The sequence below is a fragment of the Trifolium pratense genome, linkage group LG4 (assembly GCF_020283565.1).
Source record: "Trifolium pratense cultivar HEN17-A07 linkage group LG4, ARS_RC_1.1, whole genome shotgun sequence".
Classification (NCBI taxonomy): Eukaryota; Viridiplantae; Streptophyta; class Magnoliopsida; order Fabales; family Fabaceae; genus Trifolium; species Trifolium pratense.
The window spans coordinates 47,193,086-47,253,094 of NC_060062.1; the positions used below are offsets into that span (position 1 = coordinate 47,193,086).

The 60,009-nt window shown below is 32.2% G+C and overlaps 6 protein-coding genes across 11 annotated transcripts; 4 read left to right on the plus strand and 2 right to left on the minus strand.

Annotated features, from left to right (window-relative positions):
• Positions 1–3,588: 3,588 nt before the first annotated feature.
• LOC123881580 (B3 domain-containing protein Os01g0234100-like) lies at positions 3,589–7,172 on the minus strand. The gene is made up of 6 exons (XM_045930299.1): positions 7,035–7,172; positions 6,854–6,888; positions 5,397–5,553; positions 5,107–5,313; positions 4,465–4,549; positions 3,589–4,337 (listed from the first exon to the last, which is right to left on the minus strand). Exons 1-6 carry the CDS (start codon positions 7,170–7,172, stop codon positions 3,589–3,591), a joined length of 1,371 nt encoding a protein of 456 aa, XP_045786255.1.
• A 554-nt stretch (positions 7,173–7,726) lies between these two features.
• On the plus strand, positions 7,727–12,192 carry LOC123881581 (U4/U6 small nuclear ribonucleoprotein PRP4-like protein). Its single transcript, XM_045930300.1, has 6 exons — positions 7,727–8,084; positions 8,887–9,790; positions 9,901–10,354; positions 10,461–10,658; positions 10,755–10,836; positions 11,780–12,192. The coding sequence occupies exons 2-6, from the start codon at positions 8,892–8,894 to the stop codon at positions 11,869–11,871; spliced, it is 1,725 nt and encodes a 574-aa protein (XP_045786256.1). The 5' UTR covers positions 7,727–8,084; positions 8,887–8,891; the 3' UTR covers positions 11,872–12,192.
• Positions 12,193–15,106: 2,914 nt separating this feature from the next.
• LOC123881582 lies at positions 15,107–18,795 on the plus strand. Of its 4 annotated transcripts, none has more exons than XR_006799515.1 (5): positions 15,107–15,337; positions 15,994–16,521; positions 16,606–16,892; positions 17,071–17,513; positions 18,123–18,795. XR_006799515.1 is itself a non-coding variant. In XM_045930302.1 (5 exons), the coding sequence occupies exons 4-5, from the start codon at positions 17,101–17,103 to the stop codon at positions 18,151–18,153; spliced, it is 444 nt and encodes a 147-aa protein (XP_045786258.1). In that variant the 5' UTR covers positions 15,107–15,337; positions 16,320–16,521; positions 16,606–16,892; positions 17,071–17,100; the 3' UTR covers positions 18,154–18,510. The 4 variants fall into 4 exon arrangements, 2 of the variants coding, with proteins under 2 accessions (XP_045786258.1, XP_045786257.1); XR_006799516.1 differs by having other exon boundaries at positions 16,603–16,892; positions 18,123–18,510; XM_045930302.1 differs by having other exon boundaries at positions 16,320–16,521; positions 18,123–18,510.
• Positions 18,796–24,625: 5,830 nt separating this feature from the next.
• Positions 24,626–28,875, plus strand: LOC123881583 (uncharacterized membrane protein At3g27390). Its single transcript, XM_045930303.1, has 9 exons — positions 24,626–24,972; positions 25,134–25,242; positions 25,334–25,529; positions 25,944–26,071; positions 26,223–26,511; positions 26,710–26,816; positions 26,897–27,071; positions 27,645–28,093; positions 28,562–28,875. Exons 1-9 carry the CDS (start codon positions 24,882–24,884, stop codon positions 28,806–28,808), a joined length of 1,791 nt encoding a protein of 596 aa, XP_045786259.1. The 5' UTR covers positions 24,626–24,881; the 3' UTR covers positions 28,809–28,875.
• A 4,677-nt stretch (positions 28,876–33,552) lies between these two features.
• Positions 33,553–36,135, minus strand: LOC123881584 (cyclin-dependent kinase inhibitor 7-like). Its single transcript, XM_045930304.1, has 4 exons — positions 35,641–36,135; positions 35,292–35,344; positions 34,963–35,133; positions 33,553–33,840 (listed from the first exon to the last, which is right to left on the minus strand). The coding sequence occupies exons 1-4, from the start codon at positions 35,866–35,868 to the stop codon at positions 33,771–33,773; spliced, it is 522 nt and encodes a 173-aa protein (XP_045786260.1). The 5' UTR covers positions 35,869–36,135; the 3' UTR covers positions 33,553–33,770.
• An 11,515-nt stretch (positions 36,136–47,650) lies between these two features.
• On the plus strand, positions 47,651–50,958 carry LOC123881585 (histone-lysine N-methyltransferase ATX3-like). Of its 3 annotated transcripts, XR_006799518.1 has the most exons (7): positions 47,651–48,574; positions 49,519–49,626; positions 49,722–49,790; positions 49,895–49,963; positions 50,078–50,166; positions 50,685–50,767; positions 50,901–50,958. XR_006799518.1 is itself a non-coding variant. In XM_045930305.1 (6 exons), the coding sequence occupies exons 1-6, from the start codon at positions 48,548–48,550 to the stop codon at positions 50,438–50,440; spliced, it is 525 nt and encodes a 174-aa protein (XP_045786261.1). In that variant the 5' UTR covers positions 47,651–48,547; the 3' UTR covers positions 50,441–50,678. The 3 variants fall into 3 exon arrangements, 2 of the variants coding, with proteins under 2 accessions (XP_045786261.1, XP_045786262.1); XM_045930305.1 differs by lacking the exons at positions 50,685–50,767; positions 50,901–50,958 and adding an exon at positions 50,278–50,678; XM_045930306.1 differs by lacking the exons at positions 50,685–50,767; positions 50,901–50,958 and adding an exon at positions 50,278–50,678 and having other exon boundaries at positions 47,651–48,545.
• Positions 50,959–60,009: the final 9,051 nt, after the last annotated feature.

Consider the following 60,009-nt stretch of genomic DNA (forward strand, 5'->3'; position numbering starts at 1 on the left):
TGATACATTAGAGGTTCAACGATAATAATATATGAAAAATAAAACAAATGAAAATGATACCGCCATGGGCGGTTTGTCGCGGCGCTCCTCGCCTAGCAAGAAAAACAATTATGTTTTGGCGTGGCGAGACTGAGTTCCATTGCGGTGGTTATCGCGGAATATGCTTGAACCTGAAATATTAGTTGGCGACTTTTATCTCGCCGAGTGGCATTAATGACCAATTGCTTATACTTTACCTTCTCTTGGGAGAGTGTTGCTTTCCATGTATTTTGCACATGTAAGAAAAATACACACCACGTTATGAGAGATGACGTTAGAGACATATAAGAACCACATTTTATTTCCTTGTAAGAACTCTTTCTTTTAGAAATAGTAATAAATTTAGAGTGTTAAAAATAGAACTATCATCGTAGCATAAGCACAACAAAAAGATATTAAACTGTTTTTAGAGGTACACTACACCCCTTTATAGAACGCTGAGTAAATATTTCTTATCAGTCAATTTTCAAGTCATAAACACCTTGCAGAATGTAATAAAAATAGGAATTAGCAAAATACGAGCTTAATGAAGACTCGTTAAAAAAGGGTACTAACATTTGTTATAATCACATTTCCTGTGTTATCTCATTGCAAAAATAATAATAACAGCATATAACTACCAAGGGTGCTACAGTAACATTTTATTCCTTCAAACTTGAAGTATTAGAATCCTTTAAACCGAAGTATTAGGATAAGTGAAAAACAGAGTACAACAAGTCCACAAGTTTGAATTATTTTGACTCTTCATCAATTACTGATTGTTTATGATTAACAAATCCAAAATCACTAATTAACTTAACTATAACATGGCACATACACCACATCATCAATAACAGTAGAATATTAAAGATGACTGGAATCCGTAAAATTAAAGGAAATGGTAACTGAGCAATACATCCTCAGTAAAATTAAAGAGAAAAGAAAGCTATCACCTGGGTTATGATCATTCAAGCTAACCGATGATCCGATAATGGTTAGTGACTATAAGTACATGTTTTGGCGCGGCGAGATTGAATTCCATTGCGGTGGTTATCGCGGAATATGCTTGAACCTGAAATATTAGTTGGCGACTTCTATCTCGCCGAGTGGCATCAATGTTCAGCTGCTTGTGTTTTATGATCACCTCTCTTAGCAGGAGTGTTGCGCTCAAAGTATTTTGCACATGCAAGGACACACAAACAAACGTTATGAAAAATGTATAGCCATTTAGTGGCTACTATTACAATTCGATTGACACGTTATTCCCAGATTGTTCCCAACAATCTTAACAGTCTTGGAGCATCTATTGCTTGAAAGTATATTTCATCTACAGTTTCATTCTATATATACTTATTAATTAGGCTTGGATCATAAATTCCCGTAAAAATCGTTAGTCATTATGTCATTGAAATTTCACTCGATGTCAATAGCGAATTCAGTAGTAGTTCCAAAAATAGAAGATTCAAATTTTATTTTCAAATAAAAGTGACATAATTGTATATCAGTGAGACAAATACATCTACTATCATATAAAGGCAAGAAATATAACCAATTTTTCTATTGGACTCTAAAATATCACGTTGTGTAAACTACAGTGACAATCATCATGTTTGAATAGGCAAACTAGTAGTCCACAACAATTTGGAAAATACACACATATTATTTAATATTATTTATTCAATAAATTATTTTATTCAAGAAGCATATAGACACAGACTTAATTTATCCAGAACACATTACTAATCATGGACCTTTTATTAAGAGGATAATGTCATTAAACAAACTAAGATAATAAATTGCAGAGAAGTTTCATAGTTAAAAAGCATTTCAGAGTACTTTCCTGAGGATTTTGAATAGAGTCTGTTCCGCATAGAGTCTGTGTTGCTTGAATTCTTGTGAGACGGATGTTGAGCTCGTCTTGATCAGTCGTCATGTTCTTTCCGAACCTGGGTAATTACACCGATTCCTTCATAAACTTGGTGGTGAAGCGGTGGTTCCTACACAACGATAATTTATCCACAGCCGACGGCGGCGGCGATTTCATCATGAACATGACGGCGGCGACGGCGGCTTCATTGTTGTCGCCTGGAGCTTGGTCAACAGCGACCATAACGAACACATATGAATAAAGCTTTCTCTTTTAGTGACACACAACGTGATGCGTGAGATTTGAAACAAAACACCATCTGGACTGCGAGCAGAGTCGCGATAGAGAAGATAGTGGGTGGACTGGCTAGCAGTTTCGTGTGTTCGTGGCGGCGTGGCGGTTCTTGGATGGTGTGAGAACAGATGCATGTTCTCCAGCCATGTGGAGATGTTTAATTTTTTGTCTAGATTGATGTGGTAGGCTGGGACAAATGTTTTTACCGCAGCCCCACGGTGGGCGCCAAAATGTTCTGGTAAAAAACATAGGGGGTTTGTATTATTCAAGATTGATAATTGATACAAGTATGATTAGAGGAAAAATTGATTAAGTTTACAAGAATGAAAGAATTGTCTCTTTACAAGAATGAAAGTATGGTGGTTCTTCAGCATGATCGTCCCCTATTCTCTTGAAGAAGATCCTATTTATAGACAAAATATCTCCTTCTTGTTGCATGATAACCGCCTTGCTTGGAGAGGAATTCATGGGTAGTGGGCGGTTACTTTTCCTTCTTCTCCAAACTTCTTCCTTCTTCTCCAAGCTTCTTCCTTCTTCTCCAAGTTTCTTCCTTCTTCTCCAAGACATGGTGGATCATGCTTATCATGTGTTTTTCATGGTTGTTTTCACGCTTCTCCTTTAGATGCTCCCATTGGGCTTTTTCGTATTGGGCCTTAACAAATCAAACCCTGGTCCATGGCCCGGTACAGTAACTTATTACTAGTTAATTTGGTTTTAATTCACCACGTCTGATAATAATATCAACTTTATTCTTCAATATATAAAAGTCACAAAATAAAACAAAGCACCAATAAAAATGCAGCATCATTAAAAGTCTCAAAATATAAACTCAAGCATCAAAATAAGTCTCAAAATAAATTACATTGATAAAATAAGCAAGATAAGTAAAGTTTAGTTTAACCATTTTTTATTTGGGTCTAAAAAGAAAAGAAAAAAAAGTTTGGTTTAGGCGTGAAGTTTAAACTTTTCCTCTATTTGTTTCATCTCAAGTATAGAAAAAAGAACAAAAAATAGTTTCTAATTGCCTGCAGGCCAACTTGTCCTGAGTCCAACTTATTTTTTAAATGAATTAGATGAGATAGTCCAACTTAAGACACTAGGTCTAAAACCTTAGCACATCCTGCAAAAATGGCAGGTCAAACAGGTTGGCGAGACAAGCACTACCCGTTTTGGCACCCATACTCGGGAGAAAGCAAAGCCTAAGTGTATGACTTTTTCAACAACCTATTCAAAAATCAAAGGTTATTCTCATTGTCATTCATATCACTCCACAAAGTTAGTACTACATGTAGATATAAACATCTCAAATGAAGCATTTTCTTTTTTCTGATTAAAAGTTGCACATTGAGGAAATTATATGTTTAACCAAACAACACAATTCAATATACATACTCACACATAACAAAGTTTTACCAACTAGCAGCAACTTCTTGCTGAAACTTATGTTCATACCTTTCGGCTTTGTGTTTCAAACTCTCAAGATAATCACCAAAGCCACTACATGCTTCCTTCAATTCTTCAAGCTTAATTTCCATATTCTTAATTTCATTCTCTGCTCGACTGTGATCTTCTGTTCTATACGCCAAATATCTTCTTGTCTCCGGGGCATTGTCCATTTCGTAAGCAATGCTTACAAGCCTACGTAATCGAACTCGTAAGAATTCAACATTCATACCCAATTTCTCAAATGCGTGCAAAGCTTTATCCCAATTAGAAAACTCAAAACGCGGCGTAGATATCACACTGACTTTTATTGCATCAGCAATGTTAACAATTTCAGATATGATTCCAACAATTAGCATATAGTTCAATCCTCTTATTAGATTTTCATGAAGAAAAGCTTGTTGACTGTAACATAATTTGTAGTACTTGTTTCGAACTTCGGTAGAGAGTTCATCGTCGATTGGCATCCCATCTACTATGATGCTGAAATTTTGAAAGCCTTTTACATCTTTAAATTCAGGCATTTTAAATCCCTCGAATATTTCAGAGAATGCTTCATCGCTATCGTTTTCAAATTGTTCTGTAAATTGTTTAGTCTTGGTCTCCATTTTTGGTGCAACAATTTTCTTTTTCTTTTGCATGTCTTGTGGAACGTGTTTACCATTTTTTCTTTTTGGACTATTACATGCTACATCAGTGTCTATGATATTTTTACCTATGAAGAAAAAAAGTAAATAATGTTAATGTACTATACTATATAATATCAAGAATATATAATTTGGTTATAATTTCATGATAGATAACAACACAACAAAGTAAAAGTTTAGGGAAACAAGTCTTGCCTCCAACTTTTTGTTTTGTGCAACTGTCTAAATTCATAAAGGCTCCATCTACCTCTTTTGAATTACCAGCTCTTATTATGTAAACCTGAAAAAATAAAAAGAACAATTAATATAAATAATCATGCTACAAAAATGTTAGTATCGGTGATATACATGTTATTATTGGCCTTTTATTCGACTTAATCATGTATTATCAACGGAATATTGAACTGCCATTAAAAGTGACAAAAAAACCATTTGTTGGAGTTGAGTGAAACATCTAAAATAATATCCCACATTGCCTAGTATAAAGAGTTAGGCAAAATTATAGGCATCGACTCTAATTCTTTGTTAGAAGATGTACTAGTTAGAAATATTTTAAGTTTGTATCTAACTTTTTCTATCTTATATTATTGTCTTAGAGTCTTGTGAGATATAATTCAAGTATTTAGTTTTGGAGAGTGTGAGCGTATCAAGGTCGTGAGGTTTGAGAGAAGTCAATGTTTTGTAATTTTTTTCGCACAACGTTATTCTCAGGTTGTCATTTGACAATGGTCATGGTTTATCTTATTTTGATTTTAGAGTTTTTCGAAGTATTTAATTTCTCTATGCTGTTTTTTTTCAACACCATTAAACCAAATAAGTAAAAATCCAAATCATTACCTTAAATTTGGTGGGTTCAACTAATTGGAAGACAACCACATCACCCTCTAGCAATTTATGCACAGCAGAAAATTGTCTCCAACCAGCACTTAATCCTGTCTTACATGCTATATATTTTGTTTTGTATTCTCTACCAGATTCATCTTCCAAAGTGATAGTTGTATCCTTATCAGGTAAGTGTCTTTTACAAAATGCCACAGGCAACCCCTAAAATAAGACAGAAAACATGACTTATACGTTGTCTTAAAATTTCAAGGCTAGATTTACTTATGTTTTCTCAAAATGCTTACCATCCAAAAACAACTAGCTACATGTGATCTGACCAAAGACTTCACAAAACTAGGGAATTCGGGTTTCAAGTTCGATTTGAGTCCTTCAGCTTGAATCACAGCAGATGATATGGCCTCACCGCGAGAAAGTGTTCCATCAGTCGTCACTTTATTTGAGCTGCAATCAAAGATAATGTTCCAAGTTTTTACCATAAGTGATGACTTATTTAAAAAATATGAAGGATTATGTAAATAATGATATGTAATGCTTTAACAACCTTCCAAACTTAGGTGATTGTGTCTCATCATGTGGTCCCTGTGGAAAAGACATTTGTTAAAGTTATTAGTCACTTAGACTTTGATTTATAAAGAATTTGACATTCAATTTAAAGACTCGATCTTGTAAATAATTACAGAGCGATAATTTTAAAAGAATACAACATATCACCATCAAACAATTAGATCATGAAATAACATTTAGTATAAGGTTAAAACTATGTAGAACAATCTAGATCATAATATTTGAATATAAGTTGTATACTATAAACTCCGATCTTTCACGGTTGGCTGGTGCTGCTCTCGAGTCAAAGATCTAGACAATATTGTCCAAACTTCATTACCAAACATTATATGTTTATTGATTCTGTTTATTGTTTCTTTACTCTTTTAATTGAGTTGCATGTTCCATCAGAGCGTAAGTGTACAACCTATTCACTATTGTGCATATGAATTACTTTTTGTTTGATATTTAGTTGCCTATAATATAACATTTAGAGTTGTATTCATTACAATAACATTCAAACTGAAAATGTATCTCCCTACCATCACAACTTGATGTTTAGAGTCTAATATACGAATATCTTCTATTAGAGATTCACTCACATCATTAATATAATTTACAAGTTAGAGTATCTTCGATGGTAATACGACATCGAGTTTCATATATTACTAATATGTAGTCCATACAATGTCATGCATGTAATACTTTTGCAACTCGTACACATTTTGCTTCAAGGATACAAAATTATGCAACTCATATATATATATATATATATATATATATATATATATATATATAATTCACAAAATAAGACAATATTAAATTGATGATACGATACCTTAAACAGGGTAGTTGAATTATTTTTTAGATACTCACTCCGTCATGTCATGGTTGCTCCAATGATTAAAAAAAATTAACATATAAATCATTAGCCTACGAAACTCCCTTAGATATCTCTATTGAAGATTCTTTACAAAAAAATTTGTTTGTCTCATAAATCTATGCATGATTATCATTCAGAAGCTTTACCTACTTATCACCACACAATGTCAATACAAATCATGTTGTCAAAAAAAAAAATGTCAATACAAATCATAAAAAAAAATTAAATAATACAAGCTCAACATAAAATCAAACATCAATTAGAAATCCCTTCCACCAATCAAATCTTACTTGTGTCGTTGGACTATTCAAGAGCTTGTATTTATTCTCAGCCGCCTTGTTCTGTTTATCCTGTAAATTCTGTAACATATAACTATCAATAAAAATTAAAGATATAAAACACATTGTCTTTATAATGCAAAACACACAATAAGAAAACAAAAATATAACAAACTTTAACACATTTTGTTAAGCACGAGGAGGGTATAGAATACAACGTTTAAAGGTGACTTTTTGGAAAAATGAGATATAGGAACACCCTCATACACCTCTCTCCCATGAAATGCTACGGTCACTCCTCCATCATCATATTGTGTAGCCATCTGATTCCTTTTCTTTTCATCAACCCCCACCATTTTTGACATTAAAAATTTGAGATAAGTCCCTTCATCAACAATTAGATTGCATTTTTTGATCTCCACAACCACAAACACAATGCAAAATATCTTATGCAAGAAAATGCATTTGGATGGGTTGTGGGATGGTGTTGATTTTGATGGAAAGGGAATTGATTTACATCATGATGGGTGGTTAATGTTTGAGACTCGATCTTCAACTTTGGTGTTGTGTCTTTTAATGATAATTATTATTATTGATGATAACCAATAATAAGAATTTGTAATAATTTAGAATGTAAATACTACGTGGTAGAACAACCACATGTATTGAAATGCATTTTTTTTTATAAATCTAATTTTTTTGACAAATCTTTTAAATTATCTTTTTTTTTTGAGTTTAGTTGATATGCACCGACAGTGTAAAATAGTTTTACACGATCGTCCAATAAATAACCACCATTTTGTCATGTTATGTCAAGAAAGTGTGATGATGTAACAAAAAACATGATTGATATTAATTGACGGTGTAAAATTATTTTACATCGTCGATGTATATAAATTAAATGCTTTTCTTTTTATATTAAATCTATCTTTTTTGAAGGAATCTTTTAAACCCGCATATCCTACTTAAGGGTGGTATATATAACCGCTCGGAGTGTTAGAGTAAGAAGTTGAATCTCTGTCTCAAATTGAATATCATATCGAAATCGAAAGAGTGCCATCGATGGAACAAACGACTCTTGTGTCAGAGTAATTTCATGAAGAACAAACGGTGCCATTATCAAGACTCAACAATTCCTTCGACATTGAACTCTTTCTCAGTGAAGAAAAACAAATTTGAAATAACGTTAATAGTTAGTTTAGTTGGAACACATTTCTGGGATTAGATTTTTAAGGTTGATTGTTAGTTAGAGGCAATAATCGTTTGAGGTAAGCATTCTCATTTATTTTTGAGTTTTATTGAGTGCACGTAAACTGTTTGATAAAAGTTCTTCATGTTTGATAAAAGATAATGTAGGTTAGTTAGTTGCTTGTTCTAGATTTATTTACGAGATGTTATGTATGACTATTGTTGTGTGTTGTAAAAGCTTTTTGTTCTTCTTTGCTCGAGGATTTTTTTTTGGTATGAAATTTGGTATTCACTGGATGAGTTTTGAGCCCTCAAATCAGGTGCTAAAGTTGCATTCTCTTTGTTTGAGGAACTTGTATATTTTGTAGTTTAGTTTAAGTTTATTCTATTAAGTAGTTTAGTTTATCTATTAATTTGGTTTTTACTTAGTTTAAGTTTATTCCATTAAGGGCCCGTTTGGATTAACTTACTTTTGAGCTTATGGAAAATAGTTTATGCAAATAAATAAGCTTTTATGTTAATTCATAAGTTCTCGTTAGTAAAAAGTGTATCTTCATAAGCTATTATTTCGTAAAATACCTTAACAAACTTATAACATAAAAGCTTATTTATTTGTATAAGTTTCTTTGCATAAGCTCAAAAATAAGTCAATCCAAACGGGGCCTGAGTAGTTTATTGTAATATGCCAAGTAACTTATGATGAATTCTACTTTCAAAACATATCCATCTAGTAGGTTTTTTTTTACTATTCTACTTAGGCTTTTTATTCCTTAATGCATTCTTTTTGCTTTGGATTGTAATGTTGATTAATGGAAAATACAGTTCTTTGATTTTATAAAAAATTCAACATTTGTTTAATTTCTTGTATTTTTTATTGGTCAGGAATCATGGACGTGGAGATGGAAAATTCAACATTGAGTGTTACTGGTGAATCGTCTATAGCTGCTTCTGATGTTCAAGATCAAAACCCTATATCTTCTGTTCAACCAACTTTGCCCCAGCCAACTCAACCTGTTATTTCAACAGTTATTACTCCTGTCGTGCCTCCTCTGGCTCCAATTCCCACAGTTCCTTCCTCTCTTGTCCGGCCTCTGGCACCGCTCCCAATTCGGCCCCCAGTTACTAGGCCACCAGTGCCTCAAAATGGCGAGGCTGATTCTAGTGATTCTGATTCGGACGGCGATGATGCAGACACCAGAATTAATAAGGGCACCGGGGAGTATGAAATATCAGAAGAGAGTAAATTGGCGAGGGAGCGGCAGGAGAAAGTGGTGCAAGACCTCATGATGAAGAGGCGTGGTGCTGCTCTTGCTGTTCCCACGAATGACATGGCAGTGAGGGCCCGTCTTCGCCATCTTGGTGAGCCGATTACTCTCTTTGGTGAGAGGGAGATGGAGAGACGAGATAGGTTGCGGATGATTATGGCAAAGCTGGATGCTGACGGTCAGCTGGAAAAGCTAATGAAAGCTCTTGAGGATGAAGAGGCCGCAACTTCTGCTCCTAAAGATGAGACTGAGGATGATCAAGAGTATCCTTTTTACACTGAAGGGTCAAAGTCCCTCCTCAATGCAAGGATTGATATTGCTAAATATTCTTTAGTAAGGGCTGCAATGCGTATTCAACGTGCCCAAAGAAGAAGAGATGATCCGGATGAAGATGTCAATGCAGAGATGGATTGGACATTGAAGCAGGCAGCGAATTTGAATCTTGAGGTCAGTGAAATCGGAGATGATCGGCCACTTACTGGTTGCTCGTTCTCCCGGGATGGAAAAAGGATTGCTACCTGGTATGTCTTTTTTGCAAATTGGGAAGCTTAAAGTTTAATTTTCCATCTTACTTTCTTGCCAAACCTTTATAGTCTAACTCTAATCTTCGAATGACATTTTTCTTTTCTAGTTCTCTAACTGGAGCTTCCAAGTTGTGGAGCATGCCTAATGTACAAAAAGTTTCTACCTTTAAGGGGCACACCGAGCGTGCTACTGATGTTGCTTATTCTCCTTTGCACAATCATTTAGCAACTGCCTCTGCTGACAGGACAGCAAAGTATTGGAATGATCAAGGATCACTTTTGAGAACATTTGAGGGTCATCTTGATCGTCTTGCACGCATTGCCTTCCATCCGTCAGGGAAGTACTTGGGCACTGCTAGCTTTGACAAGACATGGAGATTATGGGACGTTGAAAAAGGAGAGGAGTTGCTTCTTCAAGAAGGCCACAGTAGAAGTGTGTATGGTTTAGCTTTTCATCATGATGGATCGTTAGCTGCGTCTTGTGGAATGGATGCTCTGGCTCGTGTATGGGACCTTCGTACTGGGAAAAGTGTTCTTGCACTAGAAGGTCATGTCAAACCGGTAAGATATTAAAGATCGCCCTCTTCTCTTTATCTATTGTTTTGTCTGTATTTCCATTCAATATTTTATCAGTCTGAGTCTGACCATTCTTTAATTTCATTTTAAGATTCATGGCATCAGTTTTTCTCCTAATGGATATCATTTAGCCACTGGTGGTGAAGATAACACTTGTCGCATTTGGGACATGCGTAAAAAGAAATCCTTGTACACCATTCCCGCTCACTCTAATTTAATATCACAAGTCAAGTTTGAGCCACAGGAGGGTTACTTTTTGGTAACTGCCTCATTTGACATGACAGCCAAGGTATACTTTTCTATCTGGAATAACTATATTCTTATAAAGAAGTTATTTAGTAGTTCATTACATTTGAGTATACTTATATTTATGTGTTAACTACAGGTTTGGTCAGGCCGGGATTTTAAGCCTGTGAAGACACTATCAGGGCATGAAAATAAAGTTTCTTCTCTGGATGTTTTTGGAGGTAGGATCTCTATCTTATAAATTATAAAGGAATTATTCATATGTGGCTAGATACCCTTTTTGCTTATTTATGTGATTGATGTGTCCATTTGACCTCACCAATGTTCTGCCTTCAATTGTAAATGACGAATTAAAAAAGTTGACTAGAGGATGTTTTGAAATACTAATGAATATATATCGGAATAGTTTGTTGTAATGAATTGAACAAACAAATGATGTGTATCAATGATTTTTGTGGAGTACACAAAATGTGTGATTGTGAGGGCATAACTTCCCTAGAAAATTCAGTAAAACAAAAAAAATGCAAGCTTTGTTTAACTGCACATGTTTCCTTCTTGCCGCAGACTAAGGTAATGATTCTCTGCGTCTTTCAAAAGAAGTGGAAAGCTCCATTAGTGTTAGGTGTAGGAGACACACATTTCTTAAAACCGTGATATAGACTTTTATGCATCCAAAACTATAAAAACGGAGATGTCCATTTATTAAAATGATTTCTACTCCAGATTTTAAGCAATGTTGCTATAGGGAAAGGAAATCTTGAACAGTGGTTTTTCATTTTCTTTTCATATTTTGTCATGCTGAAAAATGAGGATTTTATTTTCCCTGCCTTCTCATATGGAAATATGGAGTGCAAACCTTGAATGTGTTTTTGAAACATTATCATTACAAAAGAAAGAAAGAAATAGAGCACCGTATGTTCCAAGATCAAGCGCATATGTACTATGTGTGCCAGTTGTTGTGTTTAACCGTTTTCTTTTTATGGCCTAGTTTATGTGCTTTAAAGGTCTTTGTTATTTTCCCGTGCAATATATTGCGCCGATTATATTATATATTGAATAAGTTTCTTGACACAGTATAAAAGCTTCCAACTATAATCCTGTAAATTGTCCTTGTATTTTTGCCTGTCTTGTACTGATTTTGGCATGTATTGTTACTATCTGCAGATGGTGGGTATATTGTTACTGTCTCCCATGATCGCACCATAAAGCTGTGGACCAGCAGCACTACTAGTGAGCATGCTATGGATGTTGACTAAGCTATTTGAATGATATAAGATTTGTAAAAGGGCCTTAGTGACAGGAATCAGATTAATCATTTTTGTTTGATTCGGTAGCTTGCATGTTGATCACATATCGACAAATTTGATTGACATAGGTTGAGAATGGAAATAATGCTATATTCTACCCACTCCCCCCAAAGCCCTCCTATCCCTTCCAAACTCTCAAAAAGAGCTTTTAAGAGTATGTTTTTGAATTGACGGAATGAGATAGTATAGAATTTGTTGGTGTTGTATTCTATTGTTCGGATGTTTTAAAAAGGATGAAGACGAATGTAATATAGTGACATTTATTCCATTCCATTATACTATTTATTCTCATTTTGCTCTGCCTCCAAATCAAATTTGGGGGAATGACATGGAAAAACCTTTTAATTTTTTTTTGGTTACAAAAAAAAAATAAAATTAAAAGGCTAGCATAAAAAAGTATTACTTCGTGTAACATTTGAAATCTACCTTATCCAACGTCTAAAGCACAGTGTGATAAATCATCCTTATCCAACGTGTATTATTATTACTACTATCGCCAACTTTTAAAATAAGAGAGTGATAAATCAGTCATGTTGCTAGCTAAGCTAATATTCTTCAATCCTTCTTATTGACGGATAATATGTCAACAGTTCACTATCAAAAAACATCTATAATCTTGACAATAAGTGTCTAAAATTTTCCACTGTAGATTCACCAAAATTGGTGGGTTGCATTTTTTCCAATTCCTTAATCAGTTTTGACAGCTGACCATGTGCAGTTATAATGGTGGGCCAAGTATTTTCTATAATTTAATGTTTATTTTTTGTCTTGATGCAAATGTTGTCATTTTGTAGGAGCCTAATACAATAATTGAAGGAAATCGTGGTGTGCACACAAATTTTCTATACAAATCCTTTGTCTATAAATACTCAAAGGATTGCCCATTATTTTACACATCAAAACTGTCTCAACAATATAAATTATTCTATTTTCTTTCAATTTTCTCAATTCTCATTTCTTCAACAATTACTAGACAGCAAATCTTCATATCCTTTGTCTTTATTTTTTGCATTGATGATTGATGATTTCTTGAGCCTGAAAATAGAAAACTCATTTTGATTAGATCTCATATACAATCAAACTTTTTGTGAGGCATGAATATATTAACAAAGATTGAGACCATGAACTATTTTTCAATGCAATTTATTAGTTACTTGATTGAGACTTATAATTTTGTCATGTTTGCTCTTTTTTTTTAGGTGAGGCTCAGTTCGTTCAATGATCTTGCGATCTTGCTTCTAAGTTTCAAAGGTAAATATATGTTTTTCAATGAACTCATTTCTTTCATGAAAATTGTCTTTAGTAATACCCTTTTTACTTCATAATTAGCAGAATTTGCAATCATATAAAATAAGTTTGTGGTGCAATTTACTAACATTTACTTTTTTGCAAATAGACTATGTAAGCATGGTATTGCGAAAAACAGTTTATAGTTACATATTATTATAAAGAAAAGCCTACATAGTTTAATTGATATATACACATAAGCATACAAAGATCATAAAAATTTCAAATTAGTTTATTATTAGTTCATATATTTCTGTAACAAAAAAAAAAGTTCATATATTTCAATGTGTGCCAAAAAAAAAATCAAGATTGAAGTAGAAGATGTTTACCTTGAATGCTAATGTGATTGCAGCTTATGGGCAAAGAAGGAAGGAGAAGAGCATACACTACTAATGGAGTCTACACAGCCAATATATGACATTGAGTTTAAGAAAGGTTACATCAAGAGAACAAAGTTCAAAGGCTATTGGGAATATCCTTAATTATATAAACTTGAGCAAAAAGATATGCACATACTATTTATTGGAATATTCTTAAACCCCTTATTACTTGCAATGTCTCCATTCTAATTTTAATATATATCTTTGTAATATCCTTAAACACTTCTTTCTTATTCTCCATTCTTTGATAGGTGATATATATTTACAAAGACATATAAAGTCCTTATGTTATAAACACTAGACTAGATGCCAATATAAAAACACTTGAAACTCTTGACTTTTGAAAACAAATAAGTTAAAAATAAGAAAAAGGAAACTAAAGATAACCAAAATTTGTTGAATTTATATTATCATATTCTTTTGGTGTTGGAATTAGTATCAGAAAAGGATTACCAACTATGGACTTCCCTCCCTTTACTCAAAAGACATAAACCTATAAACCTAGGAATTTCACACTTGATTGATAATGCTAACTAAATAAAAAAATTCAAAGATAACTTTTCTCTTTGAAATTTATTTATTTTATATATAATGTAAAGATGTTTAAGGATAATTAACAATTTATTCTTTAACTTTGTTTCAAATGGGTGAATGAAACACCTTTGATTACAACAAAACTTGCAAATATTGCTTCCAACTTCCTCATATTCTCTAAAAAGTAAGTAATTTACAATTTTTATTTGAAATTTATGACCATAATTCAGAAAGATGTTTACTTTGATTGAAAAAGATGTTTATGACTTTAATTTATGACCTATATTGTACCAATTTTGTTTTTCAAGATTGGAGTAAAAGATGTTTACCTAATGGAGCAGTAGCATTTGAGAGAGCATAGACTACTAATGGAGTTTACACAACCAAAAGATGACACTGAATTTAATAAGTGTTACATAAAGAGAGAACAAAGTTTGAAGGCTATTGGATTATCCTTTATTATTTAAACTTTAGCAGAAAGATATGCACACATTATTTAATGGAATATCCTTAAACTCCTTGCTAAAGTTCATATGTTATAAACACTAGATGTGTTGAGAACTTATACTGAAACAAGAACACAACAATATGACTAAAAATGATACACTACAAGAAAAATGGGTTTTAGCTTCAAATTTTTTAGCGTCCGCCACGACACGGACACTACTAGCGTCTCATTTAAGTCTACTTGACAGACGCTGCTGTATTTTTATTTTTTTAATTTAATATTTAAAATTAGCGTCTGCTTTTGAAAACGCTATGGAGACTCTATGAAAAAATAAATAACTAAACTTTTTTTTTATTAGTTCATTGAGTCTGCTGAGGCGGACTCTAATGATAATTAAATTAAATAAAAAAAAAATTGATAAGCGCAAAAAAATTTCACAAATTTTCAGTTTCCCACTTTATTTCAATTTCCCACTTTTATTTCACAGATAATATCACTTAATTATTTTTTCTTTCCTAATCCCTAAAAATATGAAGTAAAAAAAATAAAATATATCCAAGAACACTATGATGGAAACTGAGAACTCAGCATCCAACAAGCTCAAACTCCTCCACCGTTCCTAATCCTCCACCGTTCCTAATCCTCCGCCGTCGAAGAAGCTCAAACTCTCCTTCAATCTCTCGTTTCCGTCGAAGAAGCTCGTTTCCGTTCCTAATCCTCCTTCGTCGAAGAAGCTCGCAACTCTCGTTTCCGTTCACGATTCCAAGTAAGTAACTTCGTCTCTTCACAAATCTCTTCACCGTTCTTTATAGTTAGTTCCTTAATCTCTTGTTCTTTTAATTTTGAGTTTGTACATGGTTGGATTCACTAGCCAAAAGGGATTCTTTAAGACCTAAAATTGATTTTTGAGATGTTTTAGGGATTCACTTGCCAAAAGGGATTCTTTAAGACATAAAATTGTGAAGTAGCACCCAATTTGCGTGACTGTAACAATGTTTTTCAAGACTTCTTTACAAACAAAATAATTTAAAATCTCAATATATATTATAGAAACCAAAGTTAGAGTTTAACTTGTTAGATGTTAGTTTGGCTTGTAGTTTGTAGGTAGCAGCTCAAAGTTAGAGTTTAACTTGTTAGATGTTAGTTGTAGTTTGTAGTTTGGCTAAGGTGAAGCTTACAGGTACAGTTTCTCATTTAAGGTTCTGTATTTCTGCCATGTTTTCATTTAATAGTGTCTTTAGTGTGATTATTATCAGTGTAGAATTTTATTTTCTCACATGACATTGATTTTGGTAAGTAACAGTATAGAATACAGATCATTAAACACTTTGATGTTTGGATTTCTTCATTTTACGCCCAATTCTTCGACTTAATTTTCTGATTTCTGTTCTTAACTCACTTTTCTTCTCCATATCCCTGCAGTCTCAGTTTTTGTATCTGCATTAAAATGGCTTTTCAAATAAAAAGGGATTTTCTATTCCAAATATTCTTGTTCCTCAGTATGTTAATGGCTGGTCAGAGTACCGATACTGATATCTTGTGTTTAAAATCCATTAAGAATTCCTTGGAAGACCCAAACAATTACTTTCAAAATTGGAACTTCAACAACAAAACTGAAGGTTTCATATGTTGGTTTAATGGTGTTGAATTAGGGATTCACTAGCCAAAAAGGATTCTTTAAGACCTAAAATTGTGAAGTTGCACCCAATTTGCGTGACTTTAACAATGGTTGTGCTTTCTACATATAGTGTATTTGATTGATCACCCGAGAGCAGTCGATGCTTGCGAATGGTACCAACACGTGTTGGGAGCTGTCGTTTTATCCGAAAGTTTCAGCACTACAGGAGTGCCTGGTAATATAGCTATGATACAACATCGTTACATGAGGTTAGGCGATGGACAGCGACGCACTATTATTGAGCTCCAAGATAGTATCCGACCTCGCACCGAGTAAGAATTTTTTTCTAAAAGAAATCTAATTAATAGTGATCAATTTAATTTATTTTGATTTGATTTTTTTTTTGTTATTAGCAGGCAATCAGACCGTCATGGCTTTACTTCTCTGTATTCTAATGGGCCTAACCTATTGCATGATAGATTCATCAACGGATTAGGAGCGAACCAAGGAACAAGTTTAATGATAAACCGACATGAGCAGTTATTTTTGTCTAAGATCAGGGATCCTTTTGGTTTTCACTGGTTTGTGAAAACAGCGGATCCAAATCTCATGTTACCACCAGCATAGTGATTTGGTTGCATGGACTACATCGACATGGTCATTGCCCGACTACAACAATTATGCAGATTATCACAATACTTAGGTGCAACTGATTTAGAGATTTATGCAGTATTAATCCAGTTATTTTGCATGCTGTCTTGTTACCATAAAATTACACTGAATAGAGCTATATTGCATTTACATTTGTTTGATTAGTATCGTTTTACCACATCACCAAATTTGCTGACATAATGGTAGTGTAACTAATTGAAAATTTATAGGGATAGCTATACACCACATTTCTGTGAAGCATGCGCCAACAGAAAGCACCTTCCGCAGCCCAAAAAGCACACACTGCAATCCAGAAAGGGCCCTCTACGGTCCAGAAAGCACAACCGATTAAGCCTGCAACGTCGGTTCAGGCACCACCTTCTCAGGCTGCAACACCGGTTCAGACGCCACCGCCAATCCAGACTACTGCTGCTGAGGCTTCCAGATTCATTCCTACCCCAGGATTGACATTGCCTCATCAATTTGAGCAAGGTCCTCTCCAACACACAACTCATGATATGGAAACTGATTGTCATCATCAAGACGATGAGCAAGAGCATGAAGGGGGGGACCAACAAGAGGATGAGGAGGGGGACATCGAAGAGGATGGGGAAAAAGACAACCATGAAAAAGATGCTTGTGGGAAATTCATCATACGTCCCATTGGTACAGGGTAAGATGCTTGTCAGAACTGTCTTTTGAATAGCAAAATGGTTAATTAGAGTATGTTAAATTCATAATCAACTTGTCTTTTGAATTGCATGATTTGACTTGTCATTTAAATTGCTTAATTTGACTTGTCTTTTGAATTGCATGATTTTTAGACTATAAATGAATTGGTGCTTTGCTCTTGTAAGCTGTTCCCTTGCCTCACCAAACACTCCTTGTGTTTAGTGTTGTGCTTATCAATGACACAAAAGTTTGATTGTTGCAATAACATCATCATGAAAAATGTTTTGTTAAGGTAACATTCTGTTAAGTCCTGATCAGAACTTGTTTCATTCTGTGAATCTAAGCTGGTTACACTAGTCTTGTTGCATCATATGACAGTAGAAATTATGTAACTGTGCTGGTTACACTAGTCTTGTTGCATCACATGTTTAATAGACTTTGATTTAATTATGATAAAGGACATTATGACATAGAGTAGTTCATGTTGCCAACTTTGCCTAGTGAAGAAAGTTTATTTTGTTATTATATATTTGTGTCTAGTAACATTTTTTGACATAAGTGAAAAACAAAATCATATTGTTATTGATGTTGGTCTCATGTTGATTTACAGGCCGAATATCATGAAAATTTGGCCAAAGTGACACAAACTGATGGTGGTGCTACTCGTGACACTCAAGAGGTTGATGGATCGCAAAGAATTCAAATATGGAAAGATGTTTCCAAGGGTAAGTCTCGGGGAAGATGTTATGGTACTGGACACTTGGCTAAAAACCTTAAGTATAAAAACTTGATTTAAGAGGCAAAGGCACCTCACAATAGGGCAGAGAACCAGATCATTGAAGCTGCTAGAGCCGAGGCTGCTGCAGCACGTGCAGATGCTGAGGCTGCTAGAGCTGAGGTTGCTGCAGCACGTGCAGATGCTGATGCTGCTAGAGCCGAGGCTGCTGCGTCAACTGCGAGAACCAGATCATTGGAAATAAAGTTTGAAGAATTCCAAAGCCGCGTGATGGCTTTGGAGACGGCCTCCTGTAGTGGTCATTCTCGTCAGAGTTCTCATCCTCATTATGATAATGAATTGGATGATCAATCGGTTGATGAAGAGGAAGATGCTTGATTTTGTTGGTTGTAGACTTTGGGTTATTTTGATGGTAAGTTTAAGAGCTATTTTGATAGGTTATATATTTTGTGGGATATTTTGGTGGGTCATATATTTTGTGGGTTGTTATTTTGATGGATGTAGACCTTTTTGTTGACATTCTATATATATGGTTATATATGAGAAATAGAGGGTCATGTTAAGAATTGATGAATTTAAATGGATGTAGACCTTTTTGTTGAGATTCTATATATATATATATGAGAAATAGATGTTTATGTTAAGAATTGATGAATATATATATTTTAAAAAAAAAAAAAAACAAAAACGTCAGCTTTTAGCAGACGCTATGTAATTCAAAAATTAATATATATAGCATCCATCAAGGGCAAACTCTACAGTTAGAGTCTGCCATAGTGGACTCTACCAGTGACGTTTTATAATGCAAATATATATCTGTAGCGTCTATCATAAGTCGATGCTAGTAGCGTCTGCCTTATGTACATATTAGTAGTGTCCCCTTGGCGTCTAACGTTACAGATGCTAAATAGCGTCTACTGGACGCAACTGTCTAGCTTCAGGCATTTAAGCGTCTATCACGACACAGACGCTAAGTAGACGCTAAGAACTACGTAGCGTCCGTTTTTGGGCATTTAGCATCTCATTTAGGCCGACGCTAAAAAGCAGTTTTGTTGTAGTGAAACCGCAAGTTTGGCTTAAATAGCCATACAAAGATATGATGGACATATGCTACGCAAACTACTTAGCTAAAATAAAGGTCCAATGGAAAGTGATAACTACCAACAAAAAAGATGCAAATTCTAGGCATATCCCATAAGACTATATTTATTAGTAAACTACTTCAAGATGCAATATAAAAACACTTGAAACCCTTCAATTTGCAGTACCTTTGAGGAGAAAAATACTTGAACCGCCTCCCCTTTACAAGTCTGCATCAACTCATTCTTTCCACCCCTCAGATGTGAATCTCGCAGCAAAACAATAATAGAGAAGAAAATTCAGAAGTATTTCCATGTTTTATTATGCAACATATACAAGATTAAATACTAATTTAGAAGTAAAAATGATTTTATACGATCTTTCAAAAACAAAATTTAAAAGATAATTTTTTAAGTAGAAAACTTCACAAGAATTTTTTTTTTGACAAAACAAGAAAAATAGTTTTAATCAACAAGAAAAATAGTTAAAATCAAGATATCCAAATATATTTCATGTACGAATAAAACAGAACCATAGACAAAAAGATAATATAGGTTAGGGTTTCTATGTACAAAACAAAAGAAAATGAGGGTGTAACACTTACCCTTGGCTACAACAGAAACCCAACGGTATAGATCTGGTGCTCAACGGGATAGATCTGGTACCCAACAGAAACCCAACGGAATAGATCCGGTACCCATCAGAAACCCAACGGATAAAATAAAATGAGTTGATTATAGATCTGGTACTCAACTCAACGGAATAGCTCGGATGTGATCGAAAATGAAGCTTTTGACACCAATGGTTCGGTAATAAAAAAGAATAGTATTTGGTGATTTTGTCCCAACGGATAGATAGAGACAGTTGAGGAGATGAAGAAAATGAGGTTTTTTTGGTCAAGAGAGGACAACCTCACGGTGGGTGTCGGCAAAAACGGCGGCGGATGAAGAGGGATAGAATGGAGAGCATTTCTTTCAGTTAGGGTTACAGAATGAAAAACACCGGATGCGGTTAATGGAAACTATTGGGTTTGGCCCAATTCTGATAGTAGAAAGGTGGTCCAAACTTGCATTTTTATTAAATTTAATGAATCAATTTTTTTTTTTTTTAGTGAATAATAAAAACAAAATTAAATCTATTGAAAATATGTACACCAAAGAATATATCTGAAAAATTTATTGAAAATAATAAAAAAAAATTAATTTTTTTTACTTAATAAAATTATTTAAATATTACTGTAATTGTTATTGTTGAACTTGAATTGGTCTTTACAATTAAATTTATTTAGTCTTTTATCTTTTTTCTAGGTTCCTCATTATAGTTTTTTTATGTCTTAATCTTATTTATGTTTTTTTTATATAATTTAATCCTATTTATGTTGAACCAAAACAACTTTTTAATTTGTACAAGTTTAATTAATGTCATAGGTGCACAAGTCGTGATCGGGACAAATATTAATAATGTGGTTTATATCCCATAAATAAATTTGATATCATAATATTGCTAATGCTAATGTTTGGCAATTAACAAAAGTCAACGACAAACGTTGTGTCATGTTGGGTTATCTTCCGAGACCAATTTTTATCCATGGCCAGTTATATGTTGTTGTTTCTCGAGTTAAAACTATAGCGGGTTTGAAGATTTTTATAGTCGATGATGGTGGTCTAGCAAAAACAAATATTGTTAATATTGTTTATCCCGAAGTTTTTCAAAGAATTTATATATGACTACCCATGATATATGCTTTGTATTATTGTATCGTTAAACTTATTGGGAGTCAAATAATAATGTCATTGTTTTATGTTGATTTTGTGTTACCTAATTTGTATCGGTTCAATTTGTATTATCCTGAAATTTTTCAAATAATTTATAGATAACCGTGCAAAATCTATGATTTATATTATTGTATCGTTGAATTTATTCGTAATTATTTTAAATAATATTGTTGATTTTGTTTTTGGTATGTATTATTTAATCTATTTCAATTCAATATGACCATTTAGATCGGTACAGTCCATATTTTAAATAAAAATATTATGTTTAAAAAAAAACTATTGCTTAAAAAAAAAACCCTTTTTTTTTAAAAAAAAAATATATATTTTTTTTTTAAAAAAAAACCGTGCATCGCACGGGTAAAATTATTCTAGTATGTCAACAAGGAAATTTTTCCCTACATATATTGATTGTTAGGTAGTATGTTTCATATGTAAAGGGTAAAAGAGGAATTATATTTTTATTTTTTTCAACATTTATTTCACTCCGTTTACTTTTCAAACAATAAAAATTGAGATTTATTTCATTCTATTATATTTTAATGGTGAAATGAAAAATATAATCTAATTCGAATCATTCCACTTCATTCCGTTATACTCTTTTTAGCTCTTCTTAACATTTTTCCTTGAAACTTTCGTACAAACTTTAAGGAGAAAACCATTTGGTGAAGATTGTGGGAATTTAAGGTTATAGGATTTTTTTTAGTCAAAAAAATATATTCCAACATGCATATATTAAAGAAATTGCAAGCTGATGAATAATACTAAGATAGTGTGAAATACGTGATGGATGCATGGATCTCAATTTTTTTTTTTTGTAAATTCAAAGTTCTTGCTCAAATCAACAAGAATAAAGCAACAAGCAATGGTAAAGATGAGCAAAAAATATCAAAGATTGTTTACTCGATCAGTCCAAAATTGACCCATGTCCAGTTTTAAGGGCCAACAAGCCTGCACAGTTTCCGGACTCTGGCAAAAATTGTTGATATTTTTAAGGGTTAGTCTAGGGCAAAATTAAGATTTTAAGGGTTAATTTATGGTAAAATTGAGATTGTTAGGGGTTAATTCATATATTATTTCACATGTAGAATTTTGCCCAGACTCTATAATAATCTTGGTTCCGCCACTAAATTGACCTACGCTGAGTCTGGGGAAGAGAGTGGCTCTCCGGTTGACTATCAAACAATGTTTACAAGATATTCAAATGAATTACAAGAAATTAGCTCCAAGAGTTCACAAAGAACAAATCCTATTTTCTACCAATCTCTCATACAACAAAGAGAGTTACAAAAGTGACCAAAAAATTGTTTTCAGTTGCTCACCAAGAGCAATTTCCAATTTATCATTTCCTCTCAATCATTCACTTGATAGATTTCACTCGAGAACCTTCAAAAGAAAGTTTTAACCTTCATCCGATGATTCTAGCTATTCATGGTACTTTCCAAGTGTTTTCAAACTCTAGAATCTCTTCCAAGAAAAAACTCTCAACCCTTAGGTTTTAATTCCCTAAGAAATTCATTTTTTTATAATTTATTTTTATCACATCAACAAGTTTAATATCATGTTATTTAAAACTTGTTATCACACCACTTTTGGATAACAATCTAGGTTATGACCCAAATTTCAATAAATGTGATACGTGAGAACGAAAAAAATCGATTAAATTTATTTATTTTGTAAACTATTATTATAAAATAAAATTTACTTTCAAGAGTTATTGAATAATTAATATTTGATCTATAATATGAATTAATTACGTTAATTATTTAATAATATCAAGAGTGAGAGTATATTAAGATTACATCTTTTGGTTTTATTTTAAAAAAACAAGAGTTGTTATACAAAAAACAAAGTTATAGAAGGTGATGTTGTGTATATATACTTTCATAAAAGAACTAAAGATAGTTCAATCTTGGCGGCTTAAGTTTATTTGACAATTAATTAATATGTCTTGCATTTATGCTGGTGAATTATTGTGAACAAACATGACCAAAGCTATGGTGCATTACAAAGTGTGTGCAAACAAGAAGATTATCCAAAAAAATAGATGGACCCATGTGTCATAATCTTATTTATGGTTTATATATGGTTCCCCCTTGCCAGTGGCGTCTCCGAACGCAAAATGCAAGATAGACTTCTCTTGTCTGCTTTTTTTTTTTTTTTCTTAGGAAAACGGATTGGGCTGGGCTTTACTGCCCTTACAACATTTTCTAACATAAATAAATAATTTTTACACCCCCTAATTTACTAATACTACCACCCTATAAATTTTTTTTGTGGCCCTCATTTTTAAGAGACCTTGTGCCATGGCCCATGTCGCACATGGGCCTAGGCCGCCCCTGCCCCTTGCCAATTACAGCAAGGATAAACCAAATTGACTTGCACCTTTATTTTTATTATGTTTTGATTTGACGGTCAACCCAAGAATATGAATATAATTTTTTCGTAGAATATATATTGCAAAAAAGAAAAACATATATCATCCTAAGGGCAAAAAGAAAGGGAATCCCATAACTCATGCCAGCTTGCCTATCTATTTTTTTTTTTTGGTTATTATAATTCTCTTTGACCTTATAAAACAACTTATTCAAAACAATCACATTTTTTAAAAAAATTGGATCCATAGTATAAAACCATACTCCTTTCGTCAATACTAAATGAGGTCTAAAACAAATTTTAAAATAAAGCTAAAAATAGTAGCTTGAATATTTCTTTTTATAATAGTTGCTTGAATTTTTGAAGAGTTGCAAAATTGTTGTCTCATTTTTATGATTTGTTTTCTCAGAGGCTTTTATATTTTTCTCTAAAGCATTTTCTTATCATAAACTAATGAATTTATGACTTATAATGAACCTTTTTTTCTTAGCAATTCTTTTTCTTTTTCGGGGGCTTAAAGCCCTTGCTTGGGTTGCATTACCCTTGGGCTGACCCTGCCTTTCGGTTATTTTTATAAAAACACTCATTTTTTTAAATTAATTGAATAATTAATTTATCTGATCTATATATATCAAAAAATATATTTTTAGATACGCAAAAAATAAAGTGTATTATTACTTATTAATACTTTAAAATAATAAAATTGTCAAAAAAAAAGTAATAGTAATAAAAAATAAACTTATCGCATTACTTAGAGAATTCAAAGTTTATTAATCCTCGCTCAATTGACAAATATCGATATTATTAGGTTAAATATTTTTTTGGATCCGAACTCATAATTTCACATTTGTATGTGACTTTCAGTGGTGCTCGTCACTTCGTCTAAAAAAAAATCCAATCACACATACTAAGGAAAGTATTATTTTATTTCTTGACAAATAACATTGGTAATATTAGTGAATGTTGAGATGGGGAGTCAGAAGTAAACCAAGGAAATTAATAAATTCCCCTATTTTTGGTCCTTTGTAATCGGAGATTTGGTACACAAATATATTTTAGTAGATTGATTTGGTGCATAAATAATACCAATTATTATAATGAGATTATTTATATAAATATTCAGCAGCCTCTCTTATTTCAATGCCCATGTTACTTTTTAGTTGCCAAAATCCAAGAGAATGATTCTATTTCTAGTTTAGTTTAGTTTTGTTTGGTTTTTTCTGTTTTCTTATGTAGTTTGTCTTCTTCTTGCGGCGCACGTCAAATAACACCTCATTCATTCTCTTCTTTTCCTTTGACTTGCCATTCATTTTCTTTATTCAAATTTCATTTACAATTTCTCTAAGCTGTTAACATCTTTATGATCTTTTTCCACTTACCTTAATCCTTTATAATTAGTACTATTATGGCTTTTCCTACTTCTTTAGAAGATTGGATTAAGGCTTCTTATGTTGTTTTTGCATTCTTCTCAGCTTTATTCATTGGTGCCTTAAAAGGTTCTTTTTTTCTTTTACCCTTTTCAAACTTTATGTTTCATGATTGAATGAAATTTTGAATAAGAAAAAGATTGAACTTTTTTTACTTTCTTTTGAAGTTATGAGTTCTATAATGAATTTTAGATAAAGGGTTGTTAATATTTTGTGTGAAAATTATGCAGGTTTAATTGTGGGTCCTATTGCTGCTCTTATATTGATCATAGGAAACGTTGGAGTGATTTTAGTATTGTTTCCTGCACATGTGGCTTGGACTGTTTATACCATTTTGAAGTAACAAATTTTTTATAATTTTTATTTTATCTGTGTTTGGAATTTCAATCAGCATATTTTTTGAGTTTTGAATGGTTTTTGTGTTTTGCAGGACTCAAATAGTTGATGCAGCTTTGAAAGTTGCTATTTTGATTGCTTTGCCTGCTTTGTTTGGTTTATGGTTGGGTTTAGGCATAGCTGGTAGTGTTCTTGTTGCTATTGGCTATGGCTTTTTTACTCCTTGGGTTTCAACTTTTGAGGCCTTTAGACATGACAATGAGTCAAAGAAATTCATGCACTGTGTTGTGGTGAGATTCTATGATCAATATGTTCTTATAATCACTATTAGAATCAGACTTAACTCAACTCTACAAAACCGGCTTGTAGGGTTGAGTTAGACCCAACTCCCAATTCTAAGATGATATCAGAGCCTCCTCCATGATCCTTTAGACCGCCTGTTATTATGTTTTTGATCGGGTCATCCACCATTTATATCTGCGCCCCAAGCCAATAGTGCTGGGTGCGAGGGGGTGTGTTAAGAACTCTCACATTGGTTGCAAGATGACCCGAATATATATTATTATTCTGTGATACACTATTTAGTACAAAATGTTGTCAAATAGTGGCATTGTAGCACTTTGTGTAGCGAAATTTGAATAAACTGCTATTTTCTGTGATTTGTGATTGACAACACTGGTTTTTTTTACTTACAATTGATTTAGGATGGAACCTTGGGAACTATCAAAGGAAGTTGCACTGTGGTTAGGGATTTTGCAGATATATGTTACCATTCATATCCAAGTTACTTGAAGGAACGACGTGAATGTTCAGACCAGTGTAAGACACTAAGGTAATCATCACGAGGTCATTTATCTCGAGGGTAGATGATATATATGAAAAACAGCTTATACATAAGTACTTACATGATAAGTGGTTAATTGAGCTGTTTGACCAAACATGGCTTTTGTTGCTAAACTCTGACACTTGAACTTATTTTGCAGGTTAATTCATGTTCCTGGATGTGTGATTGTAGGGATAGTGGGACTAATTGTTGAGGTTCCTTTATTCACTGCAATTGCTATAGTTAAGAGTCCATACCTATTGTTCAAGGGATGGTACAGACTTTTGCATGATTTAATCAGCAGAGAAGGTCCATTCCTTGAAACAGTTTGTGTCCCAATTGCTGGTTTAACAATCTTTGTGTGGCCTCTTGTTGTCATTGCCAGCATTTTATTGGCTATTTTCTCTAGCATTTTTGTTGGACTATATGCCTCTATTATAGTTTATCAGGTTTGTTTCATCACTCTTTTTGTTCTTCATTCCGAAGTCTTAATTATCTATCTACCTATGTAGCACTGACACTTCACATTAAAGGCATGTCTGGTGTTTGTGACTTTGTGTCTGTGTCGTGTTTGGTGTTTGTGTGAGGGATTCGTAGACCTTCATTGCATCATTGATCTCACCCTATTGACCTTCATGTGAATGTAGGAAAGATCTTTTCGTCGAGGTTTAGCTTATATAATGGCAATGGTTGCTGAGTTTGATGAATATACAAATGATTGGCTCTATCTTAGAGAGGGGACATTCTTTCCAAAGTAAACTTCTTTTAATTATTTTCTTATCTTATCTTCCATTTATTCTGTTGACATCAACACATCAATTTTCTTGCAGCCAGGCCCCAATATCGAAAGAAATTGGTTTCTCAATCATCTGAGTTTTCTACTCGGGGGGGAAATAGTGTGTCCGGAAGCAGAAGAAATACTACTATGGAACCACCTGCTATGTTCATGCCAAACTTAGCTCCTTCAAGATCAGTTAGAGAGACCATTCAAGAAGTTAAAATGGTTCAGGTATGCTGTTTTTCTCCTCATGCTGATAAGTACTATTAATTTAAGAATCAAATAGTCTTCGAAATTCTAGCAGTTAAACTGTTCTGCCGCGAACAAAACTAGATAATTCCGATGGCGAGACTTGAGGTAGTTAAGGTGGAGATGGAGTTCAGGTACGGTGAATCACGGTGGGGAAAGTACCTGCAAAACACATTAACACTCCAACGTCAAGTTAGTATGTTATCGAGAGAGAGAGTGAAGTGAAAAGTGATTGAAATTGTGTATCTTGGCGCCAAAACTTGCCTTATATAAGGCGGAGACGGTTATAACCGTGAGCTTAAGGCGTGTATCCGCTGCAGGTAGTGTACAGTAACTATCATGTATGTTGTGGTTGGCGTATAAGAGAAGCTTCCGCGAGGAAGCTATGTTGGGTTATATCTGAAGTGCTTGAGCTGCGTATATTGGGCCTTGGCCCTGTCCGAAACATAAACTATGAGCCATACTCAACAAGTTTTAAACACATTTCTGATCTTATTTTATCAGCTGCTAATTTATTTGAAAACTCATGTAATTCTTGAAAATGTATTGTGACAGATTTGGGGAAATATGATGAGGTCCTGTGAGATAAGAGGCAAGGAATTATTGGATGCTAATGTAGTAACAACTGCTGATCTTTATGAGTGGTTGAGAGGAAAGAATGTTAATGAAGCATCCATAGTTGGTGTTGGTTTACCTTGTTATTCACTTCTACAAACACTTCTCTTTTCCATTAAAGCTAACTCAAATGGTGTATTGCTACTTGATGATTTTGAGATAACTCATTTCAATAGACCAAAGGATAAGTTGTTGGATTGGTTCTTTAATCCAGTAATGGTTCTCAAGGAACAGATTAGGGTTATTAAGTTGGTTGAAGGTGAAGTGAGATACTTGGAAAAAGTTGTTTTGTTTGGAGTTAATAAACAAAGGTTTGAAGCTTGGGATAATGGTGGTTTGTTGATTCCTGATAGTCTTAGAGCTGCTCAAATTGAGGGAATTTCTAGAAGGTATTGCAATATCATTCTCTCTTTAAGTGTTTATTGAATATGTATTTTATCATATAAGTGCTTATGTATAATTTCTATTAAAAAAAAAGTCAATTACTTTTCTTATTAAATAAGCTATAAGCTGTTTTCATAAGCTATCGTGGTGAGCATATGAAAATAAGTTGAAAATAGATTATAGACACGTCATCAGCTGTTTTCATAAGCTATCCCAAACACTCTAATAATTACTTATGTCAGTGTATAAACTCAAATAAGTTAACCTAGACAGACCCTAAATTATTTGCATATAAGTTGTAAAATATCATGGATATAACTTATAAGTTGTCCGGAAATCTTACGAAAATAAGCTCAAAACAGCTCATGGACATGTTATAAGTTATATTTTTTAAGTTCACTCAAACCTTATATCATAATAAGTTAAAATAAGTTATAAGTTAGACAATTTGACTGATGTGTGTGCATTATTAGGATGATTGGAATGATAAGAGGTGTAACAAAGCTTCCAACATACAGAAGAAAGTTTCGTCAAGTTGTTAAGGAACTATTGACTTATTCATTGGAGAAAGATACTTCAGGAAAGGCTTTGGTTATTCATTCTATGGATAGAGATGTTTCTGAAAAGTCTTTAGTTACTCGTTATTTGGAGAAAGATCATCCTTCTGGAAGATCCAGTACTAGGTCTATAGTATCAGTTCCATCAGATGAAAATGTTTAAGATAAACTAGTACTTGTTTTTCTTCATTATTCTTGTTTATGAATCATTGTAAATTCCTTTAGATTGATGATTGATTGCTATAGAAAAACATAGTGTGTGGTATAGTGCAGAATGCTGATCGAAGAGATTCTCTTTTATTCTCATTCATGCATGATTCTCTATTTCGGTGCATGTTTGAAATCATAGTGAATATAATTTATCAGAACCACAGTGATTCATTTTAATTTTGATAAAAATTACACTTTAGAATTTCAATAATAAGGTCGGTGTTAAAAGTTACTATAATTTGGTGAAACAAAGGTAAATTAAATAATGCTTGTTTTCATTGTTATAATCTTAACATTGAAAGTAATATCTCATTATCAACAATGGAATAGTTCAAGGGATTGGGATTTTGATTCAAAAAAGAAAGAAAAAGAATTTGCACCCATTAAATAACTGGTTATGAATTTGTTAAGGAGTTTGGGAAAGTTCGGAAGAAATAATATAGGTCAAATGTTTCAGGACTATAAGAGGAAGAGATGTCACATCTCTATCAAAAATCTTAAGTTATTTGGTTTATGAGTCACTTCTCTTATAAATTTAACATTCTTTTCATTCAAAGTCAATGTGAGACTTAATCACTCGCACTTGAAACCCAACAATCTATCATCAAGTGTGAGTTTCTACATCATATAGTCGATCCAATACCAATATTCACTTCCGCTCCCATACCAAGCCAAACACCACTTGTTGGGGAGTCCAGAGAAGTTCGGGAGAAACAACGAGTCAAATGCTCCAGAACCATAAGAGATAGAGACGCTACATCTTTACCAAAAACTTTAAGGCATTAGGTTCATGTGTCATCTCTCTTATAAATTCAACATTCTTTCACTTATAATTAATGTGGACTTAACCACTCACACTTAAAACTCAACAAAATTGGATCTCTATCAGCAATTACCGCTAAACGGCGGTAATGAAAAAGATATTGTTGGGCATTTTCCATATAAAATATGTACACAACCTTTCTATTTTACCCCAGAAAGAACAACATATGTGGAGTTACTATAAGAGTGGAGTTACTATTTGTAAAATTGTAATGACTCAATAAGATTATAAAAAATCTTTTGTCATAATCATACCACCTAAAGCTAAAGCAATTTTATTTAAATCACGAAAGCATTTTGAAATTTTTAAAACTTTTGTCTTACCTAGAGACAACAAAAGGAATGAATGATAATGGCGACAATGTGATAAACCAATTAGACATGACATATGAACAAGTGAAAAACGCAATTCATTTATGTGCATAATGCATTCCACGTATTACATGCTCAGATCTTATTTTGCTACTCTACAGGTTAGTTACTCGTGTGCTCCACACCTTTTTGTTTTATCCTTTCGCTACTTAAATAGCGGACGTTATAAAAATGAGAATTTTTAAAAAATCTCGTCCGCTATTTAAGTAGTAGACGTTTTAAAGGTAGAGAGTTTTTAGGGGATGTCCGCTACTTAAATAGCGGATGAAAATATGTTGATAAATTCGTAGGACGCACGAAAAAATAGGTAAGGTGGCAAAAGTAAATCTCGTGCTTGTGGGTATCAAAATCCTTGTAATAGGGCTTTTATCAAACAACTTTCATTTTGTTAGAAATGCACTTCCTAACAACAAAAATTATCTGAAAAATGCAATTTTAGACTACCAAAAATATAGCTGATGCAATTCATAGCGACGGTGTGTCTGAATTTAGTTTTATTATTAAATAAAAACATCAAATGTATTTTATTTTTACATTCGGACTTTAAGGTAAAGTCTATCAAGCGACAAACGAACATGATTTCTCACGTGATTGCAAGGGCGGCCATTTCATAGCCTGGTCGAGTTTATACCTTCTTGTATTGCAAGTTTATTATATAATAAAATGATATATGTTTTTTACCGTAAAAATTACCTTTCTAAATGGAATTTCACTTTATTTTGTTTTGCTTTCAATTGTTCAAAAACAATATCGTATATGACAGAAAATTTTACATTGCTTTGTCCTAGTCTATCTTACCACTTTGTGAATCAAAGGAATGCTTTTTAAATTAAACTAACAAGTGTTGATTGTATCTTTGTTTGGTCATGTTACTTTTGATTAAGTAACATATTCTTTTTTTTTAAGCAGCCTATTGGCTAGAAAATCCACCTTCAAGATGAATATAAGTGGAGTGTCTCGGGTTCGAACTCGGGCTCCTGCACATATAGTGTGATATCCCTATCAACTGAGCTAAGCTCCCGGAGACAAGTAAACCAATTTTATGTACTAGTAAAAGTCACTATTAGAATATAAAATATTTATCGTATAAATTATTAGTATCTTCTATATTTAGTGAGAGAATAATTAAATCCAACCGAATATCATTGTATAAATACTCGTTACTGAATAATAAAATATGAGAGACATAGCATATGATACCTCACTGCCTGAGTTTATAACACTCACACTCACTAACTATTTCTATCGATGGTAATATATGCTTGGAGTGTATGTGGATTTAATTGGAGAACCCGTTTGGATTGGTCTGATAGTATTGACTTGAGACCTGAGAGTGTGCTCCTTCTTGAGGTCTCATGTTCGATTCTCTCTGATGCTAATTTGAGTGGACTAATTTAACTTCAAAAAAAAAAATTGGAGGAAAAGACAACAAATAAAGTATAATCCATCCATTTTATACTAAATGTATTGTTTTTATTGGTTCATGTAGTGGCCAATGTTGCAAAACTTAACTCGATTACCCCTCAGCCTCAGTTAGGGTGTTCTGTCATTGGATCACAAGTCTTACTGATCATCAATTGATTGAATAAAGCATACAAACAAAGAATCAACTTTTTTTTAATGTAGAATATCCTCTGTGCGCAATTGCATAAACTAATCTTTTAAGTCGGATAGGACCGCAAAACTCTCCATTTTTTTAACAGAGCTACATTCTTAGAGCTGGATTTAAATTCAAAACCTCTCATTAAGCTGAAAGAGATCCCTTGACAAGAAATCAATTATACCTACTCTAAAATGGAATCAAACTACAGTAAGATATTGCTGTGCAGGAGCAGGAGGACCCATCTCACCACATCATCCAACCAGGGAATAATGCAGATTCCATAAAATACACAGTTTTGGAATTTGAATTTTTCCAATAACACCAAGTTATAGGGTCAGTATAGTCTATAGAAATAAATAAACTATAGTTTTGAGACAGTAGTCTGAACTTAAATTTTGTTGTATTTGTAAAAGTGTAGTAATATACAGTTGCAAAATTCAGAGTCTGTTTTCACTTGAATTGTAAAAAATATCAGCAATTTAGGGCGTTTTTGGATTGATTTAAGTGAGTGTCAAATAACCGATTATCCCAAAAATTTAGGCGGTTAGGATAGAGTCACATCAATGATTTTATATTATTTCTAACACGCCCCCTCACGCAAGAGTCCACTTGGGCTTGAAGGGTGGATAATGCATCGGCCCACATACATATGCTTACATTCCAATTTTAATTAGAAAGTGAGGGAGTAGAGATTGAACTCTAGACCACTTAGTCATAGATGCCTTTATACCATATCAAATAACCGATTATCACAAAAACTTAATCTGTTAGGACAGAGCCACATCAATGGTTTTATATTATTTCTAACACTGAGCTTATTTACTGACATGAGTTTTATGAGACTGTTTGGAAAAATTTATGAAAACGGCTTATCATCATTTTTGTAAGTTTTTTTCAAACTTATTTTGATAAGTTCTTCGATATAGTTTATGAAATTGAAAACAGCTCGTACCATATTTAAAAACAATTCATCTTTATTTTATCTTTTGCTGTGAAAATATATTATATATAAGCGCTTGTCATAATAAGCTCTTGTATTATGCAAATAAGCTGTTTATGCACACAAAGATTCCTTCAAACATGCTGACTCAGTAACTTTCATACCGACACACTTTACTTAGACAATCTCTTCTCCTCTGCCACCAGCTAGCTCACTTACATATTTTCACTATGCTTCACTGTGTTCTTTCATAATATTTTTAACTTATATAATAATTTACTAGTTCATATAGTATACTATATAATAATGCTCCATATTTGAAATTAAAACCTACATATATATACTACATGCATACAAATCATGGCAGAAAGACTCACGAGAAAAGGTAATGTTTTTCCATAGTGTTAAGATAAGGAAAAAGACATGAGCACTAAAGAAATTAAAGCAGTGAAAAGAAAGAAAGATAAAGAATTGGAAAAGTGAAAAGAGAGAAAAAAGCTTATAAAGAAATTAACAGTCACTGACTTTGTTGTACCCTTTAAAGTTTAAAGTTATTATCAAAAACAGAAACAAACACAAATGTTGGTAGCTGCATGTCTTTGTGAACTCAAAAGAAAAATGAGACTAGAATTTTGTTATTGCTAGCTAAGTGTATGTTTGGTATCACGGTAGATGACTAGATATGTCAAAACTATGGTGATCCATAGTGATTCTACGGAAGTTCAGAGCTTCTGTCAAATCACGGTGCACCACTGTAATTCTAATACATCCACCATGATTCTACAGAAGTTCAGAGCTTCGGTCAAATCACGGTGCACCACTGTAATTCTGATACATTCACCGTGATACCATAGACTAAATAGGCAATCATGAATCATAATATATCACCAACGAGGAATTCAGAATTTACTGAATTATGCTCTGGACAATAGTAAAAGGTACACAGATAAAAAAAACTAGGAACCAAGTCCTTAATTACTAGGACATGATTGAAAACAAAGCTGTACAAAACCAATAAAAGAGTACTTCCATGAAGAAAGATAGGACTCTGAATTGAAATCAAATTCTACCTAAAGTAAATTGAACCTAAGAATAATGTCAGCAAGTGGAAAATTTAATTTTAACTGCATATATATAAAATCAACCGTGTTTCTTCCAATATAGCTAAAAGGGGAATTTTATGGCTTTAATTGAACCCACTCATAACGTCCTTCCAAAGGCATGTCCTTCACAATATCGAAATTATACCTGCAAATTAACCCAAAGTAATATAACTAAGTAATTTTGATTAATACTTGAATACATTTTTGGTACTGCAGATCTACTACTTTTAGTTTCAGCATGAATATCATGAATAGAATTTATAGTAAGCTTTTTTAAAATGATTTTTCTTTAATATCACATTTTGGTATAGAAACCTATTTCGTAGACGAAGTGACAAGTACCATGTACCATATGAAACTCACACGTAACTGCGAAGTTTTGATTCTAATTCAAGTAAAGATACACAACCTATGGGTATTCTCAGTTGAACCAGGTCTTTGGACCCAACATAAACAAATTTTACCATAATTAAAGAGCTTATTTTGCATCTTATAGTCGAAGCGCTTATCATGATAAACAATTATGTATAAGCTTGTATAAACTATTTTTATCGCAAAAGATGAGTTGAAAAAAACTATATGTATAAACATTATAAGCTATTATACGTTACTAGCTATTTTCATAAGCTATATTGAAAAACATATGAAAATTGTTGTAAGCTATTTTCAAAAGTTCTCCCAAATATCGTCACAAAACTTATATCGGTAGATAAATATAAATACGTCAATCTAATAAACACACCCAAAATCATTAAAATGCTAAAGAAAAGATGGATAGATTTACGAGGATCAAATAAAGCATGAAAGCAAATTGAATTATAGAATAAAAAGTGATATATATTTCTAAAGACAAAAAATACTTTAGATTATGGTCCTATTTGTTTCAGATTTTCTAGCAAAAAAATCACATTTTTTATTTAACTTGTGTTTGTTTTACTTTTAGATCTTTTCAAAAATCATTTTAGTAAAATAATCTTTTTTTTTTCTTCAAAATGAAAAGCTATTTTCAATAGCTTTCTTCAAAATCTATTTTCTTGAAAACCATTTTCTAAAAAAATAGATTTTTATGATCGTAAACAAACAGAAAATACTTTTAGATTTTCTTCAAAATCTCTAAAAAAAATCAATTTTTTTTTTAAAACTTAAACAAAGAGGCCCTATAACTTAAAAAATAATTGAATCATTAATTTTTAACTACAATATATGATATTTGTGATAAATGTACTATTTTGAAATCACAAAAAAGGAAAGTACTCATTGATCTTACTTGTTTTGAAACTGTTTCTGAACATCTTTTTCAGCTACAGAGAAAAATTCATCAAGTTCAGCTTCTGTTGGCATCTTTTGCAGCTTATTCTCAGCTGAATCAACTTCTTCTTCCTCTTGCTCTGTACAATTCGTTCCAACCACTTCGCTTAACAAACCCATCTCTCTTCTCCTGCAAATAATATTTTATTTCTTAGAAATGTGCATTACTTATACATGCATGTCAGAGAATTTACAGAATTTGTACGAATTACAGAATTCATACAATCCACACATTTCACTCACACAATTTTCATTTCAAATTCAAAATTATTAAATTTAATTGAAAACCTTATAATTTGATCACCGTTGAACTTCAACGTTTCAACTTGCGTACTCTCAACCTGAAATGCGTTACGTTATATTATAGTTAGTGAAGGAAAAAATTAAATTAAACAAAGCAAAACAATAAAAGTACATTAATTAACTAATTATGGATTGAAGAACAAAACGAAAGTTCAATTAATTAAATCTTATAGTCATATTAACAAAAAAATTTAATGTGTGTATTATATTTTACAGCACGTTGTAGTTTCGTTTTTCTCTGCCTTTGTTCGTTTGTCTCTGTTCGTCTTGTGCAGAGACCAATTATTATATTATTATAATATATTTTGTCGTTCAAACAAAAAAATATACTTACCTCTGTATCAGAGAGTTTGTTACTGGAACAACTTGATGCGGAGGAGGATTCCTCGGTGATACTGGAGTAGCATTCCTCAACAGGAGGAGCGAATAGTGGATAAAGCGAGAATATGTTCGCCGTGGTAGTATTAATTTTTTTGGTTGACGGAGGAGGTTCATCGGAAAATATTTCTGCAGCTTGAGATCTTCTTGTTCTCTTTCCCAACTGAGTCATTTTCTTCTCCATTAACTATGAATTAGTATATGATAATAATAATGTAATAATCTTAACAATTATGGAGGGAATTATTTATGTATATAGTGTGGTGGCCGGTGATGGTGTAGCGGTAGTTGGCGGTGATATAAGGAGGCGAATAGAAGAATGACACGTGGAGAAGAGGTTATGAGAAACGGAGGGAAAGTTGTTGTGGCGGTTATAAGAGGTGAGTTGAGAGGAACACGAGAAAGATGAGTTATATAGTTTGTTGTATAGATTAGAGTAAAAGATGGTGGTGGAGTTAGAATTGAATTGGTCATGAGGTGAAATAATTATCAACATTTCTCAATTACGAATATATCCTTTGCTTTAATTTACGAATATATCCTTTCTGAAGTACCAATTTGACATTTTTGCCATGCCACAAAGGTTCATACGATGACTGTTAGAAAAATATTATGTGAGGCTAATGTAATTTTGTCTTAATTTTCTTTTATAAATTAAGAAGAGGAGGGATCCGTTGACTCCGGGAGTAAGTCTCTATTGACTTACTCCGCTTAATAACTTGATATCGACATTATATTTCTTCGATCTAACCGTTGAATTCAAATATCTTATTGAGTAGATCAACTTCACAAATTTTTATAAAAATTCAAAACTATTTGATACTTTTTCTGATAACTTCAATTGAACGTACGATAAACTTTTAAAAAAATCGTTAAATTTCAATAGTTTGAATACATAACTTCAATTGAGTTTGATGTATATATTTTGTCTTTATAAATCTATATATATAATTCCTAGATAGTTCTCCTACTATCCATCTTAACCCTAATCCACATCATCCACTTACATCCAATTAAATCACACAATAATGCCACATCACTTCCTTATATTATATCATTTTCATCTCTATTTTTTTTTATATTATATCAATCTCATAATAAATAATAAAGAATTATGCTTCTCCAATTATCCAAAAATTGATGTCACAAGATGTTACAGTTTTCTACATTATTATTGAATTATACCTCTCCAATTATCCAAAAATTGATGTCCCAAGATGTTACACTTTTCTATATTACTATAACATTCCTTAGTGAGAATGAAGATGAACATATTTGGATTCTCTTTCAACATTTATCCCATTTAAATGTCAACCGTTTTCATAGAAACAACAAAGAGTTTATAATTTAGTCACACAAAAAAATACGAAGAGTGTATACATTATTGACTTAATTACATTTCTATTGAGTTTAGTTTTTAGTTAAAACAAATTACTCTTTCAAACTATAGCTCATATCTACCCTCACGTGTCTGTTATAGTAGCTGGAAAAGCAAATCTAATGTTGAAAGTTCGAATTGTTAATGTGTAGAATGTAACAGACAAATACAAATCAAACTGAGGTTACGTCTATGAATATGTTGTTTGTTGATGAAAAGGTGATGTACTATCTTGATATACTTCTCACATTTTCACAAAATCTCTATTGATGTTTTTTTTATTGACTTTTTCCCTTTTTTTTTTACTTTGATCATTCAGTGTGATAAGATTCTTGCTACTTTGGGAAATAGTTTGGTTTCAAAGATAAAAAAATTGGTTGACGAAGGATCAACATATAAGGTTGAAAATATATTGGTTGGAGGAAGTGATAAGTACATCACTTTATTATTATTATTATTATTATTATTATTATTATTATTATTATTATTTTCATTTTCACAACACTTATTGTTACAATTTATATGAATAATTTTTCAACATTATAACATAAAATACCACATAATACCTGTGCATCGCACGGGTGTGAGACTAGTTAATTTTACATCAATTAAAAATCAACAATATCTCTACATCATATTATTTAAGTGGGGTGTACTGAAGTAATTTAATGGAACACACGATTGTTTTTGGATGACTATAACATTATATTATTTTCTCAAAATAGTATTCTTAGAATTAAGAGTTGAGTCTAATTCAATCGTCCAACACATAAAGACCGTTAGATTGATCTCAACGGTTCTCTGCATTCTACGTCAGGTTTCATGGATGCAGTTACAACGGTTTCGCCTATATATTTGGGTGTGAACACAATTCACACCAAAATTCCATTCAATCACTTTCTATACTTTCACTTCACCATCTTAATCGTCTCATACTAACTTAAGCGCCAGAGAGCTAACTTGTTTGCAGATAATCTGCCACTACTAGCCACCACAATTCGCGGCACCAAGAACACACCTTCGCCAAACCGGAATCTAGCCTCACTATCGAAATTACTCAGTTCTGTCTCGTTTAAAGTAGTTAACGTCCATTCTAATCAGTAATCTCAAGGATCAATATAAAAAAAAATAATAAAGGATCAATTTAACTAATTAAGAATTTATTTTTATTTTTTTAAAACTACCCTACATCTTTGCTCGCTGCTTCTCTTCGATTTCTCAAAGATATTACATATATTCAGAGGGTCCATTCGTTCCATGGATTTTCTCCATGTGGCCACTGGCCAGACACAAAGAAACCATAATATGCATGCAGGATCTGCACTAGTACTCTGCAGCAAAGTATAAGATGACAAACCATAATAAATACTATATGTACCGCAAGTAGTAACTAATAATTGATAAAAGAATAACATATTAGATTCAATTGGATAGGAAGAATTCAAGTTTTATTTTTGGTGGAAATAATTCTCAGTCAAATTTTACTTATCTTGTGATCGGATTTTATATTATTAAGGTTCTCTTCCTCTAAAAATCAGAGGGTTAATACAATTTATTTTATAAAAGCAAAGCAATTAAGAACTTATTTGCTACTATCCGTTTGAATTGATCATCTGTTTCCAATTGCAAAGATTATCTTTTTGAGTCTTGTGAATTTAAACAAACAGCAAATTCTTCCTAAATTTTTTAACGTTGTTATTATGTTATTATATATGCTTACATTTAGAATTGAACTTTAAGATCTTGATTAAAGGAAAAGATAGTTGTGTCATCAAATCAAAATATTGAATTCCGGGTATAGATTTATGTTTATGATATAGAAGTACCTATATATACTCCACATTTTCACTTCAATTTTTATTTCCTAGCCCGAGAGGAGGTACTTGACATTTAGCTAAACCTCAAGGAAGGTGTGTGTAATTTTCCATATATATATATATATATGGCTTTGTCTAATGTGAAAGAGTAAGGTATGTCTTTCACGGTGCACCACTTTTATTAACCATGGAATTAAACAGATTTATTAGATTTTCAGGTGGACCTTCCACATGGAATTATTTACCCTTTCCCTCACAAATCCAATTACTGTAGCACCACTCCACCTACCACCCACCACACCTCTCTCGCTCTCTCTGGTGTAAGTTACATATTTTTTCTCAACCAACTGGCTGGATTTTTCATTGTCAAAATGAGCAATGATAAAAAATTCCTTATTATTAGACATCAGACACCTTAACAAGAGATCTTGGCCTATGCTAGCAAATGTCTCGTACTTCATTTTCTGGAGATCTACGTTGTAGTTTTGTTGTCTTCTACTAAGAATTGTTACAGGGACGATGCAGATCTGGGTCGTTAGTGGAGGAATGGCGATGTTGATTTTTTCCGATGAGTTGTCGACGGAGGGATGTCGGAGTGGATTTCAGCCGATGAGTTGTTACAGGAACGATGGCAGGCCTGAGTTGTTAGTGGAGCGATGCCGGAGTGGATTTTTGCGGATGAGTTGTTACTAATAAAGGGACGGTGGCAGATTGTTGCCGGAGTGGGTGCGACTTGCGAGATCCATTTGAGATGGGAAGCGGATGAAAAATTATTCAGTGAGGAAGGAACACCATAAGATCTAATAAGACTAACAATCTGATGGTAAATAATATTAGTGCACAATGCAACACCTAATGCACTTGTGCACAGTAGAATCCGCCTATATATATATATATATATATAAAATCTGGAGAAATGAAGAATGATCAAAGTTCGAATCTCGACTGTTAAAAGAATGTATTTTTTTACTAAAAAATATCAATGATATTCATTCTTTCAAATTCTGACTAAGACGAAATTAAAACAACACCATATACGAAGAAATCACGAAGACGAAAACTCAAATGAAATATAAAAATACATGTATATCACTTATTTAAATAAAAAAGAACAATATTAATAAATATATTTACCAATTGTGTTATGTTTTTACGGGTCATTTTCAATGTATCTAATAATTGAAATTCCTTTCGACACATCTTGTGCTGAGGAGATTATTTGGTTTTTGATTTATATATATAATTTATTTTTGCTTGTTCAAAAACAATAATTTAAAATGATTTTTATTGACAATTATATTAAAGACAACTTTTTTTTAAAATGAATTTATTTATATTTATTGAGTATTTGTAGTTTATAGCTAGGGATACATTTGGAAAGTGGACACAGAAAACTAGTAACTTTGGTAATTGGTATTGCTAGGAAGTCACTGCCTCATGATTATGGCCAGAGAGTTCACTTTAATTTGAAAAGTGCTTTTGTACACTTCAATTGGACCAGTGTGTCTATAATTATAAAAGGTGATTGAGGCCAACTAAATTGGACATAATCACGATTCACGGGTAGCCAAAAAAAAAATTCTATCTAGTTTCCTAGACAGAGGAATGACATTTTCCCCTGAATTATAATTTTTTTTTTTACATTTCACTGCCTCATTTTTTATTTATTGTTTTCCTTTTCCAATTTCCCTCAAGTTTCACTCCTTTTGGACATGAGAAAAAGAAGAAATACTAAGGGTGTGTTGCAATTTGACATGAGAAGTTTAAAGGATGGTTTATATTGGACCAAGAAAAATTATATGAAGAGGATTTGACACAATATCTTTACTCAAAGATATTGAGTTGGGTTCACTCAATTATATGATGTTTAACTTTAACTAATGTGGAACTTTCAACCTTATATTTATTGAACAATAATTTTCTTCTTAAATGTGAGTCAATTTAATTATCTTTTACCTCAAAGCAAGCTTTCTCATCCATATATATATATATATATATATATATATATATATATATATATATATATATATATATATATATATATATATATATATATATATATATATATATATATATATGTGTGTGTGTAATATTGGTGCTGCACGCAACTTGACACCGTCTGACCATTGATATCCGAAAGATTTTTGAATTCATCAAACCATCGGCTATGGTATACAATTGTTGTTATGACTCACATAGTAAATGAAAGACTAACATTTACACTACATTTAGGCATGACAATGGGGCGGGACGGGGACGGGTTTTGCCCTCCCCAAACCCAAACCCATAAAGTTTGGGTTTCCCCAAACTCATCCCAAATTCGAGCGGGGATAAAAATGATAACCCCAAACCCATACCCAACGGAGATCGGGTATCCCCATCGGGTTTCGGGTATCCCCATTACGTCTCTTTCCACATGAATTTAGATTATATTTTAGTATTTTTTTATTAAAAAAAAGTTAAATGTCCAAAATTATTTTTTCAACAATATTTTTTTAAATAAAGAAAACAAAATTAGAGAAAATGATTTGTTTAATACTCAAATTAAAATAAATAAAAAATATATGAACGTAATTTAAGAGATTGTTTAAGCGTTTCTAATTTAAAAGATGTGAAATCTAATTTTTAGTATAAGCGGGGCGGGTTCGGGGTGGGTATCAATGTACTCATTACCTGCCCCAAACCCATCTTTTGAAATCGGGGAAAACTCAAACCCGAACCCAAACTCAGTCAACTCGGGTTTTTCCCGTCAAAGCGGGTATGGTTTAGGTGGGTACCCGCGGGTATGAGTTTTATTGTCATGCCTAACTACATTTCTTTCAAAAAAAAAAAACACCATTAACACTGCATTGAGTTTATGAGTCATCTTAGTCGTATGTTAATATGTTATTCAATCTTTACTTTTTTAATCAATGCAGGACTTCAAACCTCACATGTACTGCACATCATGAAACATATTTTATATGAAAAATATTTTCATACTAAACCTTTATTCATTACTTTATTAGTCAAGTCTATGATGCACAAGTGAGACATATATTGCACTTTTGCACAAATTTGTTTTCACTATTGGATCAATATAAGTTTCACCGATGAATTAATAGGTCACATCACATTTGATTTGACACAATAGTAAGACTTATTGATTTAATGATAAAAACAAATATGAGCATGGTACAGGGCGTGTGTCACTTGTGCACATTAGACAAAAATCTACTTTATAAATCAAAATTATAATATAATAAATTATTTCTTTAAATAGAAAACAATCTTAAAAATATTTGTTTTCAAATAACTCATAATAATATTTTATTTTAAATACTTCTATATGAATTCAGAATATTCTAAAAATATTATAAAATTATCTTGGAACTTGTGTAGTTAACATCTTAAAATTCTAAATTTTAGTTATTTCAATGCAAATTTTTTCCTTTCTTTCCCTTTTTAGTTCTTAACTAGTGACTCGGATGTACCGGTTAGCAAGACCCTTAAACATATTATTTTCAACATTTTTTTTATGCAAAAGGAGAGTAGTGGAAACCCTCTACCTTATCCCAAATAGGTTAAACATAAAATAAAAGAAATTACAACAAACTGATGGACATCAACCTGACCCAGTTAACCACATAAAAATGTAGTAAATAAAGATAATACAATTAATTCCAACTACAAATGATTTTAGAACTAACCCTAACGGATAAAAACCAAAACAACACGACACATCGAACACTACCCAACATACCCGCATACGGGCACCAAACCAAATATTATTTTGAACAAATAGATGCATACACATAAGTGGAACTAATTAAGGTCGATTAACTATGTGATTGCATGAAGGGAATCACTAAAACAAAGCATATTTCTGCACCCATTTGCCAACCTCCTGACACATAACATTTGTTTGTCGTCAAGCAAAGTTTGGCCTGAAATTAAACTTGATAATTAGAATTTTTTTTCTTTTTTGTCAAAAAACCATTGAACAGCTAAGACATGCAACAAATTTTAATGGAGAGAATCCACCCTCATTTTTCATATAAATTATTCATGTAAATTTTAATAAAAATCTAAAATCTTTTGATATATGTTATCTATCAAAATTAATAATTTATGTATTTTTATTAAACATCGTTAATTTTAATAAATTTCAATAACATTTCAAAATAATTTTAGATTTATATCTATGAAATGAGACATGTTCATCTCTCTATTTTATATTTTTAGTTCTAACATGGTGGATCCAAAGGAACCAAGATTGAAGATTCTGTCTTCTATTTGTTTGCTAATAATTTGAAGATGCTAAAACTGAAATAGAAATAGAAATAGAAATAGAAATAGAAAGACAGTGGGGAAAGATCAAAAGTTGAAGACGGAAAGTGGATCGTGAAAAAGCAAACTGAAGAAATATACTTTATACTTCAAATTTTTAAATAATACTCTCACAGTCACACGACCCATATTCTTTTTTTTCAAATAGTATTTTTTTTTATTATTTTATAAATAAATAGTATTATTTTCTATAATAGTGCTGCTATATGCAGTGAAGGATGTATTCGTGAAATTCCACGATCTGACGTGGACCCATCAATTTCAATATATTAAAAAAACAGTGCTGCTATATGCAGCGAAGGATGTATTCGTGAAATTTCACGATCTGACGTGGACTCATCAATTTCAATATATTAAAAAAACAGTGCTGCTATATGCAGCGAAGGATGTATTCGTGAAATTTCACGATTTGACATGGATCCATCAATTTCAATATATTAAAAAAAATTGTCTCCCGTTGTGTGTGCTGATTTGCCGCGATAGATACTATTTTTCCTTGTCTTCATTGTTTTAACATGTTCTGGTGTATTCTTTGAGTGATTGGGAGTTTCAATTCTCTTGTTTTGACAGTGGGGATATTCTCTCTAATCTTGTATCCATGTATTTTGTTGGCATATTTTATGCCTATTTATTATACTGTAATTCTCTTAGCCTTTTATGCAAGAAAAACAGTGGAACTTGGCTATGGTGTTATTTTGTTAAGTGTGTGAGCTCAAGTGTTGATAATACATACATGAGTTTGGCTTTAGTTATTCATGACGAAATCAGGAAAGGGGTATGCTTCACTTTAGAAAGAAAGCTCAAGCATTTCAATGAATTTGTGGGTAATTGGTGTTCACTTCCACAGGTGAAAATAGGCTTATCTCCCACTTTGAAGCATTTCATCAAACAACTTATCTGTTGATTGCAAAATTTGAAACCAGTGAACATTCCATTAGTCAATCTAAAATGTATCCATCACAATATTTGTGCTCATGGAAGCCTGCAGATTTATCTGATTATGTCACTTGCTGGCTCATCGCTGGTGACAACGACAACGATGGAAGCGGAAACCATGAATTCATCATCGATGAAGAAGCAAAGTTGTGGTGCCGACTTATCACGTCTGCTGTTATCTTTAACCCACCACCGTTACCTTTTCATGTCTGAAGCTGTGAATCCGTGATAACTCCATCAGTGAACAAGACCCAAAAGTGCATGCAATATAATAATTATATGCAGAAATTTGAATCGAAGGTAATGCAATCATGTAGCAAAAAGTTTATCACGGCCCCAATGTGTATAAAGAAAAGTTGTAGTACACAGAGGTAGAAATTAAGTTTAGAGGTAACCGAGTTTAAAAATATAATTTAGTGAACAAAAAATTAAAATTTGAAAGCATAATATACATACAATAAATTATAAGATAAATTTAAAGATAATGTTGCGAATATTTTTTGTAAGTCATTTTTTAAAGTCAATTTTTTTTGGCCCTTATATTTTCATATTTATTGTAATTTTGATCACAACTCATATATTTTGGCACAAAATTACAAATTTTAATCCCAAAAAGATTAATTCTAGCCATAAAAAAATATTTTGTCAGTAAATTCAATATTGGGATATTAAATCACCTTTTTAGTACAAAAATTGATACCATATTTTGGGAAAAAACATTCGCTCGGATCAAATTTACAACAGTTATATAAAAATAGAGCTTAAAAAGTTGAATTTAAAAATAGAGCCATTTTTATTAGTTTAATAAAATACGAGGACAAAAAATAAAATTAAACCAATAATATAATAACACACTAGCATAAAAAATAAATAAAAAATAGATTTATGGGGATCATGTCCTTTTGTTGATCCCCTTCTAACTTAGTCTTTTGTAGTAGACCTGAGCTTCGGTCGAATTCGGGCCGAAAATCATAAAACCAATAAAAACCGCAATCATTTAATTTAGACCAAATTTCAATCGTTTACATCTTCGGTTTGTTCAGGTGGCGGACCGTACGGGTGGCGGGTAGAACGGGTCGGTTATTACTGGTTAGATTGAAACTTTGTTTACATATAAAAGTCCATTATAAAAAAATTTCTAATCTTCAAATAGTTTAATATCTTGTACACAATGTAACAAAGGATAGAAGAACTAAATGAAAAAACAAATAGAATGTTTACTTTGTTTCAAATTTGTTGATTTAAAGACAATAATATATAAATCAAGTAGAAGAGAAATATATATATATAAATATATATTTCGCACTTCCTTCATCAACATTTTATAATTAGTAAAATATAATATTTCTCTCTTATATCAAAGATGGATAAAATCAACAAAGCAAATAGTATACGAGATTGAGAGAGAGTGAGAGAAGAAAAAAAATTAATTTGCATTTAAATGGTTGTTCGGTCGGTTTCAATTACGAAGAGAAAGAATTTAGAGACCCACACATGCCCATATGCAACCATTCATGCACGATTATTCACAATTGTTGATCTAAGACCCGACCCATGCACGACCAGATGCTTCAATGTGTTGTCCGTTATATCAGTTTCGAATTGGGTCACGGGTCCAAGATATCTTGTAGTAGAAACATAAAGCACATATTAAAAGGGTATGCTAAGAGGGTCTTAATAGTACTTAACATAAAAAAATAATGTGAAAAGAATAACACTTTTAAAATATTTAAATTTTAAATGCATTATTTTTAAGATTATGTAGTAATTTTTTAAAGAGAAATTTAGGATATGGAAATAGTGTTCCATAGTTCAAGACAAAGAGAACCATAAAATTCAAAGAGCACTTATAAATTATTTACATTTATCTCTCTCCAAAAATATTAGTGAGATTCAAATTGGAGACTTCTCAAATCCAAAATTCGTCTTTTTATTATTAGACTAAACTCTTAGAGTTTTCTTTACAACGTTGTATAAGATTTTTTTATTGTAGAACAAATATTGTATAATATTACATCCGTCTCAAAACAATAGTCCTTTACACATACCAATACATAATTTGAATCATTAATATCTTTAATTTTCTTTCATGAAAAATTATAAAAATTTAATATTGTGAAAATATTCATTGATATAAATCAAACAAGATCTTATTTGCTAATATTTGTCTTTATACATTAGTAAAAAATATACGGTCAAAATAAATGTTAACAGGGACAATTGTTTTGGGATGGGGGGGGTACAAAATTAGTTCCGTTATAAAATTATTCGCCATTGCAAGATTATTGTCCTGTATATTTTAATTATTATTTTAGTATTTATGATGAACAGTAGGGTTGGGAATAGGTCAGGCGGCCTACAGGCGCCTTCGACCTGGCCTGTGTAAGTCTGGCCTGGCCTGACCTGTTTATTAAAAATGTCAGGCTTAGGCTTTGAAAAAAGCCTGTTTACATAAATAGGCCAGACTCCTAAAAAAGCCTACAAAGTCTGATGGGCCGCCCTGTTTATATTTAATTATTATTATTTATATTTTTTTTGCCAAAGAAAAAATATATTATTATTTAATCATATTTGTTATTTTATTAACTTTTAATTATTGTGCTAATCATTTTATTAGCTTTTTCTTAATGTTGTAGAAATTATAAAAATTTAAATGTGAAATAGGCTTTTAAGGCATGTTTAGCCTATTTAAAAAGATTATATTGAGACATTTATGTAACACAAACTTTTAAATAAACTACAAGGTCAAACCAAAATAAATAACATTTGATAGGCCGTAGACCAGGCTCATGCCTGAAGAAAAATCGTAGGCCAGACTCGGACCTATGAAGGCCTGGTCTGGCCTGGCCTGGCTTCCCAACCCTAATGAGCATGTGAAAAACCTTCTTACCTCATTTGATAAATAAACCGCAATTTAACTCTTCAATGGCTAAATTAAAAAAAAAAAAAAAAAAACTCTTCAATGGCTCAATAGGAGTTGATGACCTATTATCCTCATAATCAGCCAAGTAGCCAACTAATATATATATATTATTTTTGTTATCATATAATATTTATTTTATGATCAAAAAATCAAACTCTTTTTATTCATCTTTTATATACCTTCCGTCATGATCACTATAAATAGGTAATGATTGTATTCATATTTCACTACACTATAATCTTAGTTGATCAAGGATGAAAATCAAGCCTTATATCTTCGTATTCTTTGTTTGTGCAATAAATGTTATATCGGTTGTGGCAATTGAGCCATGGAAAGATGAGATTCAATGTATGTATGTAGGTGAGTGCTAGGTTGTCTTCCCATGTAGGTGTGCTAGTTGCCTTCTGCTGATGTGGCACCACTTAAAATTAACCATGTGGACTTATTAACTATTTTATGCATTAAGTTTTGTTTTACATATTTAAGCTTATAATTTTTGTTATTTGCATAATCTCCCCACTTTCAATTAATAATTAATAGTATCTCATATTTTTAAATAAAACTAAATCTTTTGTCAAAAAAAATTAAATCTATTTATCTTTGAAAGAAAAACGAAAATCTCTTCAATAATATGAAATTAGGATTCTTCTTCTGCAATTAGGGTTCTTGTTCTTCATTGGATCCCAAAAATGCATCTACTGGATCTCATCTCAGTTCAATCAATACACCAATACATCTACACTGTTTCTCAACACCCCACGCGAATTTCCCAAACCCAAATCCTTCCCGTTCTTCACGAATCCCTTTGACATAATCGAAGAAGATATCATCGTCTTCCCGGTCATCGACGACGACATTTACCATCACCATCGTTTTTCTCTTCACAATCACCCCTTCTTTCTCAGTTCCAATATTCTCCAATACGCAGAAGCCAAAACCCCCAATTTTTTTCATTGACAAAAATCAGAAACGATACACATATCCTATCTGATTATTCAGCTGAAGCTGGGACTAGTGCAAGTGAGAATTTTGATAGTGTTGTTGTTGATTATGTTGATCATAGAGAAGGAGGGTATTCTCCTAAGATAGAGATTGATCCGGTTCTCGGGGTTGCGAGGCCGAACCGGGATGATGAGACTGAACTAGATTTTGCGTCCAAGCATGGAGTTAGAAGGAGTGAGAAAGATAGGTTTTTGAGGTCAAACTATGCCTTGAATGGGATAGTAGGGAACCAAAATCAGAGGAGCAAAAATGGGGTTGAACCTGTTTTGGATTATGGTGATAAAAAAATTGATTTAAGAGGGAATGGTGATACTAATGGAGTGGTGAATACTTGGACTTGGAGTTGCTGCGGTTGCTCCAATGCCAGAGAAAAAGAAGGAAGAGGAAGGTGTAAATAAAGGAGATGTTAAGGTGAATCTGTATGCAGAAGGGGAGGAGCCTGTTGATAAAGAATGGCAGAGACCATCTGGAATGAAGTATGGACTCACAGAAAATCCTGGTCTTGGTTAGTTTAAATTGATTTTACCTGTTTCTCACATTTAACTTGCAAAGCTAATTTTGGATAGTTATCAAAATAGTATGGTTGGTTTAACTTGTATTTGTATGACAAAATTGATGTCTTAACCTTTGACGCACTTACATAGACACAAACACTGAACTCAACATTGACACTTACTCGTCGACAGAGGTAATAATTTGAGAAAATGGATAATTAAATGGAACTGCATGTATTAGTGTCAGTTCGGTGTCACACAAATAGATGTTAACCTTTATGTTCTGCATGTATCAGTGTCAGTTCGGTGTCACGCAAATAGATGTTAACCGAGACTGTTCTGATATTGACGCATATTTGCAACTTGTCCTGCAAATTGCTACCACCAGAGAAGAAAAAAGTTGTGTTGTGGTAATCTGGTAATGCTGAACGTAACTCACTCACTGATACATTTGAAGTAAAACATTGTAATAGTTGAGAAATTCATTCTACTTCTTGTAATTCTCTAATAATAGTATATCACATGAAATGCTCTTGAGTTCATCAATAAGTGTCTTGATTTTGCAATTTCTTTATCAGTTTGAGAATTCATACAATTAGGCGTTCGTACCCTCTGGCCAATAAAGTTGGTTTCTTATATAGGCATCGTGAAGAATTACATGATAAGTACATCAATGGATGCAACTAACGAATGAAACATCGAGAGTTTAAGTGATGCATGCCATATCATGATGATTTTTTAAAAAATCATGTCTCAGATTGTAAAATCAAACATTATGATCTGTGCATGAGTTTTTGGCCTGCTTTTGATCCTTTTTTGGTGCATGTGTTTTTAATTTGAAGTCTCTCATCTTTTTCAGTATATCTGTATGAGAAACGGCACTAATTTCTAATGAATTTCTCTTTTAAATCATATAGAGTATGGTTAAATCTGTAATTTTATCCAAATTATGCAGGATACAATATCTTGTTATGGCTGTGGTTTGACATTGCCATGCAAAACCATGAAGAAGGTTAAGGATTCAAGCTGTGCTCCTCAGTATTATTGTAAATCTTGTGCAAAGGTTCAGCGAATGACTCATTTAAGATGTCTTTAGTTTCTTGACTAAATATATCTATTGCTGATATTTAATTAACACTCATGGTTCTGATCCTACAGTTACTTAAATCGAAACAATATTGTGGCATTTGCAAAAAGATTTGGCACCATTCAGATGCTGGTGATTGGGTTAGATTTTACTTCTCAATTTGGTGTCTGCTTGATTTAATTTATGCTTATTTCACATAGAATCAAAATTTTGAGATCTTATGGGGATGGACACTTTGAGTCAGGTATGCTGTGATGGTTGTAATGTTTGGGTGCATGCTGAGTGTGACAAAATTTCTAGCAAACTTTTGAAGGTATCATATTATGGTTAACATGGTCCTACATCTCTCTTTTCACTATTCTTTTGCTTGTTTGATGTCCCTGGTCTAAAATATTATGTAAGATGACTAACTGGTTACTTGATGCAGGATCTGGAAAATATAGATTACTATTGCCCAGATTGCAAGGGAAAGTCGGATTGTAAATTATCAGCATCACAAACATACAAATCAATAAAGTATGTAGTAATTATCTATTGCTTCCTTTTCCCATACATCCAACTTGTTTGTAGAGGCATTCAGCATTTGACTTTATTCTTTGAATCTTATGATATTTTTTTTGGGGTCAGATCAGTAGGGAACAACCAAAAACCTGTGTTACCTGAAAAGCTAGCTGTGTCATCTACATTTAATAATTTCTCTGGTCTTGCCATTTTTGCTGTATTATTACATTATATCAAATTCTTCAGGAAAGTAGTAACTTATGGATCCAGCAAAATAATTCTACAGTGAGAAATAGGCAATTTTTCATTCTTATCACGATTAGCTTGACTCTATCATGTACTAACCGATCTATGCATGCAATCACTTTATCCCATTTTTTACATAGTTATGGAGAATTCACTTATATGTCATGCAAATATGTTTTGGGGGTATATTGAAGAGCTTATTTAAAGCTTATTTGTACTTATTTTATGATATAAGAACTTATATTAGTGTTTGGATGAACTTATTTTATGTGTCTTTATGCAACCAGGTGGACCTATTGAAGAATAAATTTGGATACGATGAAGCTATTAACTACAAAGAAGAGCAAGACCTTGATGCAGCATTGAAAAGGTTAGTTTATAACAATTTTGCAGTGGACATATTTTAGTTCAATATGTTTGTTGACGTAAAAAGTATAGTTACTGTGTTTGTAGTAACACGAAATCCACTAGTAACCGGGGGTATATCTATTTATGTAAATCAGGCACTTTCCAGAAGGCATTGACATTTACTTTGAGAATGTTGGAGGCAAGACACTTGATGCTGTACTACTGAATATGAAAATCCACGGTCGCATACCTGTGTGTGGAATGATTTCACAGTATAATCTTACGCAACATGAAGGTGTCACAAATTTGGCGCATCTCATATATAAACGGATCCGTATGCAAGGTTTTGTAGTAGTTGATTACTATCACCTATATGCAAAATTCTTGGAGTTTGTCTTGCCTCATATCAGAGAAGGGAAGGTTGTGTATGTGGAAGACATAGCTGAGGGACTTGATAAAGGCCCTGCAGCATTGGTCGGCATCTTTAAGGGTCAGAATGTTGGCAAACAAGTGCTTGTTATTGCTCGTGAATGAATGGCTGATGCTTTCATTTGATTTATTTTTTGTGTTGAATAACAAGCCCTCTTTGTATGGCCTTCTTCATAATCTTTCTCTACTGTAGTGTTGTTTTTAATTCTGTATTTCAGTGACATCTTATGATAATTAAAGCTATTATATGCTTCTTTGTTACTTCTAGCAGTATAATTTAAGTCAGTTTTCTTCGTTACTTCATATAGTCTCACTGTTAATAATAATAACTTCAGAAAAGCTAACACAAAAATAACAGAAAAGTTAAAGCTCCACAATGACTGATAAAGCTCCTCAATGGCTGATTTAATAACATTCATAAAAATAAGTGACCATATTTGGCTAATAGCAATATAATATCAACTAAAAATCCACACAAAAAAATACCAATAACTTAAATTGTGGTGCAAATATTCAATAATGTCATTATAGAATCTCCAACTAAAATCCATCAAAAAACGTTTATGAACTAAGAAATAACATCATTACAGAATCTCCAACTAAAATCCACCAAAAAAAGCGTTTACGAACTAAGGAATAACATCATTATAGAATCGGCATGAATTACAAATAGTTTCAATTCTTCTCCTCCGGATCATTTTCTTTCACAAAAGCTTGCTTGTGTTCCAAAGATTTTGTTAGCATCAAATCTCTATTTTTGTTGAAAGGATGAAGTGTCAGTTGTAGAGCAATTTTCAGTCTTGATCCTTCATCCACCTATCAACATAATTTTACACAAGTCATTAGTGAAAATTTCACACAATGCAATCAAATTTAAAATTTTATTGTTTTATGTAAAATTTCTCTTTGGATTGCAGGTTAGATTGTTTGTCACTATAAAGTAAACACAAAGTTATAAGAACTTCTTCCATTAATTTGCAATAAGTAAAAAAAGTTCTAAAATTAAACAAGTACCTTTCTGAGATCAAATTTACAAAGGGAATTTCCTTATCTTCAGTGTCCAAATCTTCTCTAACTTCTTTTTTAGTAGACAGTGGAGATGTAATGGATATAGAACCATTCTCATCTTCTTTTCGTTTTCGTTTGCCATTGTTCTCCATTCTGAAGGTGTGGTGTGGTGCTTCTGATTCATTTGCCATTGCTTTATAAGGTGAATAGATGAAGGTGTGGTGATTCTTAAGGTGTGGTGTGGTGCTTCATATTCCTTTGGATTGCAACAGAAGTTGGCATCGGTTGGGTATTGTGCAAATGCATTGGAAACATAAGTTAAGCAGAACTAAGGAATAATGATGCTGTTTAGGGGCTAAAGTCTATTCATTTTATTTTTTTTGGTTGAAGGAAACATAAAAGTCTATTCATATTCCATATTAACGTTAAAAACAAATTTTAAAAATAAAATTAAATCAATTTTAAATACATCGGCTAACTAATGTATCTGAACTATATTATAGACTAGATACATTTTGTTACTCGATGCATCTAAAAAATTAATTTTTCTATAAAATTAAGGATCTAGTCATGTTAAATTATAGTAAAACCAGATTTTTACTAAATTCAATACGAGAGTTTGGTCGAATCGGATACCTAATCATGTCAGATTATAAGTCAGAGTTTTTTTTTTTTGAAAACTTGGTATCCGGCCTTAGGACCGACTAATCCAAGGGGACCAATCCCACCGCCCACTTGTGGGGGCCCCATTTAAAGCCATAGTTTTTTTTGCTCTGTATGGACTTAGCCCACCGAAATTGGCACCAGTGAGAATCGAACCTGAGACCTTGAGAGGAGCATACTCCAAGGGCCCAAGCCAACACCACTCGACCAACCCCAAGTGGGTTGATTATAAGTCAGAGTTATAGACGGATATGATCGAAACAAGAGCATTCAAATTAGAAGTTAGCATGTGAGACATACTATTGAACTATATTTTTAATAAAGTCAATATGAGAGAGTTTGGTCGAATCAGATACCTAATCATGTCAAATTATAAGTCAGAGTTATAGACAGATATGATCGAAACAGGAGCATTCAAATTATAAGCCAGAATGTGAAACATACTATTGAACTAGATTTTTAATAAAGTCAATATGAGAGAGTTTGGTCGAATGGGATACCTAATCATGTCAGATTATAAGTCAGAGTTATAGACAGATATGATCGAAACAGGAGCATTCAAATTAGAAGTCAGCATGTGAGACATACTATTGAACTATATTTTTAATAAAGTCAATATGAGAGAGTTTGGTCGAATCGGATACCTAATCATGTCAGATTATAAGTCAGAGTTATAGACAGATATGATCGAAACAGGAGCATTCAAATTAGAAGCTAGAATGTGAAACATACTATTGAACTAGATTTTTAATAAATTCAATATGAGAGAGTTTGGTCGAATCGGATATCTAATCATGTCAGATTATAAGTTAGAGGTATAGACAGATATGATCGAAACAGGAGCATTCAAATTAGAAGCCAGAATGTGAGACATACTATTGAACTAGATTTTTAATAAAGTCAATATGAGAGAGTTTGGTCGAATCGGATACCTAATCATGTCAGATTATAAGTCAGAGTTATAGACAGATATGATCGAAACAGGAGCATTCAAATTAGAAGTCAGCATGTGAGACATACTATTGAACTATATTTTTAATAAAGCCAATTTGCCCCTTGGTGTATAGCAGGACAAGTGACTATGCAAATTTGCTGATGTGGCTTGTATACTTCGAAAAAATTATTTATATTTATTTTTTTAATTCCACATCTGATAATATATTTTTTCAAAAAAAAAATTAAATTTTTTTCCTACAAAATTAAAAAAACGATTTTTTTTCCAAAATAAAAAAATCCTACAAAAGAAATAAATTTTTTTTTTCCTACAAAATAAAAAAAAAACGAATTTTCTTATTTATTTTTTTTCAAAAATAAAAAAATCCTACAAATCAAATTTTTTTCCTACAAAATTTTAAAAAAATTTCCTACAAATAAATTTTTTCCGTACAAAATTATTATTTTTTTCCTAAAATAAAAAAACAAATTTTCTTATTTTGCTCCCAAATAAATCTTGGGGAAAAAAATATAAGAACATTGGTTTTTTGATTTATAATTGGTCTGACATACAAATATTGCAAATTGAATATATAGCTCAGTTGGCACATCTTTGAAGCTGTTCCTTATTCTTAGGGAAAGGGTTGTTGTTCGAATCATGCAACTAGCAAAAGTGGTTGCTTTTTTGTTATTTTTGTCTTTTTTTTAAAATTGTTTTGGCATGACTTTTACAGGTCTAACTAAAACATGTTTTGGGAGCAAACGATACAATTCATGTCTAACTAGTGAACGCAGCTTAGAAATTTATTATATTGTGCACTATTATTATTATTATTGTGCTCTAATTTAATATAAAAAATCACATTTTTTGTTTTTTTAACTGCAAATGATTTTATTAAGCACTCTATTATGTACAAGAAGTACATAACAGACGAGGGGAATTACAAAAAGCACTCTATTATTTTTTCAACCATATTATAATTCCATCTGAAAAGCATTCCAAATTGTCTAAAGAAAAGACTCCATCTTGTGGATCTAGTTCTGATATCTGCTTTTGTCCTAGCTTTATCTTGCAGCACTTTGATAGCAATTGTGTTGAGATGGAGAAGGCTGAAGAAAGGGGTTCGCCCAACGTCACAGACAGAAATTAAACCCTTTGATCTAAGTTCAGCTGAAACTAAGTTATGTAGTTCATCAAGTCATGAGTTTCAATAAGCTTTCTGAGAGCCCACATGGAAAATCATATATCTATTTACATGTAGTCATCACTCATCAAAGCACTCTTCTTCAAAGAGCATAGTTTGTTCATTCAACAGGGAAATTGTAGGCAATTATGCAGATTTTACTTAATCCTCTTTCCGAGATAATATTTGAAAAGTTACAATAAGAGAGCTTAGAATTCAAACTTAACCACATAAAACATGTATAAGTCATTATTTGCTACAACTTAATTAAGCATTATAATGCCTTTTGGTACAAAAAATCAGCCAACAATAATCATCATTTGGAGGTAGAATTGCTGCAATTTTTTTACAACAATTTGCAGGTATCCAACTGTCAAATAAATTCCAATTCCACTTACCATTACCATCCACCAGATCATGCACTGTCATTCGTTGTAAATGGACAGGAATAATGACATTCTGATCCAAAAACAAACCTTCCTCTATCCATGCTTCACTCCAAGCATCTATACTTCTCCCATCTCCTATACACCAGAAACTACATTTATCTAGCATAGGCTTTAAACCATCTAGCGCTTTACACAAACTGGAGTGTGTAACTCTACTAGTACTAGTGTTGCTGCCCATTCTGGTCTCACTTCCATATTTTCCACGTAAAACCTTACACCAAAGTTCATCACTACCATTTTGAACTTTCCATCCAAGTTTAAGCAAGCAAGCCTTGTTCATAACATCAAGTTTTCTTAGGCCTAAACCTCCCATCCATTTAGGGACTGTAATACGATCCCAACTTATAGCATGAAATCTCCTCTTTTGATCTGTATCACCCCATATAAACCGACGTTGCATCTTATGAATTTCCTCCAAACAAGCTTTTGCATAGTTTTGTAGCCACTAGCCATGTATGTTCTTTCGTCCTGTATTTATTATTTGCAGGGGCCTTATTGATACTAAATTTGTAAGTTTTAATAGCATATTGAAAACCTAACTAAAACACAGTCATTGGTAAAATCTATATACTTATCTACCTTAATGCTTTTCAACAAAACCAGCTATTGCTTATAAGAAAAAAAAAAAAAAACCAGCTATTAACATTGATATGGCTGAGAGAACCAATCCAATTTCAATTCTTTGAAGGTATGAACTTTTTTTTTTTTGAAACAACAATAATTTTATTAGATAAACTTCAACAAAACACAAGGAGTGTTTGAAAAAGCAAGGATACAATCCACTATAAAAGTGGTAACCGAACAAGCACAAAACAAGGCACTCACAGTGCAAAATTCGGGAACAAAACAAAGGCAAGAGTTGGGTTTTGTTACAAGCACAAAACTAACCTAAAACTAAAACTAGGTATCAGAAGATAACAATTAAAATCACACAGACAGCTCCCTTAATTAACTATCAAGGTGATTAAACCGTCCCAGAGCAGAACATGAACATGTTAAATGTTGGATAAGCACCAGATAAAAGTTTCAACAAGAAATAAACACAATGTTTCAACAAATAATACCAAAACTTTAGATTTCACGACATGCAATTTTTTATAGAATGAGAGTTCCTCGTGCGATTATAAACGACTGAGTTTGTATGCAATACACAATGACTGAGTTAACAAAGAAATCAAAGCTAACCTCAATTACCCACGGTGCAAAATTCGGTAACAAATCAAAGCACCAAACACAAACAAAACTAACCTAAAACTAAAGGAAGTGAAAAACCCAAAAAATCAAGAGATAGAGTAACTTACTTGTAAATGTTGTGGTAGAGATAGAAAGATTGGTTGATTTGTGTAGGATGCTAATTCGATGAACACAAGTTTGATTCAAGTTTGATTCGTAAGATGATGAAGTGAAATTCAACTTGTACGAAACAAGAAAATGGGTATGGAGAAGAAGAATAGGAAACAAAGAAAAACCAGAGAAAGAAGATGAAGCGTGTTCTCTGTTCTCTAGGTGATAGAAACAATTTTTTTTTTGTGAAAAGAAAAAAAAAAGTGACACTAACAATTTTCTTGAAAAGATTGAGAGTCATTAATGCAATGTGGTCAATTGTGAAAATAATAAAAGTTTATAAACCAAATATGTAAATTAAAAAGAGAAATAAATAATACAGCTGACTAATTTTAATTGGATCCACATCAGGTGTGCTCTTTACACACCTCTTTGTGAAGGTAACCAAGAAAAAACCATGTATGTATTTAAATATGAGATTCAATTTATATATATATATTCACCACACTATTTCTTTCTTCTTTTACAATAGTGCTAACATACTCTGTGGTCCTTGAATGGGAAAGAGGTTGTCACACTATAGCTCCTAAATATTTTTAAATTGCAATTATATTTCTAGTGTCTTTTTTTGTTAATTAATAAATAATTTTATCGACCAAAATGATCAGGGAAATTCACATTTCTAGATAAAATTAACTATCTAAAAATAGATTTGAGACTTAGATGACTAAAAATTAGATACTTATAGATGTGTTTATAATTTCCATACATTCAGAGACTATATTGACACCACCTCATATATTCAGGGACCAAAATAATTGTTTAACCTTTATTTTGTTTAATAAGAATGGTTTGTTAATTTGCAGTTGGTGCAATAAAAGACTTCAAAATAAAAGTTGTGTACGATATACGAAAACCTTGGACCACCTGGAATGGCTTTAGAAAAATTAAAAAACGAAGAAGCAAAAAAGTTGGAGAGGGCTCACAAGGTTATGGTGGTGAAGTAGGTGCACAAAGTGGAGGTGAACAAAATGAAAGTGGAAGTGACACAGAAAAGTAGACTTGATGGAGGAGATAGAATAAAATGGAGGGTGTGAAGGACCTCCATGAAAACCAAACCCATTGAATGTGTGTATTGTAATTCAGGCAAAATGTAAAAGAAAAGCATCTAGGCTATACTAAGATTAATACATTTTCTTAAGTTAATATTTTGCTCATCTATATCTTTATATATTGTACCACTTATATTATCAAAGTAAAATTGGATAATAAGAAGTACCACTATTTTATGATATATTATTTGTTTGACTTAACTACGTATTTGGTTATTTACGTTTATTTTAGGTTTTAATTTAGTCTCTTATGTTTAAAACGTATTAATTTGATCCTTACGTTTCTGTCATTATGATAAGTTAGTCATTTTCATTAGATTTTAAGTTAAACCCGGTAAAAAAAAGAACTATGTATGATTATCATAGACCACCCAAAACTAAATTATGATTCATCTTCTTGTTCATTGCCTCCTTCACTCAACACCTTGATTCATCTTCTTGTTCATCACCTCCTTCACTCAACACCACCATCACCTTTTTAAAGAATTCACACCTAAGAATTAATAATTAGACACAACCAATCACATAATTACAAATTATTAATATATTAAAAATTACAATTAATTGCTTCAAAAAAAATTACAAGTAATTAATAGTGTAGTAGTTAATAAAACTAAATCTCTTTAACCAAAAAAAAATTAACAAAACCAAATCTCTATAAATAAGGAAAGGAGAAAAAAACATACATATGTGCACTTTATAATTTATTTTCACACGCTCATATTGTTTTTTTTTTTCATACTAAGCTTTCTTTTTATTTCTTTTTAATTTTTTTTACTAATCAAATCCTTGTATTTATATTGATAAGTCAATTCAATTAGTTTATAGTTTATATTTTCTTTTTTCTTCTCTCATTTTATTCCTGTAATCTTACTTAAAAATAAATAAATATTAATTAAATATTTTTTGTGGCACTTTATATTAATAAGATAATTCAACCGTTAATTTTACTAAATAATACAAATTGAATTATCATAGTTGGTGGTCAAGCCCGTTGACTTGTTTGAGCATCGGTTAGTTTGTTTTTCATTTGTATCTGTGTGCAGATCATGTAAACTCTCGTAGTCTCTTTTGACACACCTTGTACTAAAAGGACTATTTGGTTGTTTAATATATATATATATACAGTGGCGGATCCAAGACCTAGGGTCAGGGGGTGCAAATTTTTTCTTATTAATAATTATTTTCATATATATAAAATAAATAATTTATTTTTTTATTCTCATTTTATTGTTTATTTAAACTACTAAATTTTATTAGATTTTATATTTTTGTCAAGTGACCTAATAGTTAAAGTGACATTTTAAATTCTAACTTCGAACTCAGACCCCTACTACTAGCAGAGCATGTCTTTGGTCCTTAGATAGATTCCGAAAAAAGGGAAGAATTATAATTGAAGACTAATTCTTGTAATTTCTTTGAGAATCTTTGTGTAACGAAACACTTTTGATTAGTGGAACGGAGAACCGCTCACTCCTAAACGAAGATAATATTTGAACTGAACTAACAAACATCATGGATTTTAGTGTTTCTTTTCCTTTGCCTTGTTTAATTTCTGTCTGTGATTATTATTGCGCCCCTTTGATTTAGCTGCTATTAATTTTACTCTCATAGTATTAATGAGATTTTTCTTCTGAATTCACAATATTAATAGTTATTAATTGTTTTTAATCTATTCAAAAGAAAATGGGAAAAAATCTAAGAAACAACCTTAGAAAAGAAAACGACAAAGAAGTCGATGTATAAAAAATTGGACTAGTTATCTGCCAAGTTGGGCTACTTATGGGTCAGGTCTCCACAAAAGCTTGTGTGTTAGCAACTGAAGTGAGACTTAAGAAATATTTTAGTGGTGCAGAATAATAAAGTGAGGGTGTGCAAAACATAAACCATATAGGATAATTGCTGTAAATTTTAAAAAACCAGGGCCTCACATGAGAGTAGATCCGCCCCAGTATATATATATATATATATATATATATACACACACATACACATACCATTTTTTTTTTGTTCAAAAAAAAAATACAAATTAAATTATCTAGTTTATCGGCAGTAAGCTACCTTATAATTTATATTTTAAATGATATAAGTTTGTTTATCAACTATCCACTATTTTCTTATTAAACAAATTCATAATATTTGGATAGTCCCTAAGTTTCCAAAAAATACAAAAATAATAATGAATAAAAATAAGGTGAATTC

Bases quoted from the DNA above. Each gene is read 5' to 3' on its own strand.
- LOC123881580 (XM_045930299.1), bottom strand. From the start codon at position 7,172: ATGGTGGGGGTTGATGAAAAGAAAAGGAATCAGATGGCTACACAATAT. The intron at 6,889-7,034 runs GTTGTATTCTAT...CAGAATTTACAG, and splicing joins CCAAAAAGTCACCTTTAAAC to GATAAACAGAACAAGGCGGC. The intron at 5,554-6,853 runs GCTCTTGAATAG...CTTTGATTGCAG, and splicing joins GCGGCTGAGAATAAATACAA to CTCAAATAAAGTGACGACTG.
- LOC123881581 (XM_045930300.1), top strand. From the start codon at position 8,892: ATGGACGTGGAGATGGAAAATTCAACATTGAGTGTTACTGGTGAATCG. The intron at 10,659-10,754 runs GTATACTTTTCT...TGTTAACTACAG, and splicing joins CATTTGACATGACAGCCAAG to GTTTGGTCAGGCCGGGATTT. The intron at 10,837-11,779 runs GTAGGATCTCTA...TACTATCTGCAG, and splicing joins TTCTCTGGATGTTTTTGGAG to ATGGTGGGTATATTGTTACT.
- LOC123881582 (XM_045930302.1), top strand. From the start codon at position 17,101: ATGCGCCAACAGAAAGCACCTTCCGCAGCCCAAAAAGCACACACTGCA. The intron at 17,514-18,122 runs GTAAGATGCTTG...GTTGATTTACAG, and splicing joins ATACGTCCCATTGGTACAGG to GCCGAATATCATGAAAATTT.
- LOC123881583 (XM_045930303.1), top strand. From the start codon at position 24,882: ATGGCTTTTCCTACTTCTTTAGAAGATTGGATTAAGGCTTCTTATGTT. The intron at 24,973-25,133 runs GTTCTTTTTTTC...AAAATTATGCAG, and splicing joins ATTCATTGGTGCCTTAAAAG to GTTTAATTGTGGGTCCTATT. The intron at 25,530-25,943 runs GTGAGATTCTAT...CAATTGATTTAG, and splicing joins AATTCATGCACTGTGTTGTG to GATGGAACCTTGGGAACTAT.
- LOC123881584 (XM_045930304.1), bottom strand. From the start codon at position 35,868: ATGGAGAAGAAAATGACTCAGTTGGGAAAGAGAACAAGAAGATCTCAA. The intron at 35,134-35,291 runs GTTTTCAATTAA...TATTATTTGCAG, and splicing joins AACGGTGATCAAATTATAAG to GAGAAGAGAGATGGGTTTGT. The intron at 33,841-34,962 runs GTAAGATCAATG...GTTAATTTGCAG, and splicing joins CAGAAACAGTTTCAAAACAA to GTATAATTTCGATATTGTGA.
- LOC123881585 (XM_045930305.1), top strand. From the start codon at position 48,548: ATGGACTCACAGAAAATCCTGGTCTTG. The intron at 49,791-49,894 runs GTTAGATTTTAC...ACTTTGAGTCAG, and splicing joins ATTCAGATGCTGGTGATTGG to GTATGCTGTGATGGTTGTAA. The intron at 50,167-50,277 runs GTATGTAGTAAT...TTTTGGGGTCAG, and splicing joins CAAACATACAAATCAATAAA to ATCAGTAGGGAACAACCAAA.